Source organism: Myotis nattereri (genome assembly GCF_964212035.1).
Source record: "Myotis nattereri genome assembly, chromosome: 5".
Classification (NCBI taxonomy): domain Eukaryota; kingdom Metazoa; phylum Chordata; class Mammalia; order Chiroptera; family Vespertilionidae; genus Myotis; species Myotis nattereri.
This window is the reverse complement of record NC_138080.1, coordinates 23,830,384-23,902,472: the sequence shown is the minus strand read 5'-3', so window position 1 is coordinate 23,902,472 and position 72,089 is coordinate 23,830,384. Positions and strand designations below refer to the sequence as shown.

General features: G+C 40.7%; 3 protein-coding genes and 1 pseudogene across 4 annotated transcripts; 2 read left to right on the top strand and 2 right to left on the bottom strand.

The window, feature by feature from the left end:
- Positions 1-20,985: 20,985 nt before the first annotated feature.
- LOC308519480 (olfactory receptor 7A5-like) lies at positions 20,986-21,909 on the top strand (the record flags this gene model as incomplete). The annotated part of the gene is made up of 1 exon (XM_081091476.1): positions 20,986-21,909. One exon carries the CDS (start codon positions 20,986-20,988, stop codon positions 21,907-21,909), a length of 924 nt encoding a protein of 307 aa, XP_080947602.1.
- A 7,185-nt stretch (positions 21,910-29,094) lies between these two features.
- On the bottom strand, positions 29,095-29,859 carry LOC308520156 (DCN1-like protein 1; annotated as a pseudogene). Its single transcript has one exon. The product of its transcript is annotated as a DCN1-like protein 1 (transcript).
- A 6,441-nt stretch (positions 29,860-36,300) lies between these two features.
- LOC308519479 (olfactory receptor 7A10-like) lies at positions 36,301-37,224 on the bottom strand (the record flags this gene model as incomplete). The annotated part of the gene is made up of 1 exon (XM_081091475.1): positions 36,301-37,224. One exon carries the CDS (start codon positions 37,222-37,224, stop codon positions 36,301-36,303), a length of 924 nt encoding a protein of 307 aa, XP_080947601.1.
- A 21,182-nt stretch (positions 37,225-58,406) lies between these two features.
- LOC308519486 (olfactory receptor 7A10-like) lies at positions 58,407-59,318 on the top strand (the record flags this gene model as incomplete). The annotated part of the gene is made up of 1 exon (XM_081091483.1): positions 58,407-59,318. The coding sequence occupies exon 1, from the start codon at positions 58,494-58,496 to the stop codon at positions 59,316-59,318; it is 825 nt and encodes a 274-aa protein (XP_080947609.1). The 5' UTR covers positions 58,407-58,493.
- Between the last annotated feature and the right edge of the window lie 12,771 nt (positions 59,319-72,089).

Here is a 72,089-nt window from a genome sequence, read left to right as displayed (position 1 = left end):
TGCCCACCATAGAAATGTGCTCATTCAAACTCTCAGTATTTGCTATCTATACCTTACTATTTCATGACTCTTTATCTCTACTCATGTTTTCTAAGATCCCTTTATAATAAAATGCCTGCACTCAATCCTTGTCTCAAGCTCTGCAGTCAGGAACAGACAGTCCAAGGCAGATGTCTATTACAGTTGTATTTCAAACTAGCAAACACTGTACCTCCAGTTTCACCTCCTAATCTCTAGCCAAATTTGTTGTGTTAGTGATCTATTGCTGTGCAACAAGTTGTCCCAAATGTAAGGGCTTAAAATAACAGCAAACAGTTATGATCTCATAGTTTTTGTAGGTGAGGAATGAGGTATGGCTTCTCTGCTTTCTTTGCTTCAGAGTCTCTAATGGGCCACATGTCTGCTGAGGGCTTGATGAGGGAAGGGTCCATTACCAAATCTACTCAAGTGTTATTGGCAGGACTCAGTTCCTCACTGGCTGTTAAGTAGGCAGCTCTCAGCTCCTCACTATATGGGTCTTTTCACAGGGCAACTCACAATGTGACAGTTGGTTTCACCAGTACAACAGACAACAGGAGGCATGGCAACAGACAGAGGGAGAATGAGAAGAGAGGTAGGTAAAGGAAGCGGAGAGAAAAAAAAAGAGAGAAGGGGAGAAAGAGAGACCTTGGGAGCAAGATGGAAATCTCAGTCTTCTGTAACCAAATCTTAAAAGTGACATCTCACCACCTTGGTCTTGCCCTACTGTTAGAAGTGAGTCATGAGGCCTTGTCAGCACTCAGGAGGAGGGCATTAAACACCGGTACCAGGAGGTAGAAATCATGAGGACTGTCTTGAGGTCTGTTCACTGATTTTCCCCTCCGTATGTATGGTAACACCACCAGCTCAGGTGTTCAGGCCCCACATGTGGTGTCAGCCTGTCCATAAGGCATTCTAACTTTGCTCCAAATGGGCCTTCTGATATCACCTTCTTCCTTCATCCTGTCTTGGCCTTCCTTTTCTTCTTAGAAGCTCAGTCCCACCTCAGAACCTTTGCACCTGCTGTTCCCTCTGCCTGGAACTCTCTTACCCGGGACATCTGCATGGCTCCTCCTTCAGAGTCTTTCACAGGCTGCTGTCCAGGCTTTGGTTGGGGCTCCAGTCTCATCTGAAGTCTGGATCAGGGAAACACCCACTTCCTTCCAGCTTTTGCTTTAGCATGGAGTCTTTAAATATGCTTTCCTGGTCCACTATTTAGTCCTGTGCAGTAAAGAGTTAACTTAGATGGCTTGGGGTTCTCCTATCCTGTACCTTCCAAAGGAAGGCCGGTCTGCATGAGGTACTTACCTTCCTCTGGGGAGGTCATCTTTAAGGCCCTGCAGTGTCTTGCCTGATCAGAGTATCTGTATACCTCAGACCTTATTCTCGGGGGTTTATCCTGCTCTCCCTGGCAGGGTGTTTGCCTGCCAGAAACTCTTAGCTAGTGAAATTTCTGAAGCTGTGTTTACTATTCCCACGGTGAATGTTTCAAGCAATAAATGAGATATATGGACAAATTTAATTGAGCCCAAATAAAATGTTCCAAGGTAATATATATATATATATATATATATATATATATATTCATATACATTTTTATTTCAAACAAACCCACCCACTTATATGTACACAAACACAGATTCATTTATAATCACATATTTTATGTTGAAAGAAAACTTAAGAGGGTTTTGAAGAGGATAGAAATGAAAATAATGAATTTTTGAATTAACATATACTTAAAGGATGTAGAAATTTAGACATGAAGATTTAAAGTAAATGGTAGACATGAACTTAAATGATGAATTACTTTTCCTATGTTAATGCCTCAAAGGCATCAAAATCGGGACCACATTTACATTTATGCAATAAGAAATTCTCTACCCCCTAAAGTGGAGGACTATCTCCAAACTTATTACAATTTTTTTTTTTTTAATTAAGCGGGGATTACAACTCAAAATGCCTTCACCCAGGGGAGGCTAAATGAGTGAATTGAGACACTTGATCTCAGTTCACTGAAGAAAATTTCATTGGATAAATGTGTATGCACTTTTTAATGCTAATGTAAAATTACCATCTGAGAGATTTAAAACAAACACATTCATGCTCTTACAATTCCTGAGGTCAGAAACAGGAAATAGGTCTCAGTGGGATAATATCAATATGTTTGCAGGGCTAGGATTCTCCTGGAGGCTACAGGGAAAACTCTATTTACTTTCCTATTCCAAGTTTAGATTAGAGGGTAAAATAATCTAAATATGTTTCTTATAATTAACAAATATTTCACAGTGAGGGACTAAATGACAGCTCTTAACTTGTGATATAAGATGAAATGCCAAATTCTTTTGGCTAATGTGTCATGAAGCTCAGTGAGTAACACTCAAAATTTATAACAAAGGAACTTAGTTCTCCCCCTTGTTGAAAAGAAAAATAGCAATTTTTCTGTAGATATTAGGGGCTATGTCCCTATCACAAGTCAATATTTGGAGATTCAAGTTTTCTATTCCATACTACATCCTCAGTCTTAAATTTGAAAAAATTTTAAATCAGGATTGGGATAAGGTGATGGGATGTTAGTCCTCTGAAACCCAACAAATGTTATAAGGAAGAACTAGTAAAAAATGGACTCACTTTAATCCTAAGCTGGTCTTTTAGGAACACAGAATCTTCAGGAAAACATTTCCTTCTGTCCAGACCCACAGGGAAATTATGTGATTAGAAGCTGAAGTAACAAGACAGAAATGTACCTAATGAGCAGACATAGGGAGCAGTAAATATCTCCTCATCTCCAATCTCTCAGCATGTGTGACCTAGGGCTGGGTGAGACCTAGTTGTTGCTTTTGGAATCCTAAGTTTGTCTAGGAGACCTGTGCTTGCCTCCTTCCTGCCGTCTTGTCTGGGCAGAGAGCTTCAGTTTCCATCATCAACCATCCAGGAGGTTGGACTTTCCCATGGAGACCTTCCCCTCAGAGTTCCCAATCAGGTGAGTCCAGAGGTCCAGTAGGTACTACAGGAAAGGGTCACAGAGAGTCAAAGCCAAGCACATGTACCTGAGGTCTCTTGACAGGCACCAGCCTATGGTTTTTTGTTTGCCTGATTAACTAATTAATGACTGATTTATGATGCTAAAAGAAGTGAACATTGAACTAATTGCAGAAAATTGACTAATGGAAGATCAATTAGAGGTGGTAATCTGAGGCGTAAAGTAATTCAAGTAAAAGTAGAATGTGTACAGTGAGTTTTGCAACTAAAGGGAGTAGGAAAATAGAGCAGTAGGTATGGAGGGATGTCCAGTCAAGTGAGGGCAGTTCTTTATTTTTATCATGGTGTCTATTCAACTGTGTTTCCATTGATGAGAAAGATCCAGGTCCGATATATTTCTTGAAATATAACTTTACAACTGTAGTTCATGGGACATACATTTCACAGGATCTTCTTTCACTCTGGTATTCAATTCACATGAAAAAGAATATATGATAAATAACAAGAGGTATGCTAAACAGTTTAACTTTACAATGACTTCATTTTCTGTGACCTGAACATATTTGTGGGTTAGTTATTCATTTGTTTAATCTCTTTTAAGTTATCTGTAAAGTCTTGATGTTTCTGTAGTGGGTCAGAGTATTTTTATTCCTCTTTTTGATTGTATTCTTCCAAACAAGGAATTGGAGGTTTCTTTCACCCACTTTGTTGTTTGTTATTGAGTACCTCCATTTGTGTATATGTGGATAATTGTGTGTGTTTATTAATAGTGTGGGCTCAAACCTGTCACTCAGTCATATTGCATTCTCTCCATTGCTTTTTCTTAATGTCATTTTATTTTTTAAAAATAATTCTTTATTGTTGAATGTATTACATGTGTCCCCTTTTATCCCCCATTGACTCCTTCCAGTCCCCCTTCCTCCGCTATCCTCGCCCCCCAACCCCAGGCCTTCATGTCCCCCACCTATTGTGTGTGTCCAAGGGCCATGGATATATGCATACAAAGTCTTTGGTTTATTACCTCCCACCCACCCACCCTCCCAGGCCTTCTCTCTCTGAGATTACACACTCTGTTCCATGTTTCCAAGTCTCTGGATCCATTCCGTTCACCTGTTTATTTTGTTACTTAGATTCCATATATGAGTGAGATCATCTCCATTGCTTTTGATTTTTCACTTTTCTTACTGTAAAAAATTCAGCTATTAGTTTTATATTCTTCACTTGTGAATCATTGCTGTCACCAAAATAAAAGTGAATGTTCTTCTATGAGCGCAGTGCTAATAAACCACCCTACACACATACTGCCAACTTTTTTCACATCTCCATTGTTCCTTATTGTCCTTTTTGGCGTTTGTTGTTAGCTCTATTTACAAAACAGCTATCATCTTCTACAATCTTCTGGAAAGCATTCTCTTCTATTTACTAAAGATTACCTTTACCTTCCATTAGCATATTTGAACCCAATAACTTTGTAGAAGAAGAAACTATAGCTTAGATACTGCTTTCCTCCAAATTTATAATCCATTCTACTCAGATGGCATGGCTCAGTGGTTGAGTGTTGATTTATGTACCAGGAGGACACCATTAGATTCCTGGTCGGTCTGGGTTGCAGGCTTGGTCCTGGTAGGGGGTATGCAGAGGGCACTTAATCACTAATTCTCTCTCACCATTGATGCTTCTATCTCTCTCTCTCTCTTCCTTCCTCTCTGAAATAAATAAAAAAAATATTTTTTAAAAAGTCATTCTATAATATTCTGTTATTTCCAAGTTATTGAAAATGTAAGCTGGAATTAGTGGCCCATGTTGATATTATTAAGTTATTATTATTATTATCTGTCTTTATATAAATTAATTTGACTCTCACTTAATTTTGTTTCATACAGATTTTTTGTAACCACTATTCTTAATTTCATTCCTTTGATAATTTATACTCCACAAATTTTTAGTTTTTTAAAAAAAACTTATCTTTATGCTTTGAATACATACACACTCATAAGCAATTGTAGAAATGCATAAATAGCATCCTGTGCCCAGCAGAAATGATCTTTATGTGTTGTACAGTCATTTTTTCTATGTGCCACTCTTCCTTATTACTCAACAATACATTATGATCTTTCCTCCAATCAACTAATGTAAAGCCAATTTATTATTACCATTAATACAAAATATTTTATGATGTGGCTGTGCTATTCACAGTTTGAAAGTGTTAATAACTGGCTTGCCAGCATGGCCAAAGGTGAACCTGAGATGGGGGGGGGGGGGTGGTGAAGGATTTAGAAAAGACCGAGAAGAGAATGAAAGCTGAGTCTCCAAGGGACACTGCTTCTCTGATGGAGAGAAGACACTGCCTGCAAACTGTGTCTTTATTTTATAGCCAGATTCCACGAGGTAAAGTAAGGGTGTGGTCAAAATGTTAACAATGTTCTAATCTACTCAATTACATGCACCTGAACTCTATCAAGCCCACATTACTCTGCCACGTGGTATCACAGGTTTGGAACATAAGGTCAAGCTTACAATTATAGCCTTTGTCTATAATTGCGCTGGGAGGGCTTTGCCCTCTAAGATGGGACTTGCACGTGGCTCTGCCACAAGAGGACTGTGCCCTCTAATTAGTCCAAGGCTTGAACCTGTCCAAACAGTGTAGCCACTCTCCACAAATAACAATTATATAAAATTATACAAAAATATTTTGGAATTGTTACATTAAAATTCTGGTTCTCCACCAGAGGCAACATTGTTCCCCCAGAAGATATTGAGCAATATGCAGTGACATTTTTGTCACTCATATGGAAGGTGCAGGTATGTAGAGTCCAGGGATGCACAGGAGAGACCACACCAAAGACAATGATCTGGCCCAGAATGTCAATAGTGCAGAGATTGAGAAACCATGACTGAAAGAATATATGTACTTGTAATATTTATAGCTGTCTTCAGATTGGTTTCCCAATGTTTTAACACTTATAGTTCTGCCAGAATAGGAAATAGAGTACCCCTTTGTTACCTGTTTGCAAGTTCCAACCCTGGTCAATGTGACACCTTTTTAAGTTTTCCCCCGGCTGAGAGATGTGGAAGAATTTTTTTTGTTGTTTTCTGAACTTTTTCTAAGTTTTATCAAAGATTGCTATATTTGATGGCCTTATTAATTTGAATATTATTTGTATATGCCCATTAGTCTTTCATTATTAGCCTTTTAAATTATTTTTAAACATGATTTTGGTGGGGGGAGATGGAAGAGTGTAACAGGGAGATGAACGGTGATAGAAGGAGACTAGGAGTGCTGAACACACAATACGATATACATCTGATGTATGATAGGGATTGGGGAAAATGGCGGAGGTATAAACGGATGTGTCCTGTGCCTTGTCCTGGAGCAGATAAGGGTGAGCAGCTGAAACGGGTAATATACAGCCTGAATAGGCAGAGGATATTCAGCTGAGAGACTGTCTGCAGCTGGGAAAGACCGAGAACTCCCAGAAAAAAAAGGACAGTTGGAGACTGCAGCTGAAACCTCTCTGGGTGCACCAGCTCAGCAGCGGAGACCACGCCATCTTGAGTGGCTGTTACTAGCATCCAGAGATCAGCTACTAACCTGGAAACAAGGGATCTCAAGTAGCGTGACTGCGTGAACTCAGATGAGCACTGCTTCTTCTCACGGAAAGGTTAGACTTCCCCTAAAGGCGCGGTTTGCAATTCAGGTTGGAGAGAGGACCGCGCGCGCACGGAGTCCGCAGCCGTTGGGACCAGCGTGACCCGCGAGTGGGGAAGGGGCCCCACAGGGCTGCTGGCAGAAGGGAATGCTAAAAATAAGCCCATAGCTGGACTGGATGTAAAAAAGCAGCCTCGGATTTTGCCAGTGTGCCGGCTGCTTGGTGCCAGGGGCGAGTGGGCGCGCGGAGACTGCCCGCAGACCTGGAAGGTGGAGGCTTGCGAATTCGCACAACGTATCAGGCTCTTGTTACAGTTCCCCTTAGATCCGTGCATTTGATTATTAAACCCAGTGCATGGGCTTCCCCAGTTGGGGTCATTCGCAGAGCCTGTAGGGGAAAGTTCTTTTTGGGGAACCTGGGAAACAGAGCGGGGAGTAACAATTAAAGAACCAGCTCTGGGCAGTGGACTTTCCCAAACCAGTTTCAAGTACCATAGAGAAAATAAACCCTACTGATAGAGAGGACTTATAGCCTCGGAGGTCAATCAAGACACACTGCCACCCTGAGGCAGAGCCACAAACTGTCTCTTCTGTAAATACAAATAAAGGCAGTCTGGTAAACAAATACAACCTGCCTTAAAATCAGGACTGTGGTTTACGGCACGGAGGGACAGTGTATTGCAGGGAAATTCAACATTCTCCTGAATGCCTGGCAGGACTAAGGCGTGCCAAAAAGAAGAGTAGAAGATCTGAAGCACCTTCACTACTGCACATTTTTATCTTTTTTTTTAAATTCTTTTTTCACCATTTCATTAAGAACTTATTTTATTATTTTATTTTATTTTTTTTTCATCACCTGATTTTACCTTTTTAATTACCACATTTTTTAAATCAGTATTATTGCTATCATTTTACCATGTTTTCAAGTGTCATTTTATTTTATTTTATTTTATTTTATTTATTTTATTTTGGGATTAGTGTCCTACACTCTATTTTCATCGTTCCTTTAGCATCATTTCTCTCTATCTCACCTTTACCCTTAAGCCAAAACTCTCTTCCTCACTTTTCCCCTTTTGTTGTCCTGTTTCTCTTACCCTATTCCTGCTTTAGATTTTCCCTATTCCTTCTTTTTACCCACTGTCTAAATTTCACCCTACTTATATATCTAATTTCCAATCCTTTGCTCTAAATCCATATACACCTCTCTCTTATCTTTCTTCACTATCCAATTTTTTTCTCTCTCTGTCGTTTTGCTAGTGTTTGCTTGATTTTGAGTATATTGGTTTTTTTTAAGCTTGTTTGGGAGATTGTTTTGTTTTTCATTTTCATTTTTCTGTTTTGCTTATTTTTTCTTTCTCTGGTTATTTTTGTGCTTCTGTTTTCCCTAGCCTCACTTGATATTAGTGGTTGTTTGTAATTTGCATTAATCTCCAGGGATCTGCTACTGGAATTTGTTGAGATTAGTTGCGGTTCTATTAGCGTTTTCTCCCTATACAAATAGCCTCTTCCCCACCTCTATTTCATTCTCTCTCTTACTTTTTTTTTTCTTCTCTCCCTTTTCCCAATCTCATTTCGGCACTCCTTTTTGTTGTTTCTTTTTCTCTTTTATCTTTTTCTCTTTTTTCTTCTTTATCCCCTAATTCTCTTCCCTCGGGTGGTCACCTTTATTTGGGGTTATTAATATCGTGAATACATTTATGTTCAATACCTTATACGTTGTGCCTTGTTGTGTTGTATTTTGTGCCTTTAAATCAATGCAGCAGAGAGAGAACTACATAACCAAACACCTGGAGAAGAGAGATCATGGTGAAACAAAGAACCAACCCACATATGAAAGAAAAACAGGCATCATCAGAAAAGGAAGTAAACGAAATGGAGGCAATGGAGGTAAGCAACCTGTCAGAGAAATAATTCAGAGAAATGGCCATAAGGTGGATGAAAAGAATGGAAGACAAATTCAACAATATGTGTAGGAACCAAGAGGAAATGAAGAAAAACCAAGAAGAAATGAAAAATGACATCACTGCTATAAAGAACTCAATAGAAAGCATCAACAGTAGACTAGAAGAAGCAGAGGACCGCATCAGCGAGCTAGAAGACAAGGTAGGAAAAAATACCCAAACAGAACAGCTTTTAGAAAAAAAAATTAAAAAGCAGAAGGAGAGCCTAAGAGAGTTCTGGGACAACGCTAAACGAAACAACATCCGAATAATAGGGGTGCCAGAAGGAGAGGAAACTGAGCAAGGAATAGAAAACCTGTTTGAAAAAATAGTAACAGAAAATTTCCCTGATATAGAGAAGAAAAAACTCACACCAATCCAAGAAGCTCACAGAGTCCCAAACCAAATGAGCCCAAAAAGACCAACGCCAAGGCACATAATAATTAAATTGGCAAACACCAATGACAAAGCAAGAATCTTAAAAGCAGCCAGAGAGAAACAGAAAGTTACCTACAAAGGATCCCCCATCAAACTAGCAACCGATTTCTCAACAGAAACACATCAGACAAGAAGGGAATGGAATGAAATATACAAAGTCATGCAAAGGAAGGGTCTGAATCCAAGAATACTATACCCAGCGAGGCTATCAATCAAAATTGAGGGTCAAATCAGGAGCTTCACAGACAAAAACGGTCTATGGGAGTTTATTACAACCAAGCCAGCAATGCAAGAAATGCTAAAGGATCTGCTGTAAAGAGAAAAAATAGGAAACAAAGAAGGAATGCAGCGGTAAAGAACAAAAATGGCGACTAACAAATTTCTATCAATAATAACTTTAAATGTAAATGGATTAAATTCCCCAGTCAAAAGGCATAGGGTAAATGAGTGCATAAGAAAACATGACCCATATATCTGCTGTCTACAGGAAACCCACCTCAGAAAAAAAGATGCACACAGACTGATGGTGAAGGGATGGAAAAAGGTTTTTCAGGCCAATGGAAGTGAAAAAAAAGCCAGGATAGCAATACTTATATCTGACAAATTAGATCTCAAAGTGAAGGGCATAAAAAGAGATCAAGAAGGCCACTTCATAATACTAAAGGGAGCAGTCCAACAAGAAGAAATAACTCTGATAAATATATATGCACCCAATATAGGCGCACCCAAATACGTAAGAAATCTTCTGGAGGAGATCAAGGGAGAGATTGACAGCAATACAATCATAGTAGGGGACCTTAACACCCCATTATCACCACTGGACAAATCCTCTAAACAGAAACTTAGCAAAGAAACATCAATACTAAATGACTCACTAGATCAGATGGAATTAATTGACATCTTCAGAACATTTCACCCCAAAGCCACAGAATATACATTCTCCTCAAGTGCACATTTTTCATCTTCAAAGATAGACCATATATTGGGTCACAGACAAAGTCTTTTCAAATTCAAGAAAATTGAAATCATATCAAGCATCTTCTCGACCACAAAGGCATAAAACTGGAAATCAACTACAACAAAAACAATCCAGAAAAATCAAACACATGGAGACTAAATAGCATGCTATTAAACAATGACTGGGATACCAGTGAGATCAAAGAAGAAATAAAAAACATCATGGCAACAAACGACAATGAAAACAAACAATCCAAAACCTATGGGACACAGCAAAAGCAGGCTTGAGAGGGAAGTTCATAGCTCTACAAGCCTACTGCAAGAAACAAGAAAAAATGAGAATAAATGACCTAACTCTATAACTCGAAGAGTTAGAAAGAGAGCAACAAAAAAAGCCCACTGTAAGCAGAAGGAAGGAAATAACAAAGATCAGAGCGGAGATAAATGACATAGAGACCAAAAAAACAATACAAAAGATCAACAAAACGAAGAGCTGGTTCTTTGAAAGGATAAACAAGATTGATACACCTCTAATCAGGCTCACCAAGAAACAAAGAGAGAGGACCCAAATAAACAAAATCAGAAATGAAAGAGGAGAAATAACAACAGACCCCATAGAAATACAAAGGATTGTTAGAAAATACTATGAACAACTCTACTCCAACACACTAGACAACCTACAGGAAATAGACATATTCCTAGAAAAATACAACCTTCCAAAACTTAATCAGGTAGAATCTAAAAATCTCAATAGGCCAATAACTATAGAGAGTAAATAGGCTTGAAATTGTTGAGTGGTTCTAATTAAGCAATTAGGAGAAGAAGTGAGCAAGAGAGGAGAGGAAAAACAAAAGTATTAAAAAAGTGGCTAGAGAAGAAAGAGAAAAGAGAAGGGTGCATGGACTTTGAACAGGGAATAGAAAATTAGATATATGAGTAAGCCAACTGACACTACTATTATACTAATGCACCAATAAAGCAGATAAAGAAGATCAATTTTTAACAAGAGCTAAAAGAAAGGGGAGAGAAAAACTAAAGCAGGAAAAGGAGAAGAGAAATAAGATGAAAAAGGGAGAAGGGAGCAAGAAAAGGTTGGCAAAAAGGAAAAAAAATGAGATAAAGTAAAATAATGATAAAAAATAAAAAGAATGAAAAAAAAACAACACTAATCCAAAAAAAGTTAATAAATAAATAAAATAACAAAAAAAATGTTTTTCCGTTTTCTTTCTTAAGTAGAAGATAAAAAATAAAAAAGTGAAGTAGTGAAGTGTCATTCTCTTCAGCTGAGTTTTAATGTCCCAGGGGGGCTGGTTTAAGACCCCTGTCTACTGTTCTGTCTGCCACTTCTCAGTTTCCTGTTAGATAACCAGCACCTTGTTGAAGTTCCCAGCGATCCACCGCTTCCCTGTGTCTGCCTCCACAGCCTTGGTTTCAGGCAGGTGGGACCAATCTGCCCACTTTGATTGTCTGCCTGCTTTTAGGTGTATTTACAGAAGTGTCTATTTCTGACACAGGCTCTAGGTGGGGGTGTTACTGTATTAGTTTCCAGGACCAAATGGCCCCTCTACCCAGACCTTGAGGGCTCCCTGGGGTTATTCAGATTCCTTGTTTCCCTGCAGAGCTCAAGGCTGGGTGCAGCTGCAATGCTAGGAAGGGCTGGCTCTTCAGGAGAAAAATGTCTGTTTAGGGTTGGAGGGACAGGAGTGTCCCAGAGATGGATTACTTATCACCTCTCCCTGTCTTGCTCCCTGTCCTCCATAAAACTGAACCTGCACCTGCACCACAGCCTCGATGAGTGTTTGTAATTGATAGATCCTATGAACTGGGTTTAGCAAGTAAAAGCAAGGAAAATATAAAGACAGAACAATCACGTTGCTGCACGTATCTCTTTCCCCCGCCTCCCCACCCCGCCCCTGAACTGTATGGCCAGTGCCAAACTTCAGGCTGCCTTTCTGGGCACAGCCTCCCAACAGCTGTGAACTTAGATCTAGATTCCCTGGCTTCCAGCAGCCCTTTAGACCCCTTTCCACAGTTGAGTGTTAAGCATGTCCCCAAGGGACAGACTTGGTGCAGCGCAGTTTCCTTCTGACCCTCTCGTCCTGGCAGTCAGGTGTCTCTCTCTCCAGCCCAGATCCCCAATCTTACCATTCTCCAGGGGTCCTCTGTCCTTTCTAGCTGCAGATTCCCTCACCAGCTGTGTTTAATTCTCCAATTCTGGTTGAATGTTATTCGATTTACTTGTTTCTTCTATCTGCTCCGTGAGAAGGAGCAGGACACATCCACCTATTCATTCCACCATTTTGTGTCCCCCTTCCCTTCCCTGAAACAAACATTTTAGGAGCCCATGGCCCCGGAGGCTGGAATATCATTGTTCATGGGTTCAGAGCCAAGGCAGCAGGTCTCTGGCTGGTGTGGCTGTAGAGTCCCAGGTGACGTCCAAGGGCTCCCCAGGTGGAGGTTAGGCTGGGCTCCTAGTCACAGCAGCTCTCCCCTTAAAGATGGCATGGTCTCTGTGGCAGAGCCGGCTGCCCCGGGAGAGATTGCAGCATTAGCAGAGGCTGCACGGCTAGGGGAGCCTGGTCTGCCAGCCTCCCAAAGTCCTGTGGAATACAACTGTCCCTCACTTACACATACACATACCACATACGTCCACACACACCTCTTTCACTCCCTCCCTCACTCACACTCTCTCCCTCATTGCCATTCTGTAGGCCGCCATCTTGGATTCTCCCTCTTTGCCCATTTTTTAATTGGATTGTATTCATTTTGTTAAGCTGCATATGTTCTTCATATATTTTGGATATTAACCCCTTATCAGATGCATCATTGCCAAATATGTTCTCCCATACAGTAAGCTCCCTTTCCATTTTGGGCTGAGCAGCACTCTCCTTGTGGGAGTGACCTGAACAGCAGAGGGCAGCTCCTGGATTGAGTGTCTGCCCCTTGGTGGTCACCATGCATCATAGCGACTGGTCTATTTGAATATTAGGCTTTTATTATATATGACTAGAGGCCTGATGCACAAAATTTGTGCATGGGGGGGCCCATAGTCGGGCCTGCAATGATGCCAGCATCTCTCACCAGGGACTCTGGCCCGAGGCCCCTCCCCTCCCTTCCTTCGGTGTGGACGCTGCCTTGCATCACAGTGAGCACAGTGTTCCTCGCCATGGACTCTGGCCCAAAGCCTCTGCCTTCCCTTTCCTCCACCCGGCCAGAGTGCAAACACTGGGCTCGCGTCGCTATAAGCTCAGCGTTCCTTGCCGCAGACTCCAGCTCAAGGCCCCTACCCTTCCCTCCCTCCACCGGCTGGGGCGCGGACGCTGGGCATCCCTGGAGGCGGACTCTGCGAGCCCAGTTTTCCTCTCTGCAGACTCTGGCCCAAGACCCCTGCCCTCCCTTTCCTCCGCCCAGCCTGGGAGCAGATGTTGGGCTCCTGTTGCTGCAAGCCCAGCATTCCTCACTGTGGACTCTAGCCCAAGGCCCCTCATTTCCCTTCCCTCTTCCTGGACAGGGCGCGGACTCTGGCCTGAGGCCCTTCCCCTCCCCTCCTTCGCCTGGATGCTAGGCTCAGGTCACTGAGAGCCCAGGGTCTCTTGCTGCGGACTCCGGCCCAAGGCCCCTCGCCTTCCCTCCCTCCACACAGCCAAGCCAGATGCTGAGCTCACTTTGCCCGGCTTCTGGGTCTTCCGGGGCTGGGCTGCCTTACCTCCCAGGGCCAGATCGGGTCCCGGGCAGTGACGCAGCCCAGCTTCTGGGTCTTCCATGGGCAGCCTGCCCTGGATGGCTCAGCGCTGGAGGTGCACATTGTCCTCTCCTGCCTGTAGTATGCAAATTAGCCGCCATCTTTGTTGGCAGTTAATTTGCATATTGCGCTGATTAGCCAATGGGAGGCATAGCAAAGGTACAGTCAATTACCATGTTTGTCTATTATTAGATAGGATATTTTATGTATAAAGTAAACATGAGAAAGTTGAAGAGCATAGAATTGAAAACATATAGAAATTTAGACATGAAGGTTTAAAGTATATAGTAGACATGAACTTAAATGATGAATTACCTTTCATGTGGTAATGCATCAAAGGAATTAAAATCTGAAGCACATTTATATTTATTTAATAAGAAATCCTCTACCAGCTAAAGAGCCTGAACATCTCCAAACTGATTATAAATTTCTTCTACCTAAGAAGGATTACAACTCAAAATGCCTTTACCCACGGGAAATGAATTAATTGAGACTTTAATTTCATTTTCCCCCAAAAAAATTTCATTGGATAAATGTCTGTATTCAATTTTTAATGCTAGTGTAAAAATATCATGAGTGATTTAAAACAAACATGTTTATGCTCTTACAATTCCTGAGGCCAGAAACAGGAAATAGGTCTTAGAGGGCTAATATCAAGATGTTAGCAGGGCTAGGTTTCTTCTGGAGGCTACAAGGAAGAGTCTATTTACTTTCCTATTCCAAAATTACATTCGAGTGCAAAAAATATATGTTTCTGATGATTAACAAATATTTCATAGTGAGGGACTTAATGACAGCTCTTCATTTGTGATATAAGGTCGAAATGCCAAATTGTTTTTGGCTAATGTGTCTTGAAGCCCAGTGTGTAACACACAAAGTTTATATCAAAGTAACTTAGGTTCCCCCCTTGTTGAAAATAAAATAGAATTTTATGTAGATATCAGGGCCTATGTTCCAACAACAAGTCAGTATATTGAGATTTAAGTTTTCTAATCCAGGCTAGATTCTCAGTCTTAAATTTGGAAAAATTTTAAATCAGGGTTGGGATAAGATGCTAAGATGTCAGTTCCCTGAAAACCAATCGATTTTGTAAGGAAGAATTAGTAAAAAACTGGTATTCCCGTGACTTTTAAACTTGTCTTATGGGAACACAGAATCTCCAGGAAAACACTCCGTTCTGTCTCAACCCACAGGGAAATCATGTGATTAGAGGTTGAAATAACAAGACAGCAATGTACCTAATTAGCAGACATAGGGAGCTGTAAATATCTCTTAATCTTCAGTCTCTCAGTGTGTGTGACCTTGGGCTGGATGGGATCTGGTTGTAGCTTTTGGAATCCTAAGTTTGTCTAGGAGACCTGTGCTTGCCTCCTTCCTGCTGTCTTGTCTGGGGAGAGAGCTGCAGTCTCCTTCATCAACCATCAAGGAAGTTGGAATTTCACACAAAGGCCTTCCCCTAAGATTTCCCAATCAGGTGAGTCCAAAGATCTGGCAGGTACTAGAAGAAAGGGTCAGAGAGCATCCAAACTAAGAACATTTACCTGAGGTGTCTTGATAGCCATCAGCCTATGGTTATTTGTCTGATTAACTAATTAATGATTAGTTTATGATGCTGAAGGGAGAAGTGAACATTAAACTCAGCAACACATGGTGAATTGTTGACAGTTAACAGATGGAAGCCCAATTAGAGGTGGCAATGGTAGACATCAAGTATTTTAAGTAAAAGTGGAACCTATACAATGAGTTTTGTAACTAAAGGGAGTAGGAAAATAGAGTGCTAGCTATGGAGTGATGTCCCATAAAGTGAGGACGATTCTTTATTTTTATCATGGGTCTATTCCACTATGTTCCCATATTGAAGAGAAAAATCCAGATTCAGTATATTTCTTGTAAATATTAACTTGCAACAGTAGTTCATGAGGTGTACATTTCACACTGTCTTCTTTCAGTCTGGTTATTCAATCCACATGAAGTAGAATTTATTTGATAAGTAAAAAGAGGTATGCTAAATTACTTCATTACCTGTGACCTGAATACATTTGTGGGTTAATTATTCATTTGTTTTGTCTATTGTAAATTATCTGTACAAGTCCTGGCATTTGTGCAGTGGGGCCAGAGTATTTTCATTCGAGTTTTTTATTGTATTCTTCTAAATAAGCAATTGTAGTCTTTTCTACCAAATTTGTTGTCATTGAGTACCTTCATGTGTGTATATGTGGGGAATTGTGAATGTTTATTAATAGTTGGGCTCAAATCTACCACTCAGTCATATTGTATTCTCTCAGTTTCCTCTTATTTTTCACTTTTCTTACTGGAAAAAAATTCAGCTGTTACTTGTATACTTTTCACTTGTCAATTCTTGCTCTCAACAAAAATGAAAGTGAATGTTCTTCTGTGTACTTAGTGCTAATAAATCACCCTACATCCATATAGCCAACTTGTTTTACATCTCCATTATCCCTTATTGTTCCTCCTGGCCTTTTGCCATAACCTCTATTTCCAAACTTTGCATCATCTTCTACTGTCCTCTGGAAGGCATTCTCCTTTGTTTTAAACTAAAAATTAGCTTTACTTTCTATGAGCATATTGGAATCTAATAACTTTATATAAGAAGAAATTATAACTTAGACACTGCTTTCCCCCAAATTTAAAAGCCATTCTATAATATTCTTATATTTCCATGTTTGGGGAAATTTAATCTGGAATTAGTGGCCCATGTTGATGATAAGTTATTATTGTTTTCTATCTTTATATAGATTAATATGATTTTCACTTACTGTTTTTATGCAATTGTTTCATAGCCACTATGCATAACCTAATTTCATTCTTGCTAATAACCTGTTTTCTATAAAATCTTAGTTTTTTAAAAACTTCTCTTCCTATGTTATTCACATATACATACTCATAGGCTTTTATGTAAATAAATAGCATCTGTTCCCATCAGAATTCTCTTTATGTGTTGTACACACTTTTTTCTGTGTCCACTCTTCCTTATTATTAACAATATCTTATGGTCTTCCCTCCTCTCAACTAGTGTAATACCAATTCATTTTTACCACGTGTACATAATATTTTATGATGTGGCTATGCTATTCCATATACGTTCTCAATTCATTGCTATTATCCTAATATATAAAAAGCCAGGGGCCATCACAACTGAAACAACCAGACAGACGACCAAACACAGGCTGCGTGGGACTACAAGGCTGACGGGGGGTAGTGAGGGATGACCAAATGACTGAACAGCAGGCTGTGTATGGCGACCAGGCCAGCAGGGGTGTTAGTGAGGGAAGGCCAAACAACTTAACAGCAGGCTGTGTGTGGCAACCAGTCTGCTGGTGGGGAGAGGGGAGGAGTTGGGCGTGACCAGGCCAATGGGGACATGAAGTTTGGGACGACCAGGCTGGCAAGGAGGCCGGTGGGGGGGAAGTTGGGGGTGACCAGGCCAGCAGGGGGGTTAGTGAGGGATGACCAAACAACTGAACTGCAGCCTGCGTGGGGCGATCCAGCCAGCTGGGGGGGGCCATGAGGGGTGACCAGGCCAGCAGCGGGGGGCAGTTAGGGGCAATCAGGCTGGCATGCAGAGGCAGTTAGGAGCAACAAGGCAGGCAGGCAGGTGAGCAATTAGGAGCCAGGGGTCCAGGATTGTGAGAGGGGTGTCTGACTGCTGGTTTAGGCCCGATCAACTGGATTGGGCCTAAATTGGCAGTTGGACATCCCTGAGGTGTCCTGGATTGGAGAGGGTATAGGCTGGGCTGCAGGGACCCCCTTCCCCTATGCATGAATTTCATGCACGGAGCCTCTAGTAACAATTATACAAAAGTATTCTGAGATTGTTACATTAGAACTCTGGTTCTCCACCAGCAGCAGTATTGTTCCCCCAGGAGACATTCAGCAGTATCCAGAGACATTTTTCACTGTCACATGGAAAGTGTACAAAGAGACCAGGGATGCTCTAAACATCCTGCAATGCACAGGAGAGACCACACCACAGGCAATGATCTGGCCCAGAATGTCAATAGTGCAGAGACTCAGAAACCATGACTGAAAGAATATATGTACTTGTAATAACTGTCTTCAGAGTGCTTTCCCAATGTTGTAACACTTTACAGTTCTGCCAGAAAAGAAAAATGAGTACCCCTTTGCTATTGATTGAAAATTCCAACCCCAGTCAATGTGACATTTTAGTTTTTTCCCAACCTAAGAGGTATGAAAAATTTTTTTTCTTGTCTTCTGGACTTTTCCTGAATTTGATCAAATATTGATATGTTTGATGGTTTTGTTAATTTGAATATTATTTTAATATGCTGATTATTCTTTCATTATAAGCCTTTCAAATGATTTTTTTATAAAATATTATGGTGGAGGAGGTTGAGGAGGGTGAAAGGGGCATAAATGGTGATAGAAGGAGACTTGAGGTGGGGTGCTGAACACACAATACAATATACATAGGTGTATTATAGAATTGTACCCCTGAAACCTATATAATTTTATTAACCAATGTCAATGTAATAAATTCAGTGAAAAATTTAAAACAGAAGTAAAATAAGTAAAAATTAATATTTGTCAATAGATATTTTGGGGGTGTTTTGGCCTAAGAAAAGTTTTACATTTTTTAAAAATTAAATATGTCTGTCTTATTACTTCTGAGTCTCTTGATAAACTACAATGGTTTGGCCCACACATAAACATTGATATGCAGTTTTCTATCTGTTAACCTAAGAGAGATTGGTTACTCTTATAGTGAGTAAATAATACATCTGGTTTTTTGTAACATGACTGACGGGCTCAACTTCATTTTCTTACAAGATGATATTTTTTCCCCCAACTTTCAATCAGCAATTCAATCTTTCCAAATATATTGAAATGCAACCTTACATGGGTTCAAAGTACTTATGTACAGAGTCCTAATTCCTTATTCACTCAACAAATAATAACTGAGCACCTGCCATTTGCCACAATTTCTAGAAACATTATAGATTATCTTCTATGTCTATGCCATTGCAAATTTAATCACTAATCCATGTTGGTATCACTAAATTATTGTTGTTTTTCCATCTTGCTTCCATTAATTTTTGATGCTCCACTCAATTTTCTTTAATTGATATCATTTGGTTTAAAATCACTATGTTTAACCAGGTTTCATTCTCCCTGTCATGCCTTCATTTCATAACTTCACATTTACTTAAAGGTTTGCCTATATAGGTGCACATATATTTACAAACAGTTGTGAAAATACAAAGGTGAACAAAACAGGTGAAGCCCTGCTTGTCTGGATCTGGCACTGTGATGGTGAAGTCAGAGTACGATGAAATGAATGTTTGTATGACAATGTGTTCAGGCATAAATCATATGAAGAAAGTTACTCAGTGTAGAAGGATATCTTCTCATAGCGTGTGCAGGATTTATTGATCTTGTCCTGGGAGGACTTTGCATGTTGGTTGAGACAGAATTAGCCTGCTCCCATTCTTTGTCAAAAATGAGTTCAAAACTGAATGTCCAAGAAAAACAATGATGCCACATAGGAAAATTGAGAAAGGGGCTTGTCTCTTCTGTCATCAACCATATAAAAACCAACTGGTGAAATAAATATAGAAGGGCCCAGGAAAAACTTGTCTTCTACTGCTTGATGCTATAAATATTCAACCTATGTTGTTTTTGTATATTTCCTTTTGTGAGCTATTGGCTTATTTTTTGGTAATTTTTCATTTGGAGTAGTCAATCTGTAAGGTTTATATATTTGTGACTACCTCTGTCTTTTGGAGAAATTTATTTTTTCTACTTTGTTATTTTTACATGGCCTCAAGGGGGTGTAATTAGGGTTGAAAAGCTACTAGAATCCAAAGAAGATTTTGCTTCCTCGTTATCTCTCAGGGACTAGCTGAGCTCATTAGATCTCTTTTGTTCCTCATGTGCATTTTATTGCTCTCTCTCCTGCTATGTTTATTTAACCTATTGTTTATGTTTCTTTAAATACAGGACAGAAAATGTGCATAGCCATATGAAACCCAAAGTGTATTTGTCCATGGAAGGCATACAATAGGAATATCTAGGTACTATTTCTATGTTCTTTTAAAAAATACTTGATATGGACAGTTTGATTTGCATCTACTCATAGCCTACATAGTGCAGGAGGGAGGGAGAAGGACATGGAAATAACACAGATGAAGGGGCCCTGGTGCATTGAATGTGTGTGTGTGTGTGTGTGTGTGTGTGTCTGTGTTTGCCTTGTAAATTGAGAGCAGTCCTCAGAGCACAGGTGCTTGAACTCATTTATTTCAATGTGACTCTAAAATCAAAGAGAAGGTACTAAGGAGGAGATCCTTTGCAATTCACTGGATGCTTTTGCAACCAGATTAATAAAGTACAAGATTTACATAGTGTGCACAAGGCACCTTCTATGACTTGAAGTTTCAATAGCAACATGCAGGCTACCTTATTTCTTAATATTCTATAACAACCATCTCTCCCCTGCTCTTTCTTGCTCATTCCCCTGGATACACTGGGTCGTTTTGAGCCCTGATTTTCTAAAACAACCATCTTCTCAAGGCCTTTGCACTGGCTGTTCCTTTTTCCTGGAAAGAACTTCCCCCTTAGTCTGGTGCCTGTTCTTCATTGAGGTGTCTGTTTAACTGTCACCTGTTGGCAAGTCTTGCCTAAACTCTATAAAAAGATTACCCTCTATGCACTCTCTCCATTGAATGTGACTTACTTTTCTTTATAGCATCTTCACCATTGCTTATGTGATATTATCATTTTTATTGGATTAAATTCTTTCTCCATCATTAGTCTGTAGAGACTTTTACTTTTCAGCATTCCATATTCTGGACAGTGCCTGAAGCATGGTCTATAGTCAACATACAGGGTGTCCCCCAAAAATGTTTATACACTATACAAGCTGATAGCTCAATATTGAAAATAAAATGCATTTTTAATAAACACTGCCTTTATTATTCAAACTGTGGGCACACATTTTTTTGGACACCCTATATTTACCTCAAGTGAATGAAATATATCCTCAATAAAACAGCAATATACATTATGTTTGACCAACTGATTGATGGTAAAAAAGGAAATTTCAATGAGAAATGACAACAGAGATTAATTAATGGGAACCTAGAACATATACCAAATATGGAAATTATTTTCTGATTCTACAATGTAAATATGTCATATATTTGCAGTTACTAATGCCTGTTAATGTGAAAATTAGTTATTCATTTTTTTCTATTTTTCTATTTTCTAGTAGTCACCTATGACACATGGAACCAGGCAATGGTACACAAATTTCAGAATTTCTTCTTCTGGGACTATCACAGGCACTGAAGCTACAGCCCCTCATATTTGGGCTTTTCCTCTCCATGTACCTGGTCACTGTGTTTGGAAATCTGCTCATCATCCTGGCCATCAGCTCAGACTCCCACCTCCACACACCCATGTACTTCTTCCTCTCCAACCTGTCCTGGGTAGACATCTGTTTCACCTCCACCACCATCCCAAAGATGCTGTGGAACATCCAGACACAAAGCAAAGTCATCACCTATGAAGGCTGCATCACCCAGATGTATTTTTATACACTCTTTGTAGTGTTGGACAACTTTATCCTGACTGTAATGGCATATGACCGGTTTGTGGCCATCTGCCACCCCCTGCACTACACAGTCATCATGAACCCCCGGCTCTGTGGACTGCTGGTTCTGGTGTCCTGGATCATGAGTGTCCTGATTTCCTTGCTACATAGCTTAATGGTGCTGCGTCTGTCCTTCTGCTCAGACTTGGAAATCCCCCACTTTTTCTGTGAACTCAATCAGGTGATCCAACTTGCCTGCTCTGACACCTTTCTTAACAACATTATGTTATATTTTATAATTGTGCTGCTAGGTGGTGGCCCCCTTGTAGGGATCCTTTACTCTTACTCTAAGATAGTCTCCTGTATATGTGCAATCCCATCAGCTCAGGGGAAGTATAAAGCATTTTCTACGTGTGCGTCTCACCTCTCGGTGGTCTCCTTATTTTATGGTACGAGCCTAGGAGTGTACCTCAGCTCTGCTGCTTCCCAAAATGCACACTCAAGTGCAACAGCCTCAGTGATGTACACCGTGGCCACACCCATGCTCAACCCTTTCATCTACAGTCTGAGGAACAATGACATAAAGAGGGCCCTGGAAAGATTCCTTTGCAGGTAAGCTTTTCCAGGGCCAACTATACTAGTCTGAAGAAGTGACCATGAATGAAGGGTTCAAAGCCTCAGAGCCTGTTGTTCTGACACAAATAAAGCCAATCTTTGGACCATAAGTAATTGGAAATTCCCATCTCATGGGTTAACATGAATTCCTTTAGCATAATTTATTCTCTTGTGACATATATCATTCAAAGGGATATTTCTATTGTTTCCCTGAGAGAACAGTCATGAATTCTACTACCCCTATGGAAAAATCTACATTTGAGTCCTTAGGGTATTTACATAATTTTATTGTAGAGGAAAATCTGAGACCATAGTCTTTATGGTGCACATCTAATCATTAAAGAGTGGATATGATGTCTATGTGTAAGGGTCCTTATTCATTGGGGTGAAAAATTTCCTGGAGAGTTTTCTGTGCTATTTCTGAACTATTTTTCTGTTTTGTCTGAAAATCTTTCAATGTGCTCCCTACAAATGTGACTCCCTCTAGTGCCCGAATTAAATATCTCCCCTTTTCTAAAGTTTTCCAAATCTATCAAAGAGACAGTGAGTGAACAATCTCCATATCATTCAATATATGTCTGAATGAAGCTTATCTCACACATATTTTCTCCATAAGTCATATCACAGCTTTCTTGCACTTAGAGACACTAGACAAGTTTCAGTGCTATATGTGGGGGCCAATTTCAACAGTGAAATCACCAATAGAAAGATCAAAACTGTGAAACATGTGGTACTACATAGACTATGAAGACTACACATTATGGTATCAGAGCTGTAACAGGAAGGCAGAGTCTTGCCTTGTTGGGCCTCAAATTAGAAGTGGCCAGTAAGCAATTCAGATTGTTCTCTTCTCTGTGCATGTGTGAGAATGACCACTGAATTCTCACCAGTATTGATTTTGGGTTACAAATAAATGTTTGCAAGTAGGTGAGTTCTCAAATATAGAATCTGTGAATAACGAGGAATGACAGAACAAATGCACACACGTGCGCGCGCGCACACACACACACATACAGAACCTCAAGTGCTTGTGTGTGTCTACCACTCAATATAAGCAACAATGACAGGAATAGTAGGAAGCCAGTGGAGCTGGAGGAAATAGTGAGAGGACAGTGGAAGGAGATAATGGCAGGGAGGGCCAGGGCAGGACATGTAGGGACTTGTGGGTCACGAGGAAGATTTTGATTTTTGTTTTGAGTTTGTTGGGAGTCTCTAAGGGTTCTTGAGCAGTGTTGTCCTCTGGACACTGCTGGGGGAACAGCCTGTGTGTGAGGGCGAGTGGAGTGGAGTGGAGCTGAAAGGTCAGGGCACAGGGGACTGAACGGTCCCCAGTAGAAGATAATGGGGCTGGTTCAGGATGGGGTCATAGAGGAGGTAAAAAGTGGGTGGATTCTGGATAAATCTTGGAAGTAGAGCCCTCGGGGCTTGCTGATGCTGGGGTTGGGGGGATGGAGAGCAACAGAGACAGAGAGATGCACAGATGGCTCTCGTATTTGACCTGGACACCTGGGCCACTGGGAAGAACACTGAGGCCCACAGAGGCGGAGGGAGGTGCCCAGGTTGCACGTGGGCCCACAGTGGACTCATCCCCAGCCACGGCATGATCCTGGTGTGAGAGCTCTGGTGGTGTGGCTTCATGAGGGGAAGAGCCTGCTCAGAGCCAGGCACCTCCTCCCGTTGCCTCTCAAGTCCTCGTCCCGGTACTTCCCCTCTGGCTCTGTTCTCTTCCTTTCAATTTTGTTTTCAGAACTACTGCTCCCTAGAGACTCAGACGATGTGCTTCTGATTCTTTTGTCCTAAAAACATATGGCATGAGCACCCATGAAAGCCTTATGTGGAAGACTCTAGAAGCAGGGGTGGGGAGGACATTCCTACCAAGGAGGTGGTTAGGGCTGTGTTTAGAAGCCCAGTAGCATCTCCAGGGCATCCAGCAGAGGGGACGCATTCTCCTAGGACTTGGTTGACCACTCACGTGACTGACCTCAGCTTATTCAGGGGACAACTAATAGTGCACAGTGGCCCAAGGCCTCTATCATGAGTCACATTGTGAGCATGACTCTCTGGCATGGTCTAAGGTCTGAGCTATACAGACACTCTTATTAGGCAAGATACTCCTGGGCTTTAAAGAGATGACCTAACAGGCTCAAGGTAAAGCATCATGAAGACAGGCCTTCCTTTGGAAGGTGCAAGCCCTCTAAGTTAACTCTTTGTGGCACAGGAGTAACTTGTGGATCAGGAACGCATATTGAAAGAGCTCATGTTAAACCTAGTGCTGGAAAGAAGTGGTTGCTTACCTGATCCAGCCTTCAGATGAGACTGCAGCCCTAAGCAACACCTGTACAGCAGCCCATGAAAGACCCTGAAGGAGGAGCCATGCAGATGTGAGAGAGTTCCAGGCAGAGGGAACAGAGGGTGTAAAGGTTCTGAGATGGGACTTAGCTTCCAAGAAGTGAAAGCTAAGAGGGGATGAAGGAAGGAGGTGATATCAGAAGGGCCATTGGAATGCCTTATGGACAGGATGACACCCCCATTTGGGGCCTGAACAACTGAGCTGCTGGTGGAACCATATACTAAAAACAGGAAAATATGAGGCCAGACTCCAAGACAGCCCCCATGACCCCTGCCTCCTGGTATCCATGTGTAATACCCTCTTCTTGAGTGTGGGAAAGGCCTCATGACTCACTTTTAACAGTAGAGTAAGACATGTGGCAACATGTCACTTTCAAGATTTGCTTACAGAAGATTGAGATTTCCATCTTGCTCCCATGGCTCTCTCTCTTTCTCTCACCTCCCCCTCTCTCCCCTTCCCCCTCCCCTACCCATCCCCCTTCTTCTCCCCCTCCTCCTTCTCGCCTCTTCCCCCTCTCTTTCTCCCTCTCCCTCTCAATCTCACTCTCACTCTCGCTCTCACTCTCACTCTCACTCTCCTTCTCTCTCTTGCTCTGGTGAAACCAGCTGTCACATTGTGGGCTGCCCGGTGGAGAGACCCATGTGGTGAGGAGCTGAGAGCTGCCTACTGAACAGCCAGTGAGGAACTTAATCCTCTCAACAACACCGGAGTGAACTTGGGAATGGACCCTTCCCTCAGCTGACACTGTGGCCCTTTAGTGACCCTGGAGCTAAGAACCCAGAGAAGCCATACCTCATTCCTGACCCACAAAAACTGTGAGATCATAACTATTTGCTGTTATTTTAGGCCCTTATGTTTGGGGCAATTTGTTGCACAGCAATAAATCACTAACACAACATATTTGGCCAGAGATTAAGAGGTGAATCAGGAATTACAGTGTTTGCCCAGTTGAAATAAAATTGTAATAGATGTCTGCCTTGGGCTGGTTTCCCTGAACTGCAGAGTCTGAGATAAGGATTGAGTGCGGGTACATCATTAGAAGTGGATCTTACAAAGCATGAGAAGAGAAGAAGGGACATGAGATAGGGAGGTTTAGGCAGTAAATCATGAGAGTTTGAATGAACAATTTCTGCAGTGGGCACCGAGGCTCAGTCCTTCCAAGGACCTTTCAGAGAGTGTAGAACACACCCTTGAGGAGTGAGGGAGCTGGGTTATTGATCCACCAAAAGTGATGGAGGGTCATTCCCAGGGATGCTAACTCCCTTTCAATTCTTACTTGGGGCCACATGGACCATAGAAAGCCCCAGGCAGAGCATCTTGAGTGTTCAACAGAGCAGGGACTATAGGGAGACTAATGAGGAGCAAAGATTGATTGTTCCCTTGGCCTCTGTTCTACAATGCCTCAGCACATTGCTGTGACAGACCCCGTCTTAATTTAACATTTTGCTATTTCAATCATCATGCATGTTTTGTATTAATTTTGATTTTTTAAAACACTGTATTCAAATAATAGCCATCTTTACTATTGAGTTCTTTGGTGTCCCTTAAATTTTGCTTCAATTCTTACCATTGTCCCAGCCCTGGGAATCATGGATGAGGGAATTAGCCCACATGGGAGAGGACTCAGCTGTCAGCTGCCACATCTGAGTCAGGGTGGGCTCAGTTCTGCTCTAGTAACAAGCATACCTCAAATCTCCATGGTTTTAAGCATCAGAGATTTTCCTTCTCCTTCTCACCTGGCTACTGTCTGCACACAAAGGAAAAGAAAACAGTGTGTGGCCAATCTAAGCCTCCTGCAGCTTTTTTTCTCTTTTTGTTTTTAATATATTTTTATTGATTTCAGAGAGAAAGGAAAAGGGGGGAGAGAGAGATAGAAACATCAATGATGAGAAAGAATCATTGATAGGCTGTGTCCTGCATGCCCCCTAATGGGGATCAAGCCTGCAACCCTGCCCTGTGCCCTTGACTGGAATCGAACGCAGGACCCTTTAGTCCTCAGGCCAACACTCTATCTGCTGAGCCAAACAAGCTAGGGCTGGATTTTATTTTTCTTAATGTTGTGAAATACACGTAACATAAATGTTACCATTTTAACCATTACTTAAATGGACAGTTCAGGGGCATTAAGTACATTTACATGCAACCATCACCACCATTCATCTCCAGACTGTCTTATCTTCACAAACTGGAACTTGGTTCCTATTAAACATTCATTATTTCTCTCCCTTCCCCCCACACTCCCATCCCAAGGCACCCACCATTCTACTTCCGGTCTCTGTGAGTGTGATTTCTCTTGGGACCTCATAAAAGTGGAGTCATACAGTATTTGTCTTTTTACAATTGCTTTATTTCACTCAGCATAATCTCCTTAGGGGTCATCCATGTTGTACCATGTGTCAAAATTTCCTTCCATTAAAAAAAAATTAAAGTCATAAAAAAGAAATAAAATTTATCATTGTAATCATCTTAAGTGTGCCGTTCAGTAGTGTTAAGTACATTCACACTCTTGTGCAACCAGCACCTAAAACATTTTTATGTTCTTGCAAAACTGATACTCTTCACCCACTAAACACTAACTCCCCAACCCCCTCCTTCCATGCCTGGCAACTGCCATTGTATTTTCTGTTTCTATGAATTTCACTACTTCAGATATGTCATATAAGTGAAATCATGCAGAATTTATCCTTTTGCGACTGGCTTCTTTCATTCAGCATAATGTCAGCAACTCTATGCTATCAAATACTTATTTCTCTGTTGTATGTGCATTTTAAAGGCCACCTCCTTCCATGAAAAACCCATCCCCAACAAATACCAGTATCAGATTGGAAATCATTTGAATATGTTAAGGGCAGGTCAATAAAAAGAGAAGCGATGTCTACATGAGGATGTCAAAAAAGATAGTATCAGGAAAGCAACAGCTCTCTAGCTCTGTTAACCAAGGAGTTAAGTCCCTGGACAGGACATAACTGGAAGGAAAAAGTTTACTTTTTTAGCCTAGAAATGATAAGCGGGAGGCAAGCTGCAGAGGGGAGATGTTTACATTTGGAGGGGCCTGACCCTCATGAGTAGAACTTCCATATATGCTCATTAAATATACTTTTACTCCCATTTCCTTCTCTAAGTTCATTCAGCCATTCAGGGCAGATGTAGAAAAAAAAAAAACTTTACTGAATTAAAATTCACCCAATTGACAGTCAGTTTGCATGTGTGGCCCCATTCTTTTCTGTTTCCATGTCTTTGTCCATGTGATTGTGAGCTTCTCCCATCCAGAGGTGTAGTCTTTTTCTCCACCTTTCAATCTGGGCTGGACTTAGGATTTTTTCAGTTGTTTTGGTCAAAAAAATATGGTGGAAATGACAGTGCGCTTTACCAGGCCTTGGTGCATTTCCACTGCTCTCACTCGGAACCCTGGCTGAGCCATGTGAACAAACCCCAGGGGCCTTCCAGAGAAGGAGAGGACATGCGGACAGAGCTCATTTATTCCAGCCAAGCCCTCCCTAGATCAGTCACCATAGCTGAGCCCCTCATACATTAGAAAGCCCAGTCAAGGTCAGCAGAGACACCCCAGCTGACCCATAGCTGACCCATAGCTGACTGCAGACACATGAGGAGACCGGCAGAGATCAGAACACCTCCCCACTACACAAACCCACTGGAAAATAAAGGAATTATATTAAACTATTTGCTTTTAGGATGGATTGTTTCATCCTAGCAATAGTGAATTGATACTGTAATCAAAGAGAACAGAACTGAGGTAAATTATCATAATCTGGTACTTCTTACTTTTGGCATTTGTACTGAAATTTGAGGACAGCATTCACAATCATTCTGTTATTCAAATACATTCAACTGTATTTCAGATAACTGTATAAAAGCGCCTCCACTGAGGTTCCTTCCAGCTAGTCAGGACAGGGTGGGAGGACATGCATGTTTGTGCAGGATATTCCATGATTCTTATTCACATGATTGGGCAGAATTTCCACTCCGGGGTGATTAATCCTCTTTATTTTTTTTTATTTTTCACTTTGGTTATTTTCACACGTTGTTTTTTGTTTGTTTGTTTGTTTGCTTGTTTTTCAGATTCTCTACTCACATTAACATTGCATGTGATTTGCCAGGAAATAAAAATTCTCCCATACCAAAATACCATTCTAGATCTGTTACACTTAAATATATGACTCCACTGGAAGTGCTATCAGCATAGTCTTTGCAAATAGCCCAAAGCATATATTTCATAGGTTTTTTTTATTATTGATTTCAGAGAGGAAGGGAGAGGAAGAGAGAGATAGAAACATCAATGATGAGAGGTAATAATTGATTGGCTGCCTCCTGCACGCTCCCTACTGGGGAACAAGCCCGCAACCTGGGCATATGCCCTTGACTGGAATTGAACCTGGGACCCTTGAGTCCGCAGACCGACGCTCTATCCACTGAGCCAAACCAGCTAGGGCTAATTCATAGGTTTTTAGAAATTGTTTGTAATGTTCATGTTTACTTCTTAGGCCAAACTGCTTTCTAATGAAGACAGCATTGTGCTTTGTGCAAGAATGGAAACTGCGAAATAATTACCATAATGCTTCTGGAAGAACAAAATAGGATGGTCCACAAATGTAAGATGAAATCCCCAATGTTGGAGTTTTAAATGATTAGAAGAGGCCAGACTAGAAGACAAGCCCAAACCAACATTAGAAGAGTGAAATACGATATGGTAGTAGATGATCTTTAAAGTTTTGTTTGGACCTTCAGTCTAATTATAAGGAGTGATCTGAATTCAGTTCAGTCCAGCCAGCAGAAATTGACTTGCAATTTTTAATTGAATTTATTATACAGACCATTCTAGAAGGTTCCTTTAATGTACACTGTTGTACTTTTTGTCCTGGCAATTTGAGGGTGTGCTAATACCACAAAATCATCAATGAGAACAGGCCATGCTCCCTCTTCATCATAATTAGACATGTCATCTGCAATTATTGCACTGAAGCCTAAAGAAAATTCCAGGTATCTTTTGCTATTGATTGTTTATGATGTCCCAACAAAAACTTTTTCCATAAGTCTAAGAATTTAAAGCTTCCATTTAGCACTAAATTCCAGTAGGCATTAGCCATTTCTAGATATAATCCTTTTTGTCCTGGATTCTTTGCAAAATTAAAAGTGAACTCATTAAAAAAAAGTAAACTGGGAAAATCCTTAATTTATGCTGGTCCTTTCAATTCCTCTTCCATCTTGGGTATCTGGGTCACTATGCTGTCACTTCCTAATTCAGTCATGCCTTGCATGAACTTTTGTTTGGAGAACTTGCACTGTGTTGCTGCTCTGAACTTCCACGCAATGATCATGATACAACTGCTGTACACCATCTATTCCAATTTTACTTAGATGATCTTTGTATCTAGTGTATAGATGTTTTAACTTCTTCCTGTCCAATGATCCTTTTACATGTCTCATATATACTGTTCAGGATTTTGGAAAAAATTGGTCTCTTGCAACATCTAACTTCTAGTCATTTTGAGACAGGCAACTTACTGCTGGTTTTTCACTAGGTTGTGTGAAGATCATAAAGTAACCCAGGTTATCCTTCTGCAATGAAGTCAACTTGTTCATGTTGTGTCCTCCAGGCCTCTGCCCTCCTCCTCCAGCTCCAGAGTGAATGGAGGATAGACAGCTCCTCTCCCGGGCTCCTGGGCTCCAGTTCATGCACAGTGCGGGGCAGCCCTTGGGGCAGCCAAGGAAGCAGCCATTGGCCCAGGAGAGGCAGAGGGTTGGGGGCAGATGTCAGGAGACCCTCATGACTTTTCTCCTAGGGGTGGGGTCCTCTCAGGCATGTGTGATTCATCCTTTGATTATAAAGATTGAAGATATTCCTGAGTGTAAAAGATATATATAATGATATTGAAATTGTACGCTCACTGTCCCTTTAGTGGATTTGAAAAAAATTTAGAAAAAGGCGTATTGAATTTAGAGCACTAAGAGGAGTAACGTTTGTATGGAGCACATTGAAAACTTTCAAAAAGAAATAGGAAAATAATTCAGACAAAAACACATAAAACACCCCATGTAATTCTTCCCCCAAATGTATAAGGACCCTTACACATGGACATTATATCCACACTTTATTTTCATTTTTTTTTAATTAAATCTTTATTGTTCAGATTATTACATTTGTTCCTCTTTTTTTCCCCCCCATAACTCCCCTCCTCCCAGTTCCCGCCCCACCCTCCGCCCTCACTCCCCACCCACTGTCCTCATCCATAGGTGCACGATTTTTGTCCAGTCTCTTCCTGCATCTCCCACACGCCTTTCCCCCCCAAGAATAGTCAGTCCATTCCCTTTCTATGTCCCTGATTCTATTATGATCACCAGATTATTTGTTCACTTGATTCTTAGATTCACTTGTTGATAGATGCATGTTTGTTGTTCATAATTTGTATCTTTACCTTTTTCTTCTTCTTGCTCTTCTTAAAGGATACCTTTCAGCATTTCATATAATCCTGGTTTGGTGGTGATGAACTCCTTTAGCTTTTCCTTATCTGTGAAGCTCTTTATCTGACCTTCAGTTCTGAATGATAGCTTTGCTGGATAAAGTAATCTTGGTTGTAGGTTCTTGGTATTCATCACTTTGAATATTTCTTGCCATTCCCTTCTGGCCTGCAAAGTTTCTGTTGAGAAATCAGCTGACAGTCGTATGGGTACTCCCTTGTAGGTAACTGAGTTTCTTTCTCTTGCTGCTTTTAGGATTTTCTCTTTGTCTTTTGCTCTTGGCATTTTAATTATGATGTGTCTTGGTGTGGTCCTCTTTGGATTCCTTTTGTTTGGGGTTCTCTGCGCTTCCTGGACTTGTAAGTCTATTTCTTTCACCAGGTAGGGGAAGTTTTCTGTCATTATTTCTTCAAATAGGTTTTCAATATCTTGCTCTCTCTCATCCTCTGGCACCCCTATAATTCTGATGTTGGTACGCTTGAAGCTGTCCCAGAGGCTCCTTACACTATCTTCATATTTTCGGATTCTTTTTTCATTTTGCTTTTCCGGTTGGGTGTTTTTTGCTTCTTCGCATTTCGAATCTTTGACTTGATTCTTGCGCTCCTCTGGTCTGCTGTTAGGTGTCTGTACAATATTCTTTATTTCAGTCAGTGTATGCTTAATTTCTAGTTGGTTCTTTATCACAATATCGAGGGTCTCATTAGATTTCTTGAGGATCTCACTACATTTATCGGCGGTCTCACCAGTCTTTTCGAGGGTCTTACTAAGTTTATCGGCAGCTTCTAGACAGTTCTTGAGAGACCTTAAAAGTGTGGTTTTGAGCTCTATATCTTCCATTTCTGACATTTGCGTCCTGTTTCTTTGTCTCCGCATTTTTTTATCTTTTCTTGGTGCACCCCCTAGTGGTCTTTGTGCAAGTCTTGTTGTAGATAAGCCTTGATTGTTGTCGGCAATAGTGGGGGTGATTTGACCTCCAGGCTAACTGGCTATGAGAGTCAGCTGTGTCTGCAGTGGGAGAGCTTCTCTCATTTTTTATATTATTTTTATTATTGAATTTTTTAGAGAGGAAGTAGGATAGAGATACAGGGGTAGAGATAGAGAGATAGTGAGATGATAGATAGATAGATAGATAGATAGATAGATAGATAGATAAGCATTGATGTGAGAGAGAAACATGGATTGACTGCTTCCCGTATGCACCCTACCAGTAATGGAACCCATGACCTAGGTATATGCTCTGACCTGGAATCAAACACAAAACACTTTTTGGTGCACATGACCATGTTTCAACCAACTGAGCAACTGAGCCAGGGCCATATTCCACACTTTAATGAGTAAATGTGCAGCATGACAAATATTTTTTAATAGTAATAAATTATATAGCTACTTTTTGCTTCATCCTATTTAAGGTCATCTGTGACTCTAACCATATTGAATCACTCTATTTATTAAAATGTATGTATCTGCTGGGGTCCAGCCCCAGTGGGTCCAGGGGTTCCCCAAGGTGTGGACGGAGTCGGCGAAGAATGAAGGACACGGAGGCAGTGTTCAGGTGATCATCATAGCCAGGTTCTCTCTTTTATTGTCATCTAACATCTGTATTTATACTATTTGGTCCTCACCTGGGGAAACAACCTCTCTTCTCCTAGCCAGGTTCCTCCCCCTATTGTCTCTTACATCTGCATTTCTATTTGATCTTAACCCCATCCATTCCATTCCAAAGGCTAGGGCGTTTCTCATCTCTATTTCAAGGTTCCTTGAAACATCCCTGCAGGGACTGCCTCAAGCAGCCAGGGTGGATCGGCTTCCAACAAATTCCCCCATTTTTATTTTTTAAATGACAGAGCCTTGTTAGAAAAAAAGAGGGAGAAGAAAGGGAAGAAGGCAGCATCCTGACACAGCCCTTTCCTTCAGCTGCCCTCTTCCCTGTGGTCCAAGGTAGAAATGGGAAACAAGTCCTGTTGCATTGAGAAGGCAGCTGCTGTCAGCCAGGTCTCTTATCTGGGTACTGATCTCAGCTGGACCAAGTCTCTTTCGTTATTTGGTTCCCGGTCTGGGCTGGACCAAGTCTCTATCCGTTATCTGAGTCCCGATCTGGGCTGGACATGGGAAGCGAGAAGCAGCCATGGGGGCAGGAGACCTTCCTCAGAAGGGGCGAGTGTTGAAGCCCCTGCACCATTGGGGGGTTGAGGATCTGTGCCCCACCTCTGTTGAACCCCAAGTTCTCTCCTACTGGCCCCTGACAGTGGGGTCACCCCACCCTATCTTAGGTCACCCCATCCTGTGGAGTCTTACCCGTCTTTGACTACCAGCTATCTCTGCACCAAGTAGGGTGATGTGAGGCTCAGTTCTATCTCCTTGGTAGCCTATGCCCCTGTGGCCTCCATGCCCAGCAACTGCCTTTGGATCCCCTCGCCTGCTGGCGGGGCCCTGGCATTGATCACATATCTTGGGGAACCCAGTTTTCTTCTCCAGAGAGGGCCCAACTCACGCCATTGGGCGAGAGACAGATCCATGGTACCAGCCACCGTGACCTCAGCATTAACAGAGAACTCAGGCAACAGCTGTGGGCAATTGGATAGTGAGAAGAGGGTCCCTCTTGACACAAGGGCAAGAGGGGCCAATACAGGACAAAGGAGAGTCCCGGGACAGGCTTTTTCAGACCAGGATGTCAGGCTCTTGGCACAAGACAACTCCATGTATGGGGCATATACCAGACACACCCAGTCATAGCAGAAAAGGGAGGTGCCCTTCCTGGAACAGTAGGGCAGGGAGATTCTAGAAAAGGCTTTGTTCAGGAAAGAAGGAGAAAGGCCAAAGAACCAGCAAACAAGTAGTCAGATTAAGAAAAAAAGAAAAAGGATAGGAGATGTGGGGCAAAGCTGGGACATAAGGACAGACAAAAAGGAGACACATGTGATCCAATGGACAGGTGGTTCCAGCTCAGGGCTGCACCTCTGATGAAGACGGGCACTGGTCAGGTGTGCTAACTTGGCCTCCCAGGGGTGACGGTCCCCAGGAGGGAGGCAGAGGCTGCTCCTTCTGGAAAGATATAAAACACAACCTCTTCACCACATCATTACTAGATCTGGTAAAACTCTTGTCTGGTTTGTGTATCCTTCTACCAGGCTGAGTCGGCAGAGGCTATTGTACAGGGGGCCCGATGCCTTTGGCTGCTGTACAACCCTCTGTATTGTATTTCCAAAAGGTCTAACATATAACATTATTCTCCCCCTTTTTTTTGTTTGTTTGTTTTAATCAGACCAATGAGTAACATAGTTTGAATTCCTGATTATTTCAGAGAAAACAAAAAATTACTTACGCATTTAGCTACCACAACTACACAATTTCTCCCAATTCAATCTGAACCTTAAACTTTTAGCTGGTAAGTCAAATATTTAACATTTCTCAATATTACTTTTTACTTTCAAGCTGCTCTCGAAAACCACATTTGAGCCTTGCAAAACAGGTTCTGGCCTACCTGGTCTTTTCAGATGTAAATTGACCACATTCTTTCTTTAAGATTTTGCTACAGGCCGGAGGCGACTAGCGCCTTCCTCCATTAGAAAAGCTTTCTTAATTAACAAAGGACCAGTTTTTTACCTTGGCTACTTAGATTTTTATAAAGATATATTTCAATAATTTTTGAGATTCAAATCCAAATTATTATTTTAAGGCATATTCTTTAGCAAATTTTTGTAACAGAGACAATTTTACTGAATTTCCTTTTCGGCCTTGAAGTTAACTTTTTAACACCATTAGCATTTAAAAACTTATTTATTATGGAAATGCCAATCCTGCTCTAGCCAGCATCTTTTATCCTTTTTCTCTTTCCAAAGTTATGGCTAGCACCCAAGGTTATCTTAGCCAAAGTTTGGTTGTCATAAGATGTTCTCCGGTAGTTTTTAAACAAAACATTAAGTAATCTCATTGTGGGAGAGCTTATAGCTCTGCCTTTTCCTGCCACCTTTGAATCTCTCCACACCAGAGGTGGATTCGGCAGCGAGGTTTCATTTCTTATTACAGATTTTAGATTCCAAACACAAATTAAGATATTAATTTGAATAAGAAACCACATTGAGGTGACCATGGCACTCTTTTTTCAGCCTGATTTAAAAGAGTACCTTTTAATATTCCAATTTTTTTATAATTGGATCTTTTTGCACAGGTGATTCTATTAATGGCAAATGAAACATTTCAGGATTAGGACATGGAGGTGGAGGGAGCCATGAAGGCCATTCCTCCCATTTTTTCTTTTTTTTTTGTGCTCCTCTTAAGGCACCTTTCCTTCCTCAGAAAAGCATGGACACACTTCTTGTATAAAACATTCCGTCTGACTGGGCGTAACCTTAACTCCTCTGCTAGCAAGCATATGTGTTAAAAGATCAATACAGAGTCTTTTTTCTTCTAGACTCAGTATGGCACATCTTCTCATTCTAAGTTCTGTACTATCCACCCACTTACCCTACTTATCCTCTATAGGGGGGTCTGCAGCACCCTATGGTGGAGTCCTATCCATCCCAAGTGCGGGGGGGGGGGGGGGGTTACCTAGGGGAATCCTGTTCCAGGGGTTCCCAAAGGTGTGGATGGAGTTGGCGAACACTATCCACCCTCTTCCTACGGTGGAGTCCTATCCGTCCCGAGTACGGTGGGGGGCTTACCTAGGGGAATCCTGTTCGGGCGCCAAAATGCTGGGGTCCAGCCCCAGTGGGTCCAGGGGTTCCCCAAGGTGTGGACGGAGTTGGCGAAAAATGAAGGACACGAAGGCAGTGTTCAGGTGATCATCATAGCCAGGTTCTCTCTTTTATTGTCATCTAACATCTGTATTTATACTATTTGGTCCTCACCTGGGGAAACAACCTCTCTTCTCCTAGCCAGGTTCCTCCCTCTATTGTCCTCTTACATCTGCATTTATTCTATTTGATCTTAACCCCATCCATTCCATTCCAAAGGCTAGGGCGTTTCTCATCTCTATTTCAAGGTTCCTTGAAACATCCCTGCAGGGACTGCCTCAAGCAGCCAGGGTGGATCGGCTGCCAACATGTATCCATGTAGACTCTTCTTGGGAACATGTATTGAATAGTCAATTTTTGTCAGTGGCTAAGGTAGGCATGTGGACACACAGCTGAATAACAGCCTAAAGAATATAAAACCAGGAGACCAGCTATAAAGCATACTAGCATAATGAAGTTTACATTATGAAAAAGAGAAGCAAAGGCGATGCTATAGAAAATAATGATGAACATGAAAACTATGGTCTCAGATTTTCCTCTACAATAAAATTATGTAAATGACCTTAGTAGCCAAGTATAGTTTTGTCCATAGGAGTAGTTTAATCCATGACAATTCTTTAGGAAAGCAATAGAAAAATTATTTGGAATGATATATGTCATAAGAGAATAAATTATACTAAAGTAATTCATGTTAACCCAAAAGATAAATGAATATTTACAATTCCTTATGCTCCAAAAATTAGATTAGTTTGTGCCAGACTTCTGACTCTAAGACTTGAAACCTGTATTCCTGGGCAATTCATCAGCCCAATATAGTTGGCCCTGGAAAAGCTTACCTGCCAAGGAATCTTTCCAGGGCCCTCTTGATATCATTGTTCCTCAGACTGTAGATGAAGGGGTTCAGCATGGGTGTGACCACAGTGTACATCACCGAGGCTGTTGCACTTGAGTGCGCATTTTGGGTAGCAGCAGAGCTGAGGTAAACACCTAGGACTGTACCATAAAATAAGGAGACAACTGAGAGGTGAGAGGCACAGGTAGAAAACGCTTTATACTTCCCCTGAGATGATGAGATTCTTCGTATAGAGGAAAGAATCTTAGAGTAAGAGTAAAGGATCCCAGCAAGGGGACCACCAGCTAGCAGCCCAGCTGAAAAATACATTACAATGTTGTTAAGCAAAGTGTCAGAACAGGCAAGTTGGAGCACCTGATTGAGTTCACAGAAAAAGTGGGGGATTTCCAAGTCTGCGCAGAAGCGCAGACCCAACACCATTAAGCTTTCTAACAAGGAATTCAGGACACTCATGATCCAGGACACCAGAACCAGCAATCCACAGAGCCGAGGGTTCATGATGACCATGTAGTGTAGGGGGTGGCAGATGGCCACAAACCGGTCATAGGCCATCACGGTCAGGATAAAGCTGTCCAACACTGCAAAGAGGATATAAAAATACATCTGTGTGATGCAGCCTTCATAGGTGATGGCTTTGCTCTGTGTCTGGATGTTCACCAGCATCTTTGGGACGGTGGTGGAGGTGAAACAGATGTCTACCAGGGACAGGTTGGAGAGGAAGAAGTACATGGGCGTGTGGAGGTGGGAGTCTGAGCTGACGGCCAGGATGATGAGCAGGTTTCCCAACACAGTGACCAGGTACATGGCGAGGAAAAGCCCAAATATGAGGGACTGTAGCTCCAGTGCCTGTGAAAGTCCCAGGAGAAGAAATTCTGAAATTTGTGTACCATTGCCGGGTTCCATGTGTCGGAGGTGACTACAAAAAAAAAATAATAATAATTACTAATTTTCATATTAGCAAGCATTATTAACTGAGAATAAATGTCACGTTTATATTTTAGAATCGGGAAAATAACTTGCATTTTTGTTGTGTTATCCGGTCTCCATTAATATTTCTCTATTGGCATTTCTCATTAGAATTTCCTTTTTTTACATCAACCTGTTCTTCAAACATAATGTATACTGCTGTTTTACTGAGGATATCTTTCATGCATTTGAAAAATATATATTGACTATAGAACATGTTCTAGGCACTGTTCAGGGTTTAGGATGTTTAAAAACAGAAGTCTACAAACTAATGTTAGAGCAATAATATAATCAAATAAAAATAATAATATAAAAAATCCAATGTTGAAGATGCTATAAAGAAAAGTAAATCACATTAAATGGAGAGAGTGGATAGAGGGTGTTCTTTTTTATAGAGTTTAGCCAAGACTTGCCAAAGGTTGACACTTTAACACACTCCTCAATGACGACTGAGGAGAGACTCAGTGGGAAAGTGTTTCCCAGGGAGAAGGAACAGCCAGTACAAAGGCCCTGAGGATGATTGTTGTTTTAGAAAATGAAGGCTCCAGAGTTTGAAGATAGCAGCATGTGGCGGATTATTCTTGCAGTTCCTCCCAGAACCAAACTGGCAATAAAACTAAATTAGGGAATATTCACCCTGAATTACCAGCTGAAGACTTAGCTGAAGAGGAGACTATTGAAGAAGGAAGGTCAGAAACCACCTTGAAAGTGGTAGGGAGGTTGTGGTTTGGGGAGGGGCTGGCACCACTCTCACAGGGCAGGCCAAGTTGAGGAGGGATACCTCAGCTGTGGGGGTTTCCCCCTGAGAGTAGTGAGGCCTGTACACCAGGCTGGGCTCTCCAGATTCCAGCGCCAGAGGCAGGAAACCTACCCACATAGCATCTATCAGTGAAAAGCAGCAGGGCTTCTACCAGCAGGGGACAATGGAGCCTCCTAGAAGTAAAGCCACTTTATATATATATATATATATATATATATATATATATATATATATATATTTATTGATTTTTTACAGAGAGGAAGGGAGAGAGATAGAGAGTTAGAAACATCGATGAGAGAGAAACATCGATTAGCTGCCTCCTGCACATCTCCCACTGGGGATGTGCCTGCCACCCAGGCGCATGCCCCTGACCGGAATCGAACCTGGGACCCTTCAGTACGCAAGCCGACGCTCTATCCACTGAGCCAAACTGGTTTCGGCATATATATATATTATTTATTGTTGAAAGTATTACATATGCTCCCTTGAGCCCCCTCTGACTTCTTCTAGCCAGCTCCTGTCCCCAACCCCTGGCCTTTACCACCCTATCGTCTGTGTCCATGGGTTATGCATATTCATACAAATTCTTTGGTTAATCTCTTCCCACCCACCCACTCTCCCCCGTCTTTCCTTTGAGGTTCAACAGTCTGTTCATGCTTCTATGACTCTGGGTCTATTTTTGATCATCATTTTATTTGGTTCATTAGATTCCACATATGAATGAGATCATGTGATGCTTATCTTCCTCTGACTGGCTTATTTCTCTTAGCATAATACTGTCCATGCTACTGCAAATGGTAACAATTATTTTAGTATTCCATTGTGTAAATGTAGCATGGCTTTTTTTCTCCACTCATGTGCTGATAGGCACTTGGGTTCTTTCCAAATCTTAGCTATTGCAAATTGGCTGCTAGGAACATAGGGGTGCATATATTCTTTCTGACTGGTGTTTCCAATTTCTTAGGATATATTCCTAGAAGTGGGATCACTGGATCAAATGGGAGTTCCATTTTTAATTTTTTGAGAAAACTCCATACTGTTTTCCACAGAGGAAGCCACTTTGTTTTTAAAGGGGCAGAGCATAGTATTTTCATTCACAGCTACTCACCCTGGCTTCAGTGGAGGGGAGTTGGTGGCGGTGGTGCAGATTAGAGTCACCTGAGATTAGAAGCATTGGGGAGAGACATGGAGAGTAGCTTCCAGGATACCTGTGCTCAGTCATCCTCCCCAATTCTGCAACAGCCATTTTCCTGAGAGGTGCAAGCCCCTCCCCTCAGCTGCAGAGGCCTAATTTACATGTCTGGTCAGACTCAGTAAGCATCAGTGACTGGCTCTGGGGCAAGGCCATTCTCCAAACTTTCCTGGGAACCTGCCTGGCACCTCCTCCTCATGGAAGAGCTGATAGAAATTACTGACATCCAGCAGACCCCACTGGCCTGCCTATGAGTGGATTCACCCAACAAGGTTAGGGAAATACAGTCTAACCTCGGTTCTCAAATGTCTCCCAACTCGAACAATTCAGTTCTTGACCAAGTTGTTCAGAGAAACCATGTCTTGAGTGTCAAACAAATTTTGTGTATGATCAAAAGCGTCTTGCAAGACACAAACAAAGGAGAGAATGAGAGTCAAGTTTACTGTGCTGTGAATATTTTCATGTTGTTTTGTTGTTGGTGTTGTTTTTGTTGTTATTGTTTTGTTTTGCTTTTGTTGGTGGTGAAATGGATGATTAGTGCAATTTTAAAACGTAAGAGACCATAAGATGTGCTGATGTTGCTAAGGGCATAAAAGTGCTCACAAAACAAAGATCATAGGCAATTGAAGAGGTAGAAAAACTATTGATTTGGATAAAGAAAAGCAGTTAGCCTGTGATAGCATTTTGGAGGCAATGATATATGAAAAAGTGAATACTGCACACCTGGAATGAGTGATAAAAGTGATTCATTTAAGGCTAGTAAGGGGTAGTTCAATAAATTGAGAAAAGAAGTGTTTGTTTATAGATTATACAGTACTGTAGACATGTACTGTATATAAGAAAGGTTAAAACAAGGAATCATTTGGGGGTCTGCAACAAAGTAATTTAATTTACATTATTTCTAATAGAGAAAAAATGGTTCAGTTTTCAAACAAATCTCTTCTCCAACAGTCTTCTGAAATGAATTAAGTTCTAGAGTATTTTGTGAGAGTCTCAGGTATGTGGCTCCAGGACAGGGGAACACACCCACCATCTTCCCTGAAGTCTGAATGGCACCTCCCCCTCATGGGAGAGACAGAGGTCCCATCTTCCTGATTCTGTCAACAGCCCTTTCAGAAACAGTTTTTTTCAGTGACTAAATCTGATAGCAAGTGAGCATATGTAGGCGGGACAAGGAAGACCCTAAAGTGCCTTGGGATGTTTGCTGACCCACCTTTGGGGTCCCTGCAGCTATACAGCTGACCTTGGGGAGTAGCTTGTCCTTCCTGTGCACAGTCAAGCTCAGTGGAGGCAGCCACAAAGGGGGGATCACTTCAAGCTTTAAATAGGTTGCTGAGAACCAAATGTGGGCAGCTTCTGACATTGACTAGCACCAAAGTCCCAACCAGGAGGCCCAGAATCAACATACAAAACAGTTATCCTCAGGCAACACAAGAGAAGGATACAAAGGGAGATCCCAGGAGCTCATTAAACTCTGCCTAAATGAACTCCACTTTGTTTTTTTATTTCATTATTTTCTCTTTATTGCTTTACTAGAGGCCCATTGCACAAAGAGATTCGTGCCATAGGCCTTCCCTGGCTGTCGGCACCGGTTTTCCTCCAGCACCCAGAGCCTTCAGTCTTCGCTGCTCCAGCCGGAGGAGCAGTGAAGACTGAAGGTTCCGGCTGGAGCAGCGAAGACTGAAGTCTCCGGCCGTAGTAGCGAAGACTGAAGGCTCGGGCCAGAGCCTTCAGTCTTCACTCTGCGCCTGTGTATGCAAATTAACTGCCATCTTTTTTGGGTTAATTTGCATACTCTCCTGATTGGCTGGTGAGTGTAGCAGAGGGCTGGTCAATTTACATGTTTGTCTATTATTAGGTAAGATTATTTTTTCTCATTTTTTCTTTCACATCACTTATTTTTCTCTTTCCTTTTGTATTCTATTTTTTCTGTATTTCACTTATTTTTTGCTTTTCTTACTTGTTCTTTCTTCTTCTCTTTCATACTGTTCTTTATATTCTTTACTCTTCTTTTTTACTCCTTTCTTTCCTTTCATATTAATTTTTCTTCGGCATTTTTTCCTTTATTTTTCTTCTTTTATTATTCTTGGTCTCTTTCCTCTTTCATTTTTCTTTTCTGTATGTTTTTGTTTGCTTTCTTGTTTTGTTTGATCAGCATCTGTAAAACAGCTCACACAATGTGATCAGGGTTGAGCCTCACATTCAGCCAGCCTGAGGGTAGATCCCACTCACAAGTGGTACAACAACAATCAAGATCCAGTTACAACAGAAGAGTCCACCCCCAAACACACAAGGGACATTTCTAGAGCATCCAGCTCAGGAGATAAAGGAGGCTGCACCATTGGTTCCTACAGGACACTTCCTTTGAAAGACCACCCCACAAAGATTGGTAATCAATATTTCTATCTAATACATTGAAACAAACACAAAGAAATAGCTTGGGGAGAAAAGATACAATCCCCAAATGAAAGAAAAGTAGGAACCTCCAGAAAAAAAAAGCTAAATGAAATGGAGGCAAGCAATTTATCAGATATAATGTTCTAAGTAATAGTTATAAGGATGCTCAAGGAACTTATAAAGAACTACAGGGAACATAATGAGAACTACAAGGAGCTTAGTGGAAACTACATCAACATGGAACAAAAACACATAAGAACCATGAATAAGAACCATTCAGAAATGAAGAGTACTACCTGGTGGAAGAGATACATTTACAAGTCCAGAAAGCACAGAGAGTCCCAATAAGAGGAACCCAAAGAGACCCACACCAAGACACATCATAATTAAAATGTCAAGGGTTAAAGACAAAGAGAGAATCTTAAAAGCAGCAAAAGAAAAGCAGTTACTTACCTATAAGAGAGCGCACATACGACTGTAAGCTGATTTTTTTTACCAGAAACTTTGCAAGCCAGAAAGGAGTAGCAGGAAATATTCAAAGTGATGAATAGCAAGAACTTACAACCAAGATTAGTCTACCCAGAAACACTATCATTTGGAATTGAAGGTCAGATAAAGAACTTTTCAGGCAAAAAAAAAAAAGCTAAAGGAGTTCATCACCACCAAATCAGTATTACATGAAATGTTGAAGAGTATTCTTAAAGAAGAAGAAGAAGAAGAAGAAGAAGAAGAAGAAGAAGAAGAAGAAGAAGAAGAAGAAGAAGAAGAAGAAGAGGAAGAAATATGAACAATAAAATGGCAATAAATACATATCTATCAACAACTTAATCTAAAAATCAAAATAAACAAACAAGGAATCTAGTGAATTTAATAAACTGATGAATAACATAGAACCAGAGGCATGAAAAAATGGGACAGACTGACAAATCTCAGAAGGAAAGGGCAAGGTGGGAAGAGTGGGAAGATATCAACAAAAGAACTTACATGTACATATGCATTACCTATGGACACAGACAATAGGGTGGTGAAGGTCTGGGGCTGGGTGAGAACTGAGTGGAGTGGAACAATGGGGAGAAAAAAGCAGGACATCTATAATACTCCCAAAAATAAAGATTAAAAAATAGAAATAAAGAACACCATATGTGACATCAAGAATCCACTGGAAAGAATAGAAATTAAGCTTGATGAAGCATAGAAACAAAAAGAAAAAAGAATTTAAAATAATGAGGATAGTTTTTAGGGAACTTTGGGATAACTTCATATGTAACAATATACACATCAAAGAGGTAGAGAAGGAAAAGAAAGTGAAAAAGGAATAGAAAACAAGTTTGAAGAAATAATGATAGAAAATTTCCCTAACCTGGTCAAGGAAAACATCATTCAAGTTCAGGAAGCACAGAGTCCCAATCAAGATGAATTCAAGAGACCTACACAAAGACACATATTAATTAAAATGGCAAAGGTTCAGGACAGAGTAATAATCTTAAAGGCAGCAGGAGATAAGCAGTTTCCTACAAAAGAGTTTCCATAAGGCTGTCAGCTGATTTCTCAACAGAAACACTGGCAAGAAATGAATGGCATGAATTATTTAAGGTAATAAAAAGCAAGGTTCTGAAACTAAGACTACTCTATCCAGCAAGGCTATCATTCAAAATAGTGGCAAAATAAAGAGCTTCTCAGACACACACACACACACACACACACACACACAGCCAAAGGGAGTTTAATGCCACCAAACCAGCATTGCAAGAAATGTTAAAAGGACTACTGTAATGATGAGAGGAAATAGAGAACATAGGCATAAAGATTTAAAATGGCAATAAATAAGTACCTATCAATAATAACCATAAATGGCCCTAGTTGGTTTGGTTCAGTGGATAGAGAATTGGCCTGGGAACTGATGGGTCCCAGGTTCAATTCTGGTTAAGGATACATTCCTTGGTTGTGGGCTTGATCCCCAGTAGGGGACGTGCAGAAGGTAGCCAGTCAATGATTCTCTCTCATCATTGATGATCACTGATTTTTCTCTCTCTCTTCCTCTCTCTCCCTTCCTCTCTGAAACCAGTAAAAATATATTTAAAAAATAATAATAACCATAAATGTAAATGGATTAAATGCTCTACTCAAGACATAAAGTAGCTGAATGGATAAGAAAACATGATGCAAAATGTAGTGTCTACAAGAGCTCCAGCTCAGAAAAAAATTATTCACACAAGATAAGAATGAAGGGAAGAAAAACAAATTTTTCCATGCAAATGGATATGAAGATAAGGCCGGGGGAATCAAATTCATATTTTACAAAATAGACTTCAAAATGAAGGCCAGAATAAGAGACAATGGAGGTCACTATATAATACTAAAGGGATTGACACAACAAGAGGATATCACCCTGGTAAATATATATGCACCCAATGTAGGAAAAAGCAAATATTGGAGAAAAAAAAAACTACCAAAGGACTTAAAGGAAGAGATCGGCAACAATACAGTCATAGTTGAGACTTTAACACTCCACTGACATCACTAAAGAGATTCTCTAGAAAAAAATCAACAGGAAAATAGTGACTTTCAATAATACAATAGAACAGATGGATTTAATTCACATTTATAGAACATTCCACCCAAAAGCTGCAAAATATACATTCTTCTTAAGTGCACATGGGTCATTCTCAGAGATATACCACATGTTAGGACACAAAATAAGTCCCTAGAAGTTTAAGAGGATTGAAATCATATCAAGCTTCTTCTCAAATCACAATGGCATGAAACTAGAGATCAACTACAATAAAAACACCCCAAAACCTTCAAACACCTGGAGGTTTAATACAATTGCATTAAACAGTGAATGGACTACCAATGAGATAAAGAAAAAAATCTTAGAAACAAATAGAAAAGAATACACAGCAACCCAGAACTTATGGGACAAAAGAATTGCAATCCTAAGAGAGAAGTCTGTAGCTTTACAGGTCTACTTCAAGAAACAAGAAAAATTTCTAATAAGCTATCTAACCCTACAACTTAAAAAATTACAAACAGAACAAGAAGAAAAACTCAGAGTAAATAGAAGGAAGGAAATAATAAAGATCAGAGTGAAATAAATGACATAGAGAATAAAAAAAAACAATAAATAAGATAAATGAATCCAACAGCTGGTTCTTTGGAAAGATAAACAAGATTTGGGCACCTTGAGCCCAACTCATCAAGAAACAAAGAGCGAGGACCCAAATAAGTAAAATCAGAAACAAAAGCAGTGAAGTAACAATTGACACCACAGAAAAAAGGGTTGCAAAAAAATACTATGAACAACTACATGCCAACAGGCTGGACAATGTGATCAAAATGGACAAATTCCTAGAAATATATAATTTTCCAAAACTGAATCAGGAAGAATCCGAAAACCTGAATAGGCCAATAACAACAGATTAAATTGAAACAGTAATAATAAAAAAAAACCTCTCAGGAAGCAAAAGCCCTGGGCCAGATGGCTTCACCTGGGGTTTTAACAAACATTCAAAGAAGTAACAGCTATCAACCTCCAACTATTATAAAAACTTCAAGAGGAGGGAAGTCTCCCAAGCTCTTTTTATGAAGCCAGCATTATCATAATAAAAATACCAGATGAAGACACCACACACACACAAAAAAGAGAATTACAGGCCAATATCCCTGTGAGAATAGATGCTAAAATACTCAACAAAATATTAATAAATCCAACTCAGCAATGTATTGAAAAGATCATACATCATGACCACTTTGGATTTATTCCAGGATTGCAAGGCTGGAACAATATTCACAAACAAATCGAAAGACAAAATTCACAGGATCATATCAATAGATGCAGAAAAAGCATTTGGCAAAATCCAAAACTCATTTTTGGTAAAATTTCTCACAAAGTGGGAATAAAGGGATCATACCTCAACGTAATAAAGGCTATATATGACAAACCTACTGCGAACATCATACTCAATGGGGAAAAACTGAAAACGTTTTCCCTAAGAACAGGAAGAAGACAGGGATGTCCACTTTTACAACTCTTATTCAACATAGAACTGGAAGTCCTAGCCGCAGTGACCAGATATGAAGGAAACATAAAAGGCAACCAGATTGGAAAGTAGGGAGTAAAACTGTCATTATTCATAAATGACATGATACTGTACAAATAGTGATGCTAATTAACTCAGAGTTTCTCAGCTTCTGCCCTGTTGGCATCTGGGACAGACTGCTCTCTGTGGTGTGGTCTCTCCTGTGAATTGAAGGTTATTTAGCGTCCCTGACTCCACCCACCCCTCTCCAGGGTGACAGTCACAAATTTCTCTGGACATTACTCAATGTCTCATGGAGGACAAAATCACCCCTGGTCAGAACCACATTTTGAATTTAATAACTTAAACATTTTACAGCATTGATATGACAGCGATCCTATACAATAAAAGGCTAATATGCAAATCGACCAAATGGTGGAACGACTGGTCGCTATGACAGACACTAACCACCAGGGGGCAGATGCTCAATGCAGGAGCTGTCCCCTGGTGGTCAGTGCGCTCCCACAGGGGGAGCACTGCACAGTCAGAATGTGGGCTCACAGCTGGCCAGCAAAGCAGCAGTAGAGGGACCCTCTCCTGCCTTCACACCAGCGCTAGGATGTCTGACTGCCTGCATAGGCCCACTCCCCCCTGGCCTAAGCAATCAGTCAGATCCCCAAAGGGCTCCAGGATTGTGGGAGGGGCCCCCCTCCCCCCGAGTGCAGGAATTTCTTGGACCAAGCCTCTAGTTTAATGATAAAGAGTGTAAAAGACCATCATAAGTGTGAGTAGCAGTCACACTATGAACTCTATGTAGCCATTGAAATAAATACATTGATTCATTAAGCAAACAAACCCAACAATCTCTTGCCTCTGGACTAAATAGAATGGGCTCTCAGGTGACAACAGGTAATTGTTTTTGGCTTCCATTCTCTGTGATCCTCTCTCTCATGCAGGGTCAGCTGGGTTTTGGACTCACCAGGATAAGATCTCTTACCAGAAGGTCATTATGGGGACATCTGAATTCCTCCCTGAATGGTTGATGATAGAGACTAAAGTTCTGTTCACAAGCAAGATAGCAGGAAGGTGTGAAGTATAAGTCACCAGCCAGAATTGGCCTCCAAACAAACAAAGAACAATGACAAATAAACATAACTGTGCTCCTCCCAGTCTAAGTTTACACACACTGAGAGACTGGAGATGAGGAGATATTATAAATCCCTGTACCTGCTCCTCAGGCACATTTCCCTCTTGTTACTCCAACCTCTAAGCACACGGATATGATATATTTTATAGCAAGAGGAGGATTAGAGTAGCAGATGGAACAGTCATGTTAATCGGCTGGCTTGGGACTAAGGTAACCACAATGATTCTGTTAATGTTGAAGACAGAGACAAAAGAATTGGACTCAGAGAGACTTTGAAAATGCTACACAGCTGGCTTGAAGAGGGAGGAAGGAACATGAGCCAAGGAGTATAGGCACCCAGCCATACTAACAGGCATCAGAGAGAAACAGATCCTCCGCTCAGATTCTAGAAGGACCCCAGCCTTGCACACATCTGGATATTAGTCAGTGAGACAAATTTGAAGCTTCTGACATCCAGACTGTAAGAGCATATGTCTGTTTGTTTCAAGCAACTAGGGTGGGAATATGTTACGGCAGCTATACGACTCTAATATAGACATTTATTCAATAAAACTTGTCTGAGGAACCAAGTTTAAGCCTCTTCACTCATTAGCTTCCCTTGGGTAAGGGCATTTTATGTTAAAAACACACATGAAGTAGAAAAATATTTTTAACTAGAATGGAGACATTTCCCCCTCAGCTGGTACAGTGAAGGTCTCACTGTATAAATACAAACTGACTGTGCTTCCTCTGTGGCATTAAGAGTTAAGGTACAATGGGTGACCTTTATTTCTCCATCTATATATCTATGGTGACTTTTTCTCAGCCCCCTATATCTTTGCCTAGAAGTTGGATAATCTTCAATTTATATTCCCAAAATGCATGCCAGAATTTCTCATTACACGTAGAGACCACTGGGGGAAAGGCTGAGTGTGTGGTAGGAATTCCTGTCAATTGTTCCAACAGAGAAAGTCAATGGATAACAAATCCAAGAATATATGCAGCCCTGCCAATAATAAATATTTAATTCAAAGTAAAACTATTTAGTAGCCTTTTTCAGACTTATTAAATATTTTTTTCCCACACAAATACCCAGCATGAGAGAAGATACTGCAATGAATGTCTCACAAATTACTGTTGCAAGGGACCAACTCTCTGACTGGTCAGAATCTTTTCAATAAACACAAAACATGTTTAAATTCAAATTATCTTTGAAATTTTATACAAACACTCTCACTCCACTGGACTGTTCTTCTGAACTAATTTTCTATTACCTTCTTCCTGAAAAACAAATCTTTCCAGATACATTGTCATTTTACTGCAATCATGTTATGCATCTCACTCATTCTACAGTGTCATGCAACTGGACTCCCGTTCTTATCACTTTATTGTTAACTATGGTCCTTATAATACAGATTCAAACAAACACATCTTTTTTAATGTATTACCTAACTTAATTACAAATTATTTCCTTAACACAAAATGCCAACACAGTGAGCTCTTATCTCTGGTCTAGGCTGTTTGGGCTCCCAGGTGACTTAGGTGAAATTTGTCAGGTTCCATCCTCTCTGACCTTTTCCTGATGGACCTGCTGGGCTCCCAGACTCACCTGGATGGGTATCTGAGAGGAAGGTCTCTGTGTGAAGGTCTGAATTGCTCCCTAGATGGTTGATGATGAGACTGAAGCTCTGTCCTCATATGAGACAGCAGGAAGGAGTGAAGCATCAGTCCCTGAGCCAGTTTAGGAATCAAAAGCAACAGCCATGCCCTGCCCCCCAGCGTTGTATAGGCTGAGGCCTGCACAGGGGAGATACCTGCAGCTCTCTCTATACCTGGCCATCAGGCACATTTCCCTTGTGTTATTCCAACCTCTAAGCACATGATTTCCCTCAGGGCCTCTGGAATAAGCAGAAAGGAAAATTTTCCTAATGATTCTCTGATCCCAGGAGACCAGGTTGTAAGTCAAGCGGACTCAGTTATTATGACTCCTTGTCTTGGTCTCACCTGCTTTCTGGAGGTCTAAAGACCTACTACCTTATCCCATCCCTGACTTCATTTTTTTTTCAAAGTCTGATTGGGGTTGGGACACTGACCTGATGTCTCTGGAAAATTGCTATTCTCCTCTTCAATATGGCAGAACCTGGCTCCTTTGAGATGCAATCCAGGGCACCACACTCTTTGGGTTCCTGACACATTTGTCAAAATAATGAGGGATTTTATACTTATATCACCAGTTAAAAGCTGTTATTTATACTCTCATAAAATATTTACTAACTTTTCTGGCCAGCGTGCCTCAGTTGGTTGAACATCATCCCAAGTACCTACAAGTTGCTGGTTTGATTCCCCGTACGGCGCATGCCTGAGTTGAAGGCCTGATCCCCAGTAGGGAGTGTGAAGAAGGCAGCCCATCAATGTTTCTCTCTCATGATTGTTTCTCTCTCTCTAAAAAAAAAAATCAATAAAAACATATTAAAATGTATATTCATTATAAGAGATACACTTAGATATTTTTATGCCACATGACCTTAGCTTATCATTTTATAGGAAGTTCCTGATTTAATTTTTAGAAAAGTCCATTTTATGAGGAATTTCTGGAAACATTTCTGTATTTGACAGGTGGAAGATCACAGATCTGGCCAACTTGTGATGAATCCATTCCTGGCATAATCAGTATGACTGGGGTGAGAGAGACATGGGAATAACTGGGCCGCGGTGTGGTGGTGGTGGTGGTGGTGGTGGTGGTGGTGATGGTGGTGGTGTTGGTGGTGTGTGTGTGATTTGTGGATGTGAGAGGTGCTCAGAGCAGGGATCGCTGCATTCATACATTCGAAGGTGGCTCTAACACTATGGGGCCAGAACTCAATCAAGAGAAGGTATTAAGGCCCTGGTTTGGCTCAGTGGTTAAAAGGTCGGCCTGCGGGCTCCAATTGTAGTAGGGGGTGTGGAAGAGGCAGACGATCAATGATTCTCTCTCATCATTGATGTTTCTATCTCTCTCTCCTTCTCCCTTCCTCTCTGAAATCAACACAAATATATTGTATAAACAAAAAGAGAAGTTACTAAGGAGGGGATCTGTTCCCATTCACTGGACACCTTTGCAGCAAGAATAATAGCGTGCAAGAGGCAGTGTGGATGAGGAAGTCCCTGTGCCTGAGGTGACAGCAGTAGCAGAGAGGCCACCTCACTCCTCAACGTGTCTGCCACCACTTCTCCTCACTCTCCCTCATGCTCACCCACCTTGAAAACTGGCTTCGTTTTTCTGACTTGAACATTAGAAACAAGAACCTTCCTCGTGGCCTTTGCACTGGCCAGTCCCTCTGCTCAGCACACATTTTCCCACAGTCTTGTGTCTCCCTTTCTCTCTTTTCTTAAAGAAAAAATTTTGAGGGCCCAAAGCTTTTCTTTAAAAATAAAAATAGGGTTTATTGATCTAAATACCAGCCAGGAAAGGACCAGGTCCTGGGGCATGAAGTCAAAACCAGCAGCAGCAGAGAATGGCGGCAAAGAAAGACGTGTCCACTCTCCTGGGAGAAAACAAACTGGGGCACTTCTAGGATAGGAGCACAAGAAAGAAATATTTACTACTTTGGATCCGTTACAGGCAACAGTCCTGAAAGCTCATGCATGTGCAAGCTGCAGTGGCATTGAGTGTCGCTACAGAAGTTGAATCAAAGTTCCAACATACAGTGAGGAATGTGAGCAGTGTTTTATAAGTGGGCCCACAGCTTCGACCTTGTTGACTACTATTATCTTTTTATTCCACTTCTTAGCTCAGTGCTATTTAATTTAGGACATCTCAGATTTTTCCTGCTCACTTTTAAGGTCTCTGTTCAAATGTCACCTTGCTTACAGATCTACCTACACACCCATGAAAAATGGTACTCTCTATCCACTTTTTCCTTTAGATGTGCTGTCCTTTTCTTCATACCACCGGCCACCATATGAAATAATTTATTATTTTATCATTTGCTCCTGCATTCTTTCTCCCTCATTGGATTGTAGAGACTTCTGTTTTTCAGCACCCTATTCCCACAACCTGGACAGTGCCTAAACATGGTCAGCACTCAATTTACATTCCTGCAAAACATGAAGAAATTCTCATTAAAAACTGTAGAATGCATGAACCCCCTCAGATACATAGGTGATTGGGACAAATATTCCATATCAGGAGTAGCACTGGATATCTCCTAAAAGGGACCATGGAAGTATGGTAGCAATCAGCTCAGGTAGAAACTATAGTTTAACTTTAACCCTGCTATTTGGCTTCTGTACTTATTTGCTTCGTTTAACAATAGAAAAGTTATTTTGATTTTCTGAATTATATAAATCATCCCATTCGATTAAATACCCTATGGATTGTAATGTGAAATCCCATTGGTTGTGGTCATACTGGTCTTAGAAAGCACATTTTCCTTTACCTGGGAAGGACAGCACAGTTATCGCAAGGTCAGAGGGCTCCAGTTAACGTGTCCCTGTTAACTCAGTGATCCAGAGACCCAAAACTGTAATTTAGATAAAATGCTTAAGTCTGACTAGGTTCTCATTCCAGACTCCAGGGCTCTAGAGAATGTGTTTCTGTCAATTCAGTGATCCAGAGACCCAAAACTATAATTTAGATAACATGCTGCTGCTGCTTCTGTAAAATGATTTTTGCAAATCAGGTTCCTCATTCCAAACCTTGGGATGTAATCAATACCTTTGTGACCTTTGCCTATATAAGTCTGGTTTTGCGACCATCTTATAACTATGAGATTTGGGAGAAGAGTGAAATGGCCACTCATAGTCCCAGATTGCAATAAATGTGACTTTTTAATTCGACTTCTTGAGGCGTCCTGCTGTGATTCGCGGGGTACATTACAACACAATACTAAAATTAATTTCTTTGTTGTAAAATATGAAATATAGCATTTTAAATATGTGAGGAATGCAACTCTGTGAAAATTAGTCATGTTATTTTCATCTTTCCTGGTAGTCACCTTCACCACATGGAACCTGGGAATGTTACACAAATTTCAGAATTTCTTCTTCTGGGATCTTTAGAGAAACCAGAACTGCAGCCCCTCAGATTTGGGCTTTTCCTCTCCATGTACCTGATCACTGTGTTGGGAAACCTGCTCATCATCCTGGCCATCAGCTCAGACTCCCACCTGCACACACCCATGTGCTGGGGTCGTTCTCAGCATCTACTAGGGTTCAAGAAATCTGGCAAAGGGGCTGTGCATTAATGGATTAAAGAGACTAGACAAGAAATATAAATTTGAAAAGCCTTTTGGAGGGCCAGAAGGAAACTTAGTTCAAGTAACTAAGCTCCTGGAATCTCCTCATCCAAGGCTTTTTATTCACACATTTTGCCCTTTAGCAAAGCAGATATACATATCAAAGGTAAGGCCTGGTAAACAATAAAGGACCATCAGGTTGGGGGAAACTGCCCTCAGCTGTCTGGCAGCAGGCAATCATATGCAGATCTTCAGCCCTGCTGAAGGTGTCCATCAGCCTTTTGATGGACCTCCTGCATTTATTATGCTAACTACTGTTCCTAGCCTCCAGCACCCACGTACTTCTTCCTCTCCAGCCTGCCCTTGGTGGACATCTGATTCACCTTCACCACCTTTCCAAAGATGCTGTGGAACAACCAGACACAGAGCAAAGTCTTCACCTATGAAGCCTGCATTACTCAGATGTATTTTGTCATACTTTTTGCTAGGTTGGATGTTTTCTTCCTCACTTGGAAGGCCTATGACTGTTTTATGACCATCTGCCACCACCTGCATTGCATGGTTACCATGAACCCTCGGCTCTGTGGACTGCTGGCTCTGATACGCTGGATCATGAATGTCCTGCACTCCTTCCTACAATGCTTAACGGCATTACGACGGTCCTTCTGTATGCATGTGGAAATCCCTCCTTTTTCTGTGAACTCAATCAGATGATCAAACTCGCCTGTTCTGACACAATTTTAACTAACATGGTGATGTATTTTGTAGCTCTCCTTCTTGGTTCTGGTCCTTTCTCTAGGATCCTTTACTCATATTCTAAAATAGTGTCCTGCACACATGGAATGTCATCAGTTCAGGAGAAGTATAACACTTGTGTGTCTCACCTCTCAATTGTCTCCTTATTTTATGGTATGAATTTAGCTATGTACCTTAGCTCTGCTGCTACCCACAATGCACATTCAAGTGCCACAGCCTGGGTCGTGTACTCTGTGGTCACACCCATGCTGAACCCCTTCATGTACAGTCACAAAAATAAAGACATCAAACAGGCTCTGAAGACATTCTTTGTGAAGGGAACTACAAACAGGCCAGCTGTCCTAAGACTGAAGATGTGCCCATGATGGCAGAGGTCAAAGGCTCAGAGTCACACATCATGATGATCTTCAGACTATGGAAGCAGAACTTGCTCTTTCCATTTATTTCCTGGAATTTCTATTTCTTTAACCTCATCTTCTCTATTCAACATATATAACTCAATTAAGTTCTCTGCTCTTTCAGATATTCAACAGCTTCTCTCTTTGTTGTTTTTCTACTTTCTTAAATCTATTTTCATCGTGCATCAGAATATTTGGAAAATACTATTTACCTAATGAGACAACATGGGTATTTTTAGAATATTTTTCCTCAAATGACATATATCATACCAAATAATTTTTTTTTTTTTTTTTTACTAAATAATCATCCTGAATTGCACTACTCTTGTGGAAAAGCTGCACTTAATGACCAAAGCAATTTCTACCATTTTGTATGATTCAAAAATCTGAGACCTCTGCTGTTCACTTTTATGACTGACATTTCTTTGTATATTACTGTCTCAACTGCTGTTCCTGATAATGTAGATTCTGACATACCAGTATGTTTAGTAGCTGGTCACTGGGTTTTATTCTCCTCATTGGAATCCTGTTTCTTTCATCTCTGTGTGCATAGACCTACCTTACCCACTTACAAAATGATTATCAAATCCATGTCTCCAAGAGGACTCTTCATTGAAAGATAAATTTTAATAAATAGGTTGTCCTAATACCACCTAAAATCACTGATGAATTTCAATATGATGGAGCAAATTTTTAAATTACACATTGTATTACTATGTAAAATGTTCATTCTTCATACTATGCATCTATTCATTGGAGTATGGAGAAATGATACCCTTTTGGAAAGGGGTTTATACATATGATTGAAGACTGGTTGGTGTTTCTCTATATTTTATTGGGTTGGAAATTTTCAGTGCTTTCTATAATGTGACTCTTTTATTAACATAAAGAATATAGATTCCCTCCCTCTAAATTTTTCATAAGAATAGAAGGGATGGTAAATGATCATTATCAGTACATCTCTATTGTGCTCAGGATAATATTTATCCTTTATGATCAAAGAATGACTCAAGAAATTACATTCTTGTTTAGTTGTATGACACAGGGTTGCCAGTTTTCCTACACACATACGTGTTCTTTCTACCTCTCCTGCTTACAGGGAAATGAACCTCCAATGAGTTTTTATATATTGTTGTCTTAAATAAACTAACACAGCAACAATGAATGCTGTCTTCTATAAATAAATAAATAAATAAATAAATAAATAAATAAATTAATTAATTAATTAATTAATAAAAATGGTAAGCATCCTGGTTGGTTGGATGTTGTCCCAAGCACTGAGATGTTTAATTCCTGGTCAGGGCACATGCCTGGGTTTCAGGCTCTATCTTAAATGGGGGGGCATGTAGGAGGCAGCTTATTGAAGTTTCCATCTCTCCCTCTCCCTTCCTTTTCACTCTAAAATCAATAAAAATATATTTAGGGACAAAATTGTTATTCTACTTTAAAATATCTAATTTTGTTTGCGTCTCCTAACTTTTTTTCTTGATTAGTTTTATTAGAAATCAGTATGGTTTGGATTTATAAATTCTGTTTTTCTGTTTTTAAAGCCATCAATTCCTGTCTTTGTCTTTGTTATAAACTTAATCTGCTTCCATGAAGCTTGTTTTATTCAATTAATGAATTCAATTTATTCTCATGCTTTATTTTATTTATTTATTTATTTTTCTTTATTGATTAAAGTATTACATATGTCACCTTATCCCTCCCATGCCCCCCCCCCCCCCCCGCCATCTCCCTGCTCATGTCCTCACCCCCCTAGTGTCTGTGCCATTGGTTATGCTTATATGCAAGCACACAAGTCCTTTGGTTGATCTCCCCCCCTTACCCCCACCCTCCCCTGCCTTCCCTTTGAGGTTTGACTGTCTGATCCATGCTTCTCTATGCTTTATTAACTGAAAATTTTAAGGATATTTTTCATCTGAGTACAACTTTCGTCACACCCCGAGTTTTGACATACAGAGTTGTCATTGTAAACTTTTTTTTCCCTAAATATATTTGTATTGATTTCAGAGAGGAAGGAAGAGGGACAGAGAGATAGAAACATCAATGATGAGAGAGAATCATTGATCTGCTGCCTCCTACATGCCCCCTCCTAGGGATTGCATCTGAGGTCAGGCATGTGTCCTGGCTCAGAATCAAACCAATCGAACTGTGACTTCCTGGTTCATGGGTTGATGCTCAACCACTGAGAGACACCTGTTGGGCTCATTGTAATCTTTTAATAGTAGTTTGAATAATTCAGTTTTGACCAAGTTGTACTTGAGGAGATTGCTTAAAAAATTCACCCATAAAGTTTTTTTTTAGTTGAGTTTTATGGCCTTGTAGTTAGAGAATATATCTGAATTTTTTCTTCTGATGTTTTGAAATATGTGGCTAAGAAGTTAACTGACTTTTGTCAATGTTCCATGGGTGCTTTAAAAGGAGATGTATTATTTGTTATAGGCTAAAATTTCAATATTTATCAGTTAATTAAAACAGTTTATAATTCAGAAAAAAAGAGAACAAGTGCCAATAAAAACCAGCAGATAACTAGTGTCCTCCCTTATATTTACTTTGATTATTATATCACTAAGCTATTGCTGTATGACAAGCCATCCTACAAGCAAATTATTAAATATAATGCCATTATTACCAAGTGAGATTGCATGTTAGGGAGTTTTTCTGAGCTCTGCCAGTCTCCCTATGAGTCTGTGAGTCTCTACATGTGTTTCTAAAGCTCGTTCATGACGTTGTGTGTGGCCATGGTGATCTTCTCCTTTGAAGCAGTACATCATCAGTTTAACTTATATCTATATCTAGTTTTATCTTCTATTTTAAAGCAAACAAATAGTACTGAACATGAATTACTTTATTTTACTTCTGTGGTTACAATATCCTTGAAACTTAGCTTTTCTCCCAGGTAGTAGAAATACCTCCTACCATTTCTCAGTGTGAATCAGTTTCCTGAGCTCTAGATCCTAGGCTTTTTCCCTTCCATGTTTGTTTGTTTGTTTGTTTGTTTTAAAGTATAATTACATAATGTAAACTGAACATGATAAAAATCCACTATTTGATGAAAAATGTCATACAAAAATTGCAGTCCATACCTCATGTTTCCATTTGTATATGTCAAGAAAGTGCACAATAAACTTTAATGGCTTCTTATAATAATTGCTAAATATTTAATATACCTGTGCCTAAATTTCTATTGAAATATGGCTATATATCTCATCTATTGCTTACAACATTCATTATGGGGATAGTAAATATAACTTCAGAGGAATATTTTAAGCAATAAAGTACATGGCCATATTTCATCGAGCCAAAATAAAGTGAGTATGTATATGTGTGCTTATTCATATACATTTTTATTTCAAACAAACATATCTACTTATATGTACACAAACACAGATTCATTTATAATCACATATTTCATGTTGAAAGGAAAATTAAGAGAAATTTAAAGAGGATAGAAATGTAAAGAATGAATTTTTGAATTAACACAAAATTAAAAGATGTAGAAATTTAGGAATGAAGATTTAAAGTAAATGGTAGACATGAATTTAAATGATGAATTACTTTGCCTATTTTAATACCCCAAAGGCATCAAAATCTGGAGCACATTTATATTTATGCAATAAGAAATTCTCTTTCAGCTAAAGAGGCTGATAGCTCCAAACTGATTACACATTTCCCTTACTTAAGGGAGGATTACAACTTAAAATGCCTTTACCCAGGGAAAGATAAATGAATGAATGGAGACACTTGATCTCAGCTTCCTGAAGAAAATTTTCATTGGATAAAGGTGTATTCACTTTTTAATACTAATGTAAAATGACCACAAAAGTGATTTAAAACAAACACATTCATGCTGTTACAATTCCTGAGGTCAGAAACATGAAATGGGTCTCAGTGGGCTAAAATCAAGATGTTTGCAGGCCTAGGATTTTTCTGGAGGCTACAGGGAAGAGTCTATTTACTTTCCTACTCCAAGCTTAGATTAGAGTGCAAAATAATAGAAATATGTTTCTTATAACTAACAAATATTTCATAGTGAGGGACTAAATGGCAGCTCTTAACTTGTGATATAAGGAGGAAATGTCAAATTCTTTTGGCTAATGTGTCATGAAGCCCTGTGTGTAATACTCAAAGTTTACATCAAAGGAACTTAGTTTTCCCCTTTGTTGAAAAGAAAAATAGCAATTGTCTGTAGATATTAGGGGCTATGTCCCTATAAAAAGTCAATATTTGGAGATTCAAGTTTTCTAATCCATACTACATCCTCAGTCTTAAATTTGAAAAAATTTTAAATCAGGGTTGAGATAAGGTGCTGGAATGTTAGTCCTCTGAAACCCAACAAATGTAATGGGAAAAAACTAGTAAAAACTGGACTCACTTAAATCTTAAGCTTGTCTTTTGGGAACAGTATCTCCAGAAAAACATTCCCTTCTGCCCAGACCCACAGGGAAATCAGGTGATTAGAAGTTGCAGTAAGAAGACAGAAATGCACCTAATGAGCAGACATAGGGAGCTGTAAATATCTCCTCATCTCCAGTCTCTCAGCAGGTGTGACCTTGGGCTGGGTGGGACCTGGCTGTTGCTTTTGGAATCCTAAGTTTGTCTAGGAGGCCTGTGCTTGCCTCCTTCCTGCTGTCTTGTCTGGGCAGAGAGCTTCAGTCTCCATCATCACCCATCCAGGAGGTTGGACTTCCCCATGGAGACCTTCCCCTCAGAGTTCCCAATCAGGTGAGCCCAAAAGTCCAGTAGATACTACAGGAAAGTGTCAGAGAGAGTCAAAGCCAAGCTCATATTCCTGAGGTCTCTTGATAGGCAGCAGCCTATGGTTGTTTATTTACCTGATTAACAAATTAATGACTAATTTATGATGCTAAAAAATGAACATTGAACTAATTGCTGATAAATAACTGACGGAAGACCAATTTTCAGCATCTCATACACTGAACAGTGTCTGGAACATGATCTATGATCAATATACATTCCTCAAATGCATAAAAGATATTCTCAATAAAGCTGCAATATGTATTATGTTTGAAGAACAGGTTGATATTAGAAAAGAAATTCTATTGAGATATGCCAATAGAGATACCATAATGGGGAATAAATCACACACCAGAAATAGAAATTATTTTCCTGATGATAAAACATAAAAATGTCATTTATTCTCAGTTACTAATGCTGGCTAATGTGACAATTAGTTATTCATTTTTTTTCTATTTTTGGGTAGTCACGTCTTGCAACACAGGAAACCAAGCAATGGTACACAAATTTCAGATTTTCTTCTTCTGGGACTTTCACAGGCACTGGAGCTACAGCCCCTCATATTTGGGCTTTTCCTCTCTATGTACCTGGTCACTATGTTTGGAAACCTGCTCATCATCCTGGCTGTCAGCTCAGACTCCCACCTCCACACACCCATGTACTTCTTCCTCTCCAACCTGTCCTTGGTAGACATCTGTTTCACCTCCACCACCATCCCAAAGATGTTGTGGAACATCCAGACACAGAGCAAAGTCATTACCTATGAAGGCTGCATCACACAGATATATTTTTTCATACTTTTTGCTGGCTTGGACAACTTAATCCTGACTGTGATGGCCTATGACCGGTTTGTGGCCATCTGCCACCCCCTGCATTACATGGTCATCATGAACCCCCGGCTCTGTAGACTGCTGGCTCTGCTGTCCTGGATCATGAGTGTCCTGAATTCCTTGCTACATAGCTTAATGGTGTTGAGACTGTCCTTCTGCTCAGACTTGGAAATCCCCCACTTTTTCTGTGAGCTCAATCACATGCTCCAACTTGCCTGTTCTGACACCTTGCTTAACAATATTATAATGTATTTTTCAGCTGGGCTGCTATGTATTTGTCCCCTTTCTGGGATCCTTTACTCTTACTCTAAGATTCTTTCCTCCATATGTGGAATTCCATCAGCCCAGGGGAAGTCTAAAGCATTTTCTACCTGTGCATCTCACCTCTCAGTTGTCTCCTTATTTTATGGTACGCTCCTAGGAGTGTATCTCAGCTCTGCTGCTTCCCAGAGCTCACACTCAAGTGCAGCAGCCTCTGTGATGTACACAGTGGTCACACCCATGCTGAACCCCTTCATCTACAGTCTCAGGAACAAGGACATAAAGAGGGCCATGGAAAGATTCCTTTGCAGGTAAGCTTTTCATGAGTCCACTGTACTAGGCTGAAGAATTGCCCATGAATGCAGGATTCAAATCTTCAGGGCCAGAAGTTCTGACACAAATTCATCCAATATTGGGACCATATGAAATTGAAAATTCTCATTTATCTCATAGGTTAAGATGAATTACTTTAGCATCATTTATGAGCTTATGACATATTTCATTCCTAGTAATTTTTCTGTTGGTTTCCTGAGAGAATAGTCATGAATTATACTACCCCTACGGATAAAATTACACTTGGCTACTGAGGTCATTTGAATAACTTTATTCTAGAGGAAACTCTGAGACCACAGTTTTCACTTATTTGTTCCTTGTAATATTCTATAGCATTACCTTTACTGCTGTTATTGGTAATGTAGTCTTTGACATGCTAGTATGTTTTATAGCTGGTCTCCTGGTTTTATGTTCTTCATTCTATTAGTCATCTCTGTGTCTACATGCCTACCATAGCCACTGGCAAAAATTGACTATCAAACACATGTTTCTAAGAAGAATCTACAAGGAAATATACATTTTAGTAGATAGATTGGTCTAATATTGTTAGAGTCAGAGATGACCCTAAATGTAATGAAGCAATAATAACCATACAAATTTTTTCCTGTACAAAAATAATTTCATGGCACTTATGTACTTAATAAAGTGTGGAATATGCTGTCCATGTGTAAGGCTCCTTATTCATTGGGGTGAAAGATTATGTGGATTATTTTATGATTTCTTTCTGAACTATTTCACAGTTTTTGCTTTAAAACTTTCTTTTTATATGCTTTTTTTTAAAGTGAGAGGGAGAGAGAGAGAAACATCCATATGAGAGAGAAATATTGATCAATTGTCTCCCATACACATTCCAACTGGGGATCCAATCCACAACCTGGAAATGTGCCCGGATTGGGAATAGAACCAGCAACCTTTCTGTGCATGGGATGATGCTCAACCAACTGAGCCATACAGGCCAGGGCTCCTTGAAAGTTTTAAATGTGCTCCCTACTAATGTGACTCTTTCTAGTGTTCTAAATTCACTATCTCCCCTTTTCTAAATTTTTTCAAATGCACCAAAGGGAAAGTGAGTGAACCCTATCACACAATAAGTATTTTTATACTCAGGAATAGCTTCAATCTTTTTTAAAAGTATATATTTTTACTGATTTCAGAGGGGAAGGGAGAGGGAAAGAGAGAGATAGAAACATCAATAATGAGAGAGAATCATTAATTGGCTGCCTCCTGTACTCCCCTACTGGGGATTGAGCCTGAAACATGGACATTCTTTGACTACAGTCGAACATGGGACCATTCAGTCCCCAGGCTGGTGCTCTATATACTGAGGCAAACCAGCAAGGGCAATATCTTCAATCTTTATCATCAAAGGCTGAATCCTGCCCTGTTATGTGCAGATTTTCTTGCACAAACATGCATGTCCTTCCATCCTGTCTTGACTGCCTAGCAGGGAACCTCAATGGAGTCACTTTTATCTAAAAGGCATTGGAATTACAGTATGATTGTGAGTGCTGTCCTCAAAAATCAGCACAAATGCCAAAAGTAAGAAGTAGCAGATTATTGTAATATCCCTCAGTTCTTTTTGCTTTGATTATAGTATCAATTCACTATTGCTATATAACAAGCCATTCTAAAAGCAAATAGTTTAATATAATTCCTTTATTTTCCAATGGGTTTTTATAGTGGGGAGGTGTTCTGACCTCTGCTGGTCTTGTCATGAGTCTGCAGTCAGCTATGGGTCAGCTGGGGTGTCTCTGCTGACCTTTCTAATGTATTAGGGGCTCAGCTATGGTGACTGATCTGGGCGGGGGGCTCGGCTGGAATAAATGAGCTCTGTCCGCATGTCCTCTCCTTCTCTGGAACGCCCCCGGGGTTTGTTCACATGGCGCAGCCAGGGTTCCATGTGAGAGCATATTCTATTGGCCAATACAAATAAAAAATCCTAAGTCCAGCCCAGATTCAAAGGTGGAGAAAAAAGACTACTCCTCTGGAACTCAGTCACATTGGCAAAGACATGAAAGCAGATAAAGAATTGGGGCCATCTCTGCATAGAGTCTACCATTTGTGTCAATTTTACTTCAGTAAAGTTTTATTTCTACATCTGCCCTCAACAGCTGAGTGATCTTAGAGAAGAAAGTGAGAATAAATACATATTTAATGAGCAGATGTGCAAATCCTACACTAGAGGGTCAAGCCCCATCCAAATATAAATATCCCCACTCTTCCATTTGTCTCCCACTTACCATTTCTAGGCTGAAAAGAATTAGAACTTTTTCCTTCCAGATATCTTGAGTCCAGGAACTTAACTCATTGATTAGCAGAGCTAGAGAGCTGTTCTTTTTTTTATAATCATCTTTTTTTGGCACCCTCCTGTAGATTGCTTTTCTTTTTATTGAGCTGCTCTTGACATATTCATAATGATTTTCAATATGATACTTGTATTTGTGAGGTGTCCAGGTCGTGACGGAAGGAGATGACATTTGAATTGCACAAACAACAGAGAAATGAGTATTTGAAAGAGGAGAGAGAGTTGCTGACCTTATGCTCAGTGAGAGATTCCAGTCACAAAAAGACAACTACTGCATGGTTTCACTTATATGACATATCTAAAGTCAAATTCAGCCAGGGCAGTGTGGCTCAGTGGTTGAGCATCAACCTATGAACCAGGAGATCATGGTTCAATTTCTGGTCAAGGCACATACCTGGATTGTGGGCTCCATCCCCAGTGGGGTATATGCAGGAGGCAGCCAATCTATGATTCTCTTTCATCATTGATGTTTCTCTCTCTCTCTCTTCTTCTCCCTTCTTCTCTGAAATCAATAAAAATATATTTACAAATAAGAAAAAAGTTGTCAAATTCATAAAAACAGAAAATAGAATGGTTGTTGCCAGGTGTGAGAGAAGAGGGATTCAGGAGTTAGTGTTTCATGGTTGTAGAGTTTCAATTTTAGAATATGAAAAAAGGTTTGGAGGATGTTTGTACAACAATGTGAATGTACTTAACACTACTGAACTGCACACTGAAAATGGTTACAATGGAAAATGTTATTATGTGTTTTTACCACTTAAATTTTTTAATGAAAGGAAGTTCTCACACATGCTACAGCATGAATGACCCTTGAATACATTATGCTGAGAGAAATTAACCAGTCATAAAAGGACAAATACCATATGACTCCACTTTTATGAGATCCTTAGAGGATGCAAACACATAGAGACAGAAAGTAGAATTGTGGGTGTCATTGGATGAGGGAGGAGGATGGGGACCATACTCTAGGTTGTGAAGATGAGGAAGTTCTGGAAAAATGGTGGTGATGGTTGCATGTGAATGTACTTAATGACACTACACTGTCCATTTAAAAAGTGGTTAAGATGGTAACTTTTATGTTATGTGTATTTCATCACATTTGAAATAATATCCAAGACAAGATGCTACAAGGGTCTATGTACTCTTTTGTTTTCCTTTTCGCCCAGACCATAGCCAGGTAGGAAGAAAAATCCCTGCTGCTTTAAAGCCCTGGGATTTGGGGTTTGCTTGTTACTAGAGCAGAACTAAGCCCATCCGGACTCAGATGTGGCAGATGACACTTGAGTTCTCTCTGGTGTGTGCTGATGCCCTCATTCGTGAAACCCAGAATTGGAACTATGATGAGAAGTAAGGCACTTGCCACAGGAGCAAAATGTAAGGGGTCACCAAAGAACTCAATAGTCGAGATGACTATTATTTGAATGCAGTATTTTGACAAAATGAAAATTAATGCTAAACATTCATGATGATAAAAATAGTAAAATGTTAAATTAAGATGGGGTCTGTCACAGCAATGTATTGAGACATTGTAGAACAGAGGCCCAGGGAACAATCAATCTTTGCTCCACATTCGTCTCACCATAGTCCCTGCTCTGGTGAACAGCCAAGATGCTCTGCCTGGGGGCTTTCTTTCTTTTTTTTTTTCTTTCTTAATTAAATCTTTATTGATCAGATTATTACATTTGTTCCTCTTTTTTCCCCCCCATAACTCCCCTCCTCCCAGTTCCCGCCCCACCATCCGCCCTCACTCCCCACCCACTGTCCTCATCCATAGGTGCATGATTTTTGTCCAGTCTCTTCCTGCATCGCCCACACCCCTTTCCCCCCCAAGAATAGTCAGTCCATTCCCTTTCTATGTCCCTGATTCTATTATGATCACCAGATTATTTATTCACTTGATTCTTAGATTCACTTGTTGATAGATGCATGTTTGTTGTTCATAATTTGTATCTTTACCTTTTTCTTCCTCTTCCTCTTCTTAAAGGATACCTTTCAGCATTTCATATAATCCTGGTTTGGTGGTGATGAACTCCTTTAGCTTTTCCTTATCTGTGAAGCTCTTTATCTGACCTTCACTTCTGAATGATAGCTTTGCTGGATAAAGTAATCTTGGTTGTAGGTTCTTGGTATTCATCACTTTGAATATTTCTTGTCATTCCCTTCTGGCCTGCAAAGTTTCTGTTGAGAAAGCAGCTGACAGCCGTATGGGTACTCCCTAGTAGGTAACTGAGTTTCTTTCTCTTGCTGCTCTTAAGAGTCTCTCTTTGTCTTTTGCTCTTGGCATTTTAATTATGATGTGTCTTGGTGTGGTCCTCTTTGGATTCCTTTTGTTTGGGGTTCTCCGTGCTTCCTGGACTTGTAAGTCTATTTCTTTCACCAGGTAGGGGAAGTTTTCTGTCATTATTTCTTCAAATAGGTTTTCAATATCTTGCTCTCTCTCATCTTCTGGCACCCCTATAATTCTGATGTTGGTACGCTTGAAGCTGTCCCAGAGGCTCCTTACACTATCTTCGTATTTTCGGATTCTTTTTTCATTTTGCTTTTCCGGTTGGGTGTTTTTTTGCTTCTTCGCATTTCAAATCTTTGCCTTGATTCTTGCGCTCCTCTGGTCTGCTGTGGGGAGTCTGTATAATATTCGTTATTTCAGTCCAGGTATGTTTAATTTCTAGTTGGTTCTTTATCATAACATCGAGGGTCTCATTAGATTTGTTGAGGATCTCATTAAGTTTATCAGCGGCTTCTAGACAGTTCTTGAGAGACCTTAAAACTGTGGTTCTGAACTGAATATCCTCCATTGACAGTTTTGTCCTGTTTCTTTGTCTCCACATTTTTTATGGTTTCTTGGTGCACCCCCTAGTGGTCTTTGTTTGCAGTCCTCCTGTAGTTAAGCCTTGATTGTTGTAGTTAATACTAGGGGGATTTGACCTCCAGGCCAGCTGGCTGTGAGAATCAGCTGTGTCTGCAGTGGGAAAACTTCTGTCCTCTAGGGAGGTGCTAATCTAGCCTTTGCCTGAGGCTATCTGGCAAATGGCTCTGCACAGGGCTTGGGCGGGGCGGGTGGGTCACTCAGGCTCGGGATCAACAGGGTGGGCCAGAGAGAGCAGTTATGGTGGCTCTCAGTTCCGTCCCTAGGGGCTCTGCCTCACAGAGTCCCAGCAACCGCTGCAAACCTCAGAGAGAAAACTGCCTTCGAGTTCCGACTGAAGCCAGACAGTCCCACTTCTCCTGTTTGAGTCTGGGTCCCTAGAGACTCGCCCGGATCTGGAGCTCAGAATCTGAGACTCCCTCCCGATTGAAAGCACCAACCGCGCCCTTCGCCGCCAGCCCGCTCCGTGAGCACTCTGTACCTGAGTATTTCACTTCAGCAATGCGCCTCCTCTGAGTCTGCGTATGGTATTCTCTTTCCTCCTAGTTGTAGAATTTCCACTCAGCCAGCCTTCCTGTGGTTCTGGATGATGTCCGTTCCTTCTTTTAGGTGTGTTTTGATTTCGTTGTTCAAGGCAGCAATCTCCGGCGTTAACCTATGCCGCCATCTTGGTTCTCCCCCCAGGAATTCCTTCTTTTTTTAATGCAGCGTAGTATTCTATTGTGTAGATGTACCACAGTTTTTTAATCCACTCATCTGCTGATGGGCACTTAGGCTGTTTCCAAATCTTAGCTATGATAAATTATGCTGCTATGACCCTAACCGCTTGGCTCAGTGGATAGAGGATCGGTCTGCGGACTGAAATGTCCCAGGTTCGATTCCGGTCAAGGGCATGTACCTTGGCTGTGGGCACATCCCCAGTAGAGGGTGTTCAGGAGGCAGCTGATCAACGTTTCTAACTCTCTATCCCTCTCCCTTCTTCTCTGTAAAAAAATCAATAAAATATATTTTAAAAAAAATTATGCTGCTATGAACATAGGGGTGTATATAGCCTTTCTGATTGGTGTTTCTAGTTTCTTGGGATATATTCCTAGAAGTGGGATCACTGGATCAAATGGGAGTTCTATTTTTAGTTTTTTGAGGAAACTCCATACTTTCTCTACAGTAGCTGCACCAGTCTGCATTCCCACCAGCAGTGCATGAGGCTATCTTTTTCTCTGCATACTCGCCAGCACTTGTCCTTTGTTGATTTGTTGATGATAGCCATTCTGACAGGTGTGAAATGGTACCTTACTGTCATTTTGATTTGAATCTCTCACGTGATTAGTGACTTTGAGCATGTTTTCATATGTTTCTTGGCCTTCATTATGTATTCTTTCGAAAAATATCTATTTAGGGCCATTGCCCATTTTTTGATTGGGTTGTTTATCTTCCTTTTGTTAAGTTGTATGAGTTCCCTGTAAATGTTGGAGATTAAACCCTTATCAGTGATAACCTTGGCAAATATGTCTCCCATGCAGTGGGCTTTCTTGTTTTGTTGATGGTTTCTTTTGCTGTGCAAAGTTTTTTTATTTTGATGTAGTCCTATTTGTTTATTTTTTCTTTAGTTTCCATTGCCCTAGGAGGTGTATCTGTGAAGAAATTGCTTCGGCATATGTCTCCTCAGATTTTGCTGCCTGTGGATTCCTCTAATATTTTTATGGTTTCCCGTCTTATGTTTAAGTCCTTTATCCATTTTGAGTTTATTTTTGTGTATAGTGTAAGTAGGTGGTCTAGTTTCATTTTTTTTTTTTTGCATGTATCTGTCCAATCTTCCCAACACCATTTATTGAAGAGACTTTCTTGACTCTATTGTATGCTCTTGCCTCCTTTGTGAAATATTAATTGGGCATAGTGGTTTGGGATGGTTTCTGGGTTTTCTATTCTATTCCATTGGTCTATATGACTGTTCTTGTGCCAGTACCAGGCAATTTTGAGAACAGTGCCTTTGCCATAATTCTTTTCTTTTGAAAAAAATATATTTTTATTGATTTCAGAGATTGGAAGGGAGAGGAAAAGAAAGGAAACATTAATGATGTGATACAAACACCAATCATTTGCCTCCAGCACGCCCCACAGAAGGATCCAGACTGCAACCCAGGCACATGCCCCCACCATAATCGAACTGTGACCACCTGGTGTACAGGTCGATGCTCAACCACTGAGCCATGCTGGCTGGGCTATCATTATTTTCTATAGCACTACCTTTACTGCTATTCTTGATAATGTAGACTTTAACATGCTAGTATGCTTTATAGCTAGTTTCCTGGTTTTATATTCTTCATTCTATTATTCAGCTGTGTGTCCACATGCCTACCATAGTCACCAACAAAAATTGACTATCAAACACATTTCTATGGAGAGTCTACAAGGAAATACACATTTTAATACATATATTGGTCTTATATGGTTAGAGATAACTTAAAATGTAATGAAGCAATAATAGCCATACTTTTTTTTTACTGTACAAAATGTTTTTATGGAACACATCTAATCAATAAAGTGTGGAATAAATTTTGTACTGTACAAAAATGTTTTTCATGGCACACATCTAATCAATAAAGTGTGGAATATGCTGTCCATGTGTAAGACTACTTATTTATTGGGGTGAAAAATTATTTGGAGTAATTTATGAGTTTTCTGAATATTTAACAATTTCTGCTTTAAAATGTTCTTTTTATATGATCTTTTTAAAGTGAGAGAAAGAGAGAGCAAGAGATGAAAGCAAGATGGAAATGTCAATCTTCTCTAAACCTTGAAAATGACATCCCATCACTATTGTCTTACTCTACTGTTAGAAGTGCCCACACTCAAGGAGGGGATTACATGGATACCAGGAGGCACAGATCATGAGGGATGTCTTGGAGTCTGTCCAATGATTTTTCCCTCCTTAGTGTATGGTTCCACCACCAGGTCAGTTGTTCAGGCCCTAAACAGGGGTGTCATCCTGTCCATAAGGTATTCTAACCTTGTTCCAAATGGCCTTTTGACGTCATCTCCATCTTTCATGCTGTCTTGGCCTTCCTTTTCTTCTTGGAAGCTTAGTCCCACCTCAGAGCCTCTGCACCCACTGTTCCCTCTGCTTGGAACTCTCTTCTCCCAGACATCTGCATGGCTCCTCCTTCAGGGTCTTTCACAGGCTGCTCTCCAGGTGTTGGCTGGGGCTGCAGTCTCATCTGAAGTATGGATCAGGGAAGTACCAACTTCCTTTCAGCTTTAGCTTTAACATGAACTCTTTAAATATGCATTCCTGATTTTATATTTAGTCATCCTCAGTAAATAGTTAACTCAGTGATTTTGGAGTGCTCCAATCCTGAACCTTCCAAAGGAAGGCCTGTCTGCATGATGCTTTTGCCTTGCCTTTCTCTGGGGAGGTCATCTTTAAAGCCCTGGAATATCCTGCCTGATAAGATTGTCTATATACCTCAGACCTTAGACCATGTCAGAGTGTCAGGCTTACAATGTGATTTATGGTGGAGGCCTTAGGCCAGCAATGCAATATCAGCTTGTCCTCTGAAGGGGCTGAGGTCAGCCCCAGAGGGGTCAGTCAGGCACACGTGAGGAACTCCCAGTAAAAAATCTGGACAGTAAGGATTGAGTGAGTTCCCCTGATTGGAAATACTGCATGTTGTCCCAGATCATGGCTGGGTGAGTTGAGAACTGGCCCTCCACTGGGAGGGACACCTGGAAGCTCATGCCTGGTATTCTCTGAGTCCAACCCATGTGCCTTGTCCTTTGCTGATTTTAATCAGTATTCTTTCCCTGTAATACATTGTGACCCGGAGTATAACAGCTTTTCTAGGTTATGTGAGTCTGAATGAATCATTCATACCCACCCAAGTCCATCTCCCACCCGCCACCCACTTTTGAGATCTTCATCGCCCTTTTCACTGAATAGTATATGCTTGTTCATTTGCTATTTACTGTGTCTCTTCTCTAGACAGAATGGAAAGCTGGAATCTTGTCTATGGCTTTCATGAGAGCAGAAGATCAGAGTAGTCATGGGTCAGGCCCTAACACTGCCACAGTCTGGAGGTGTAGCCCTGGGTGAGCAACCTCACCTGTCTGTGCTCTATTCTCTTCACCTATAAAACAGGAATGAGAACATGAGTTCCTCTTTCATAGACTATTGGGAGATGGATTGACTCATTTATTAAGGCCTATAAAGGCCTCCATTAGTACAAGCTTCTAAGTGGTGGTCACTCTGTCTCCCCAGTAACTAGAGTAGGTGTCAGTGCTCAGTTATGGACAATGAGTTAGAAGATCCCTCTATTGCCTTGGACATGGAGAGGCAGGAGGGAGCCAGGGATGCCCAGATGATCAGAAGGAAGGAAGGAGAAGTGCTGGGGAGGGTAGGACATTCACTTTGTGGTTCTGGACACACACAGGCCCTATCAGGTCTATTTGGGACTTCCATGGTAGTCAGGCCCTTGATTGCCACAGTGGAGGAGTTCTCAGTGAGTGACAGACCTGGCTAGGAGGTAGAGGGTAGGAAAACCAAATTCTACAATCAGGGTTCCTAAGAGGAAACATGTGGGAGTGTGGGAGGGGGTAGTCAGGGGAGCTGGAGCCATGGCCCTTGGCAGGCACCAGACCACCACAAAAGAAGGGTGTCCTGAAAGCAGCTAGTCTATCCTGGCCTGGGAGGATGCCTCCCCTCTGCTGGGTGCCCTGAAGATGCTGCTGGGCTTCTTGACACAGCCTAACCTATCCCCGAGGGAGGAATGTGCTCCCTCGGGACACCGTGCTTCTAGATTCTTCAACATAATGCTTCTGGGATGCTCATGCCACATGAGTTCAGGACAAAGGAAGCAGAAGCACATGGTCTGAGTCTCCAGAGTGCAGTACTTCTGCAAACAAGACTAAAAGGAAGAGAGCAGAATCAGTGGGCCAGTACTGGGATGTGGGCTTGAGTGGCAACAGAAGGAAGTGCTTGGCTCTGAGCAGGCCCTGTCTCTCACAATATCCACACTGCCAGTGCTCTCAAGTCGGGCACATACCTTGGCTGGGGATGAGGGCCACTGTGGACCCATATGCACCCTGCACACACCCATGTACTTCTTCCTCTACTCCCTGTCCTTGGCAGACATGTTTCACCTTTACCACCATCTCAAAGATGCTAGTGACCATCAAGACACAGAACAAAGCCAAAACTTATGAATGCTGCATCACCCAGATGTATTCATATATACATATATTGTTGGGTTGGATGTTTTCCTCTTAACCGTAATGACCTTTGACCAGTTTTTGGCCATCTGCCACCCTCTGCATCACAGGGCCATCATGAGCCCTCAACTCTGTGGACTGCTGGTTGTAATGGCTTGGATCATATGAATCCTGAATTCCTTGCTTCAGTGCTTAATGGCTGTCCTTCTGCAAGGACTTGGAAATCCCTCACTTTTCCTGGGGACTCAATCAGATGCTCAAACTTGCCTTTCTGATATCTTTATAAATAACATGGTGATCTATTTTTCAGCTCTGCTTGTTCATGGTCCTTTCAGTGGGATCCTTTACTCATACTCTGAAAGAGTGTCCTGCACACGTGGAATGTCATCAGCTCAGGGGAAGTATAAAGCATCCTCTGCTTGTGCATCTCACCTCTCAGTTGTCTCCTTATTTTATTGTACAAGCCTAAGAGTGTATCTCAGCTCTGCGGCTACCCACAATGCACACTCAAGTGTAACAGCCTCAGTCATGTACTGTGTGGTCACACCCATGCTAAATCCCTTCATCTACAGTCTCAGGAACAAAGACATCAAAAAGGCTTTAAATCATTCTTTGTTGTTGTTGTTGTTTTTTAATCAGGTCCTGATGGGCTTTAGATTCTGAGAATCAATGTCTTGTGTGATGCTGAGGCAGAAGGTCCTGCTCTGAGGACCACTCTGAGCAGCAAGGCTGTGGCTCTGTGTTAGAGTCAAGTGTAGGTAGTTTTAGATCTTCTGAATAAAAATTCATAGTTGCATGTAATTTTGAACAAATAGGATATTCATTCTGGAGGCTGTTATAAATTTGTTGTTCACTTATTGCATATGAGGATTCATGAATAACATCATATGCTGTACTTCTGAAAAATGCCTTCTTCAAATCTTTTATATGTGTCCTTAATAATTAAATAATATATATTAAAAATCATCTTTATTGCTGAAATTATTACAGATGTCCTCCTCTGTTTCCCCCATGACACACCCTGCCTGACAATGTCCCTCCAGCTCTTCACCACACTATTGTCTGTATCTATGAACTTTGCCTATATGCATATAAGTTTCCAAGTTAATCTCTTTCCCCCACCCAATCCCCAAACCCTACTTTTCCTCTGAAAGTCATCAATCTACTCTATGCTTCTATGTCTATGGATCTTTTTGTTCATCAGTATTTTATTTATTAGATTCCACGAATGAGTGAGATCATTTGATACTTGTCTTTTTCTGACTGGCTTATTTCACTTAGGATAATACTCTCCAGGTTCCTCCACACTGTCTCATGGGGTAAAAGATCCTTCTTTTTTACAGCTGCGTAATATTCCATGGTGTAAATGTACCACAGTGTTTTGTTTTTTTTATCTACTCATCTACTGACGGGCACTTAGGCTGTTTCCAGATCTTAGCTATTGTAAATTGTGCTGCTATGAACATTTGGGTGCCTTATTTTTACTGATTGGTGTTTCCGGTTTCATAGGCTATATTCCTACAAGTGGGATCATTGGGTCAAATGGCAGTTCCATTTATAATTTTTTGAGGAAACTCCATACTGTTTTCCATAAGGTTGCACCAGTCTGCATTCCCAGCAGCAGTGTACTAGGGTTCCTTTTTCTCCACATCCTCGCCAGAACTTGTCATTTGTTGGTTTGTTGATGGTAGCCATTCTGATGGTGTGAGGTAATAACTCATTGTCATTTTATTTTGCATCTCTCTGATGATTAGTGACTTTGAGCATGTTTTCATAATTTTCTTGGCCATCTGTATGTACACTTTGGAGAAGTGTCTATTTAGGCCCTTTGACCATTTTTTAATTGTTTAAAGTATTACATATGTCTCCTTTTCCCCCAATTGACCCTCCCTCCCCTGCCACTCCTGCCCCCTAGGACAAGCCCCCACTGCCCCACTGTCCATGTCCATTGGTTGTGCTAATACACATACATACAAGTCTTTTGATTGATCTCTTACCCCCCTTTCCCCTTCCTTCTCTCTAAGGTTGGACTGACTGTTCAGTGTTACTTAGTCTCTGAATCTATTTTTGTTCATCAGTTAATGTTGTTCATTATATCCCACATATGAGTGAGATCATGTGATATTTCTATTTCTCTGACTGGCTTATTTCACTTAGCACAATTCTCTCCAGGTCCATCCATGCTATTGCAAATGGTAAAAGTTCATTTTTTTATAGTATTCCATTGTGCAGATGTACCACAGTTTTTTAATCCACTTATCTGCTGATGGGCACTTAGGCTGTTTCCAAATCTTAGCTATGGTAAATTGTGCTGCTATGAATATAGGGGTGCATATGTCCTTTCTGATATTTGTTTCTGGTTTCTTGGGATATATTC